This window comes from Thermobia domestica, chromosome 8, assembly GCF_964235325.1.
Source record: "Thermobia domestica chromosome 8, izTheDome1.hap1.1, whole genome shotgun sequence".
NCBI classification, from domain to species: domain Eukaryota; kingdom Metazoa; phylum Arthropoda; class Insecta; order Zygentoma; family Lepismatidae; genus Thermobia; species Thermobia domestica.
In genome coordinates, this window is record NC_137461.1 from 204,288,693 (window position 1) to 204,360,781 (window position 72,089).

The 72,089-nt window shown below is 33.7% G+C and overlaps 1 protein-coding gene across 1 annotated transcript; it reads right to left on the reverse strand.

The window, feature by feature from the left end:
* Window positions 1-22,953: 22,953 nt before the first annotated feature.
* Window positions 22,954-52,100, reverse strand: LOC145691930 (protein takeout-like). Its single transcript, XM_081767236.1, has 6 exons — window positions 51,798-52,100; window positions 43,625-43,717; window positions 40,798-40,948; window positions 34,029-34,165; window positions 26,581-26,730; window positions 22,954-24,178 (listed from the first exon to the last, which is right to left on the reverse strand). The coding sequence occupies exons 1-6, from the start codon at window positions 51,877-51,879 to the stop codon at window positions 24,024-24,026; spliced, it is 768 nt and encodes a 255-aa protein (XP_081623362.1). The 5' UTR covers window positions 51,880-52,100; the 3' UTR covers window positions 22,954-24,023.
* Window positions 52,101-72,089: the final 19,989 nt, after the last annotated feature.

A 72,089-nucleotide genomic window follows, 5' to 3' on the forward strand; every position in this document is an offset into this window, starting at 1 on the left:
TATGTAAACTCTAAATTTAAATAACTATATTTCATCCAAGTTTGAAGCTAGACAAGGATACATCTCTGGTCCTACACTGCATATGAACTGAAAACCCTATTTGCACCAGCATAAATATGTCACGCCTTGCATATTCTCCCATCATTAACTTCGGATCATTACTATTTGAAGAAAGAAAAATCAGCACTGTACGGAGAAGTTGCGTATTCTCTACAACAAAGAAAACAAAATTAGTTGACTTGAGTTCCAAGTTACCGATAAACGAATTTGTAGGATATGTATTCCAATTTTGGTCAATTTGGTTGCACCTTTACGATCACACCACTGATCGAAATTCAGAAGTTTAATATTTTGGACTTGCCGACTCAGTTTCTGGTCATTCAGAGCCTTCATTGCCTACCTTTAGTGTTTTAGAACCACTTTCCTTTTTGTTTTGTGTCAGTGACTTATTAACATTCTAAATATTACATGTAGATATATGTGGAAAATGTTTAACTACCTATGCTCCATTAAGAGAGGAGATCTTGGCTGCTACGTTAAGGATAGATACGTTCGGACGAAGTATCCGTGACCGGTTACATGTAAATTGTTGTGTGCACTAATGTGTGGATGATATGTAATCCACCAAACATGAGTAGGCTGTGATTAGATCAGTATCTTGTTTGTTTTGGTCCTTCAGTAAATACTATAAATGTCTTGTGCAGTCATATACAGACAGAGCGGCATTCAATTCCTGAAGAACATACATGCAATGCCTACTGCCACAGCATGTACGTAGACTCTAGTAGAAATACTTGCAAGCTTCAGCCCGCATTGATTAATCAAGATTTGATATGCTATACAGCTTTGGAATTATGATCATTTGTATATAATATGACTGGTATGTACTATAAATTTCATTTCATCTGTTTTTGTTTTTCTTAGTTGCAGCTCCTTAGTTGCAACGAAAATTATACATATTTATATTTTGGGGGGAAAGGGGAAAAAGCAAAATAGCTTGAGATCAAGACTTTTAAAGATTTTAAACCATTTTCTTGGTAGATTGTGCTGAAAAGAATGTTTTCCTTAATATTTAAGATATAAATAAACCAGAACAGCAGTCTACTATCATGGCAAGTCACTAATAAAATGGGTAAAAATCTTTGAAAATCTGTATCTAAAAGTTGAGATGTTGGACATTTTCCCCTTTTACCAAACATGATGACACACACATAACGTTTTACAAATTGGATAAGTAATCAACCTATTTGACAATAAATGAAAGTTTAGCGTTGAGCTAAATTTCAGTCTACAGATGATTGTTCTCGTTATTTACTATTTATTTATTTATTTATTTATTTATTTATTTGTTTATTATTTATTTATTTATTATCTTTTTGATAATTTCACCATAGAGGAACCTTAACTTTTCTGTGATTTAACCAAACGAATATTGGGATCTAACTTTCTAAAAATGTTATTTGAAAGGTTTTCCTGAAAAAAATCTTATTCGTGCATGTTGTTAGTTGCAAAAGCTCCCATTGTAAAATGTCTTAAAAGCTCCCATTGTAAAATGTCTTAATTCTTGTCTGCATAAAGGTTTCTTAGTAAATATATGTTTATATAAATAACTACAAGAAAACAACATACCCTTTTTTAGAAGTGGACGTAGTCTGTGGCTAGCATCAATGATGCATTCATTGAAAAATGGGATATCTCTGAAGCACACTGGTATGTAATCAGCTGAAAGAGAGTTAAAATGAAATTAATTAGTAAACAAGTACTCTACAGTACAAACTGTAACAAATATACGTCATTCAATTTCTTTCCGAGAAATAAATTATTATATTTAACTTCTGTAAAGCGAGAGAAATTTTATAGGTACTCATCAGTACACCAGTGTATTGAGTAGTTGCTTGCACAAAAATACTCGTATGTGTTCAAATTTCAAAAATATCGGCACTCAAAGTTTACTGAAATTTACTTGTTATAGATAGTATCATTTTGTCTTAGAATCATCTTAAGCAAACTACTAGAAGTGCATTATTTTGTCTTTTAAATCAAAACTTAAATCAAAACTAGATTGCGATCTTACTTTTCCAAATTTAAAACCATGTAACCTTTAGAGTCATTCTCTCTCTACTGCAGAAAATATAATAATAATTTTCCAATGATTGAAATGAATTCGGAATAACAATCGGAATAACATTCTGAATTCGGAATTTTGAGATCTTTTCTATTCCGACTCGCAGGATGTGGCTATTGATTATTTCGTCTCGTTTTTGATTTCATTTTACGAGTATCATTTAACTCGAATTGGAAACATTACTACGATTGGAGTGTCGTGTGGGCAGGAGACGAATTACGAACGTAGTGTGTTCCGTGGATGTGTACTTGTCAGTTCAACGCTGCTGTGGTCCCATATTAAAGTGTGTGTGGCGAGTAGATATTGTTAAAGTGATTGTTGTATGTAATACCGCCCTAACGCAATGTTCAAGCGCGCAGAACAGCGTGTGTTTATGAAATTCCAAGTGGCACGAAGGTGAAATGCTAGAACGATTCATAGAGAATTAGTAGCGGCCTGTGGTGAAGCTGCTCTACCGTATCGGACAGTGGCGAGATGGGTTGCAGCATTTAAGGAGAGATGACAGTTAACAGACAAAATGCACGGTCTAGGGCATATGAGAACGGCTAGCAGGCACGTAGCCAAGGGGGGGTCCGGACCCCCCCTTTCGAGCCCAGAAATGAAAAAAATAAGGAAGGATGAAAAAATTAAATGAGTAAAAGAAGGATCGCGTAAAAAAAATTTAAAAAATCAGGAACCTTTTGGCTACTCTTTCTTATGAGGAGATTTGTATTACGTGAAATAGATGGTGGCGAGGTGAGCGAGATATCCTGGAAGAGTCAGGGAATTTGAAATTTCTAGAAAAGTTACAGAATTCTCAGAATTTTTAGAAGAGTTACGGAATTCAGAATTTCTGCTTCTAGTAAGGGGGATTTCAAGGGAGATTTCAAGCTTCCGAAAGTATAGTACCGTTGTGTAACAACGTGGACATTTTTGATCATAAATTTTCGTCATCGCATCCTTGCAGTATCAAACATGTTATTTCAGAAACGAATTTTCTACTGCTCTTTTAATGTGTCATTGAAACAGACAGTAATTGACGGAATAATAAAAACAAAAATTTATATGGAAAGAAAGTTCTGTTAACATTTGATTCAACAGAGAAAGGAACGCAGATATTGTAAAATATTTTACAAGACATTATTGAGTATGTACTTTTTACAATAGTTGATATGTACTTTTTATAATAGTTGGGGACATAATGAAAGGAAAATTGTTATATTTGAATGATGAGAGGAAGGATGTAAATATTGTAAAATCTTTTCAGCACGTTATTTTGTTGATTATTTTACTCGAGATTTTTCGTAGTTTGTTATTAAAATACTTACCAACATATCCTCATTTATTGTTCTCAGTAAAGTAGCTTAGATTGATCGAGCACCTTTGCATTCAGAAATTCATTCCACACCCCACCCCACCCCCACCCAGTTGCAAAATCCTGGCTGAACGAACGAATATATGTTCCAGTAAAATAGTTTAGAATGATCGAGCCCCTGTTGTGATGACCACAGTATTTCATGTCACGCCCCCCCCTTCACGAAATCCTGGCTACGTGCCTGGGCTACGGACGAAATTCATCTTGCAAGACTTCAGACACTGCTTGACGGTGATCGGCGCTGACTTGTAGTGAATTGGTGCAGGAGCTGAACATTTCTCCGGAATCAGTGTTCCGCACGCTAACACAAGATCTTGGCATGCGGAAAATTGCAGCCAAATGGGTAATCATGCTCTAAGCGAGGTTCAAAAGTGGCATAGGTGGGAATGTGAGAGCCTACACTTTCAACGTTACAATGAGGAAGGTGATGACTTCTTGCACCGCATTATCGCAAGTGACGAAACGTGAGGAAGATCCTACGAGCGTCAGTCGAGTGAATGGCGCCATCGAGAATTTTCACGATCGAAAACGCTTAGGCAAGAGCCAGCGAACGTGAAGGTGATGATGATAATGTCATATGACCACGAAGGGATTATCCTGTCACATCAAGTTCCACCGGGTGTTACCGTCAATACTGCATACTATGCTTCATACCTCAGTTACCATTTGCGACCAGCATTGCGGCACAAACGTCCACATCTCCAGGAGTCTGGACCAATTCTCCTACACGACAATGCCAGATGCCATACAGCTAATCCAGTACAGAATCTGTTACGACGATGGGGTTGGGAGGTACTGAAGCACCCGCCATAATGAAAGAACCTCTCAATGGCAAACGCTTCAGAGACATTCCCAGCATTGTTCGTGCCTTAGAGCGCACTGTCAATACTTTCTCACAAAGTGGGTTTTTGACAGGTATTCAACGGTTACCAGAAATCTGGCGAAGGGTTCAACAGGCTGGCGGGGACTATATCAAAGGACTGTAAACTTCTTGAGGTGAGTGATTCACTACATTCCATTTAACAACTATGTTGCCACTTCGAGTTAAATGACCCTCATATTTTCCATTATATTGTAATAAACAGAATATTCTTAACGCACATTTCCCATCCAATGTTGTTCTGTTAAAAGTACCCTGCAAAATCATTATCAAATTATATTCTTACAAGAAGACAGTTATAGATATGCGACAATCATTTTGGACATGAGTGTACATTGCATAATTTTATTAATTGTATTTGTAGTGGGCTAGTAAGCAAATCTTATATGTTCTGACATGCATTTCGAAGAAGCGAAGTCCTTTCGAAAATCCAAGGGTGAACAATTACCTTCTTTTGGCCTTATTGCGGGCGCTTATGATTGAATACATTAAAAAAAAAAAAAAAAAAAAAAACAAGTAACAATGTTACGTGTGCACCACGTGAAGAAGTTTGGTTTATATGTGGTCATATTTACTCAATTAATATTGAAACCGAAAATAGTAGTATATTTTTCATCACTTCTACTTATAATAGTGGAATTAAACTGAAGATGGAAAGAGGTTTAATCACTGCAAGAAACCGTTTCTCGCTATCTATTATCGTTTTTTCCTCCATAGTGATCACGTTAAAACCAGAAATAGTTTATTTCTACCACTTTTATTTCGAAAGTTACCTCCATCAACAAACTCGATCCCTATCCTTTGTCCCCCTACACCCTGGTTAAACACATAGGGATCCATCCTGTAGTTATTGAGACACGTTAAATATATAAAGGAGTTTCGGTAAACCAAACTTCTTTCTTCTTTCTCTATGACGAACAATATTTGAAACCTTAAATTGTAGATGTTTGCCATTACGATCAGACAAGAAGGTTTAGACAATACATTTATATCAAGAGCCGTTTCTTTCTATTTACTACCATTTTTACTTTATGGCGATTAACATTAAAATTGAAATTTGCCATTGATTTCAACCACTTCCGGTTTCAGTACAGTACTAATGTTCGAGTTGAATGTATTTTAGGGACAGTGCTCCGATAGTCCAATGCGAAAATTGAGTAGGACGCCGTCTGGGACCCTGCGGGGAACTTGGAAGAAATATTTTCACTTTAAATCATTGTACTTTTGAAAATGGTGAAACACATGTTTTTCTGTTTTGACATCTGTCTCACCATTTCACCTTTCTGGGGGTAGCCATAGACATTACAATGACGTTTTTGCTGACATTTTGACCGGCCACCATTTTGCACATTGTACTTTTAGAAAGTCGAGACTTGTTTCGTCTTCTTTCCTTTCAAAACAAATTTCCAACGGTATCTACTTGACCCCTTTACCGTTTGAAATTTTTGAATTGGACCCTGCCTGGGATCCTGCGGGTGGCCCTGGGATAACAATTTTTGCTTTGATACGTTGTATTTTAACATGATGAAACTTATGTTTTCTTGTTTTGGCATCTGTCCCACTGTTTGCGATTTCTAGGGGTGGCACTGGACTTTCTGAACACCCTGTATATTCATATAATTCGCATTGTATATGCATTCGGAAAAATTTTATTACAGTTTTTTAATCGGCGTTCTTAGTGCTTTCGATATATAATCTCCCTCTATTCCCTCGTAAGTGCAATTATAACAGAAAAAAACACAAAACATACATTAATTCTGATTAAAAAATAGGATAATAAAAATAGTGAATTGTTTCCTCAGTATTATTATTATCCTATTTTTCACCAGAAGTATTGCATATTTTGTACTTTTTCTGTTAAACATTAGTCTAGTTATAATTGCGCTTAGACCAGCTATCATTGTTTCAAATTCAATAACCTTCTAAGAGAGGGCATAACCCTCTGATGGTTGGGAGTTGAAATCTCTTCCCTAAAAGTTTATATTCTAAAAATGATGAATAAAGATATAGACTATTATATATCTTTAATCCCTTACCTTAAAAAAGTGTAATTGCAAGGTAGACGTCTTTTCAAGATAGTATGTACGGTATACGTATAAGTTTGTTATTCACCGTTCGCAGAGAAAACCAAATGTTCAAACCAATGATCCACAAGTGACCAACATGAACAAATGACTTTAAAGATTCTGTAGACAATGTTCAGAGTAAGTTATCAAGTACAAAAGCTACAACAAATTACATTGCACAAGCGACTGATCTTGAACACGAAAGATTGGAAACTGAAGTCCATAGTTATACATACTCCTCAGAATACTCAATATGCAACACTTAAGTTCAGAATGAAATAATAAATGTGTTGACAGAAAAGGTATTGGACAAAATAAGAACAGAATATAATGAAAGTGAATCACAGTTTCGTTGTTTGAAAGCATATTAAACACCAGACCCCTTTGGGTGAAAAATTTGTCAGTAGTTGTGAGATTTGTGGAAAGAGAGGTGCGTTAACATTTATTGGATCTATTTCAATTATCGGACTTATATCTCAAGATATATTAGAAAAAGTCTTTGAAGCTCTTTTCAAAGCAGGGTTTCGAAAAGTAGAAATAATTTGTTAGTGTTATGACGTTGGTAGTGTGATAGTAGGATGCAAGGGAGGTGTTCAAAAAGTATTAAAAGAAGAATTTCAAAAACTAATCTCATGTCATTCCGATAATCATCAACTTCATATTGTAATAATTCATACTTGTTCATCAATTCCTAATGTGATTAGCCAAGTTGCTATACAGGTTTTTCAGAAAATATCGAGTGTTACAGATGTACAAAGGCCAAATGTTTCCGTGGTCAGTGGATAAAAATTGAACTGGACACTTGGAAATAGTAAATACTATTCAAGAGAATTTTGTTGATATAATATCTGTTCTGGAGTTCTTTTTTCTTAAGGAAATTAGGCCATGTAGATATTGAACTAATCTATTGCATTTGTAGGACTTTAAAGAAAGTATTGCATATTGGAAATCGTTTAATTATCGCTCTAATGTTACAAATACTATTAACAATGCATTACAAAACATAGAAATTCACTTCGAAAAAGCAGATCAAGTTGTGAAGTCTTGTCTGTCAGTTTTGGAAGAGAAAAGCCATTCTGGATTTGACAACATGGTTACTACAGCCAAGGATTAATTACATAAGATTTGCATTAAAGTATCAGGTCCTGAGTTTCTTCGTTGAAGCAAATTTCGAAGATTCTATCATCTTTGATATATCTTTTTGTTAAAGAATTTCTAAATATGACTCCAGATGAAGCAATTCCTAAAGCAAACTTTTAATGAGGCATTCAACCACACAATTTTAGAAACTAAAGATAGTTTGCAGGGAATAGTGAATAGTATTGGAAATCCTCGATTTTTTGTTGCCACGAAACATTTTTGAAGAGTTCCGAAAGTATTGTGACTATTAAATCTCTTAGGCTTACGTATTAGAAGTTGCAGTAAATATTTTATCCAAATATAAGATCGACAGTATTATTTTTAAAGACCTTAGATGTGTTGTATTTATATAAAAGTGTTTTCCCAATGTGTATAATTTATATGCAGGAGCTGTAACAATTGGTGCTCGAACATGTAAGAACACATTGTGTTGCCTTAAAAGGGTTCTTACACCACAAAGATAATCAATGTTTCACAATAGAAAATCCAGTCTTGTTCTTTTGGCATTCCAAAAATAATGCTCGAGCACTTTATATGTGGATTTCTTTGTCGACAAATTTCGAAGATGTTCTCAACGATTACAACTGTAGGTGGTTTGTGGAAGTAAAATAAAACTTTACGAACTTTTTAAATGTTTTTTAAACAAGTACAGATACATCTATCAATGAGCATGGCTTTTATTGCTTTTTGTGCTACAGAGGCTCAAAAGATGCTTGTTTTTTATTATTATTTTTGATAGTAACTTGTTAGATAAATATGCGTGTTTTCAATTGTTTAATTTGAAATAAAATAGCCTAATCCCACTTTCTTAGGTATTGACAACACAAAAAATATAAGTTCTCAACTCTATGAAGCATGTATTTTATTCTGAAATGTTTAATGGGCATGGCTTCATACATTCTTGAAGTGTGTGATTAGTAAGACAGTTTTCACATTGTGTTCAACCGAGAATTTTGTTTTTTCAGGTATTCAAATAATACAGAGTTAAACGGAACAGTAATGCAAACTAAAAATAGTATTTCTTGATTTTCTTCTCTCTCCTTTATCTCTCTCTCTCTCTCTCTCTCTCTCTATCTATCTATCTATCTATCTATCTATCTATCTATCTATCTATCTATATATATATATATATATATATATATATATATATATATATATATATATATATATATATATATATATATATATATATATGTATGTGTGTGTGTGTGTGTGTGTGTGTATGTGTGTGTGTGTAACAAATACATCGATGTTTTTTAAAGCTGTATTGCATCGTAGTTTGATAGTTTGGTATCACAGAATTGTAGCAATAGAAACGAAAAGTTGCATCGCAACATGCGATACATCTATGATTATATACTAACGAAGTGAGGTAGTTTTACGACAAAGACAGTATACAATAGCCTTTCCTACATGAAAAAAAGAGTTATTTTTTGATATCACTTATACTTGTGTTAATTCTCTCCTCGAAAACGCAGCATTTTCCTTTAAGTTCCTCTTTGGTTCTCATTAACACATATACCAATGAATTATGGATTAAATATTATATAACTTGAAACTGGCTGTGCAATGTGTAGAATAGACGACAAAGAAACAATGTACACTTCGCCAATTCATAACATAAGGAGTTATAAAGCGCCTCAACGGTCTTTCGACATGCAAGACTTCAGCTGACTTTTTGGAAAAATAGATAAAGAACGAATACAGTTAAGTTTAGCAGTATTCTTTTAGTCCTCTGTTGTTTAAAGCTTTGGAAAGTAATTCGTAAATGACACATTTCTACCTAATTATTTCATGGTGTTGAACTAGAAGTGTTCTTTTGCTACTTCGTCTTGTTTGTCATTGAAATGGCTAAGAAAAATAGGATTCAGTTTACAACTTAAAAAAAATAAAAATAAAAATAAAAATAAAAATAAAAATGAACTTGATCCAAGTAGCATTTGGCTACAATATGAATTAGGAAATTAAAACTGGTGCGAATGAATTTACTGTGTCTTTGCCGTAAAAATGAAGGCTCACTTCGTGGGTTACTTGTAATACCCACTCTCCACTTCTTGACGGTATTACGGATGTAAGAAAAAAGAAAAGAAACTCCACATGAGCACATTCTAAATCAGCTACCATCTTAAACAATCCGTAGAATGACAATATTTACGTTTCTTTAGATACAAAAATTGCTGACATAAACAGTAGACTACACAGATAATAATTCCCTTCTCCTCCGAAAATGAGACACAATAATTGTAAAATGCAATGCGCAATTAAATTGGATTCGCAAATTGCTAAGCAACAAACAAAATAAAAGAAATGCTGTGGTTCTATGTTCACATTAAAATCCAGATTCATACCAAAGCTAAAGCTAATAGTGACAAGGATTTTCAATCCAATCAAACAATATCGCAGAAATATACTATATCATTTCTATCTAATCCAGAAACAAACCAATGTACCTAATTCGAGAGAACCTCGAGGTGAGAAGTTTAGTACCCAAAAAGATTGAGTTTCCCTCATCCTAAAATCTTGTCAAACTAATAGATTGTGTTATAACTACTTTATCTTACTATTAAACTCTCTTGCTATTACTTTTAGCATACGCGCATTCGCCATGAGACACCCTGGATCCAGTTGTGCACCAAGAATTTTTTGTTGCGAGGGGTTCAAACTTTGAGAAGGTGTCTAATACTACAAGAGACCATATCCATGTAGTATTGAATCTATGTTAACCTGCACCCGAAAAGATAAGTAATTGTTAAACACTGGCACCTACATCCTCGAAACAAAACAACAAACGAAAAAGGAGATAAAACGTTTCGTTTTTTATAAGAAAAAAGACTGCAGATGGTCTAAGATCGAATATTTATTCTACATCAGTAATTTCTTTGTTAAACAAGTGGTTTTATTAAGAAAGTTTACAGATGTATGTCGAATTACGAAATTTTGGGGAGAGTCCAGACCCGGTGGACTCCCCACTTGAATACAATTCTGCCTGGTTCAATTCCCGATGGGACCCCATGTATTTCAAATTCCACGTTAATCCGTAGGTCCACATCTCACGTATCCTCGGCGCTGAAGAATGACCGTAGACTCCAAAGCATACAGAATATTTACCAGAAGTTTAGTATATTCTACGCTACTGTGTTTAGTTTCCTAAGAGAACATAAAAGATAAGTTTGAAACCTTGAAACCTCAAGTAGGAATTGAAAACGAAAAATTTTAAAAATCACTTTCTGCAGTGTATAAGACTGCACTAGGGAATATTCTAAGGAATAGGAACAGGCTTTACTATTCTAAGGAATAGACGTAACTAGAAGGGGACCATCTCCTCTCTCCCGTAGAATACCGTTGGGCCACATTCTTAAACTGTGGACATTGAAAGGTTATTTCAATTCTAAGAAGTAAGGGTCCATGCCTTCTCCCTAACAAAATATCCTAGTTATGTTTGTTCGTCGAAATGTTTTAGGACTAACATATTTCTAGATTTTAAAAAATTGGGATATTGTATGAAAATACTTCTCGCTAAAATATCAGAGTTAATTAATCGTAGCTCTATCAACATTCACTGAAAGTAAATGATGGAAAGTAAATAGAAAGTTTAGTAGATAAAAAATTCCTACCAGTTGAGTATGAGTGACTAATAAAAGAAAGATTTTTAAACATATACCACCAATAATATTTTTTGAAGGAAAACATTTGTACTCTAGAACAATTCCAACGGGACTAAATGTAAATCTGGAACTGTGGCAGCTAAACTGGGAATCAGGCCCGTATCCACGGGGTCTAGGGGGCCGGTCCTCCCTAAATTTTTGCTGCTCCCTAACATTTTCACGGTAGGCTTGTAAAATAATATGGTTGGATCGGGCCCCCCTACATTTTTGGGCTGGCTACCGGCCTGCCGGGAATATTGGTGAGTTTAATTATTTGGAATAGCTTACAACATTACTGCCTTAATTTAGATTGTAAAACTTTCCTTTCTTTAGAACTCAGTGTTGCTGTAAGAAGTAATTGTAATATAATTAGTATATTTATAAAATACTTACGTAAAGTCTTAGTGTGAACACCACTTCCTATAAAGAATTCTCCAAGTATTACTAGTATTATGGTACAAGAAAACCTTCCAGTAAATTCCATAGTTTGTCTCTTCTTCCGGACTGTGGACGTTAGATGAAGAATATTAAATGAGAACTTGAGACAATATTAATCGATACCTTATACCAGAAATATTTTATCAAATAAAACAAACAACAGCTACGATTGACCTCAAGAATGCCTATATAACACACGTATCTTTCAATCGTAAGATAAAAAATTAATTCAGTCAATAACATCATATTGTCACGTATCACTGGAATATGTTTACAAATCGTAGGCTTGAAAAATGAGGAAGTTTATTAACTAATGCTCTTTTTTCCAAAGGTAAAATAGATTGCGGAATTGGACGACACACGTCAATTCTACTACACATATACCTAGTGTAATTCCTTCTTTTGATAATAAATAATAAATTCTAAAAAAGAAATATTTACCTCTATACGACTATTTACTTACAGTTAGTTCTGTAGAGGGGCTATTGCATTAAATAGTTTGATCAATAGTATATATATATATATATATATATATATATATATATATATATATATATATATATATATATATATATATATATATATATATATATATATGCAGTAGGATTAATACTGTGTTGTTACAGTGTATCCAACATTTATTCAATCCTTTTGTTAACTTTCTGTAATTTTACATGCGGTGTTTCATTACTTTTTATTGTGAGCACACATAATTCCACAATTAATGCACTACCGTGTATATTTCTATGTGCACCCAAGGTTTGGGGTCAAATTTTACGATTTTTGATATGAAGATGTTCTTTTTCCTGTTGGCTCCACAGACTAATGATACTCTCAGTGGGATAAATTCGAAAGTGTCTCTCGGTAGTTCTACTATCATGCTATTTATTATTTAATAACTTTTTGTTTAAAATTCTCTATATACGAAAACCGTCTTACATTTTGGTAATTTTCCAAACAACTTTTGTAATGCTACCTACATAAATTGTTGGTTCCGGCATAATGTGCATGAAGAGAAATTAATGTGTGTCCTCCTGCCCCCTCCTCCCCCGCCTCCAACATTCAGAAGAAATAACAAAATCACGTGAATTTGTCTGAGAACAAAAGAATTTTTCTGCTTTTCATTAAAAAAAAAAAAAAAATAGACAACTTAATGTCAGGGACTAGAACGACGGGACTTACTTGCTGTTCACGCAACGTTATTTTATAGAACACTACCTATATAATAATTACAGTAATCCCACTCGGTTAGTAGTACATTATTATTTCTTTATACGTAACTGACTTGTTTTCCTTGCAATCACAAGATCAACAAATCCGATTGTCATATTGAGAGATATTAGAGGTATAAAGATATTGTTATTGACATCAGGAAAGGCAATTTGAAACATAATTATACAATATGAGATTTTAAACTGACACAATCATAGTCATACGTCTTGCAGATAAAATCAGAAAAATAAACACACTGCTGAACAAGACTGCACTTATTTAATATAAAAACACATTTACACGTGGCGTTTCGATCTTCTAGCCAAGATCCTCATCAGACGTACACTGAGTGATACAAAAAAACTACTCAAGTGTATATCTACTTGAATAGGTTTTTTTTTTTTTTTTGTATCACTCAGTGTACGTCTGATGAGGATCTTGGCTAGAAGATCGAAACGTCACGTGTAAATGTGTTTTTATATTAAATAAGTGCAGTCTTGTTCAGCAGTGTGTTTATTTTTTGAGATTTTAAAACATGGGTCCTTAGAGGACCAAACATTTAGAGCGAATGAAAATTCTTTAGAAAAAAAAGCAGAAATCTAATTTCATACTCAAGTTTCAAATACTATCTCCAGACTAAGTACCGTACTAGTAGTTAGTTTGGGATCTGAGGTCTAGGCTACAATGATTAAGAGAATTCACTCCCGTAACCAGGTCACTTAAGACAAGAGAGGGGATATTTCGTGAGATAGCTTGAGTTCGTCTACATTTTTAACTGTTTGTTTTTTAAACATATGTTTATTTAGACGAACAACTAAAATTTTAAGTGGGGGTGAAGGTGACAGTACACTAAAAGCTCGGTTAATCCGTACGCACGGTACTCCAAACGCCACGCTATTCCGAACGGCCTTCAGTCATCGTCTGTACATATGTATCTACTGTATTTTTAGATCAAGAAACAGGTCAAGAAACGATTAAAGACTTTTTCAAATGACTTTTGTTTACATAAAGTTACTGTACGGTACTATTTAAAGAACAGTAACATACAAAGTTTCATTTTGTAGTAGGTCTTTATTGTATAATTTTTCAATTTATTGTACTACGTAATACCGTCACTAAATTTATGTACATATTTTAACCCCTTTCTGCATGATTTTTTTCTTTTAGCGAAAAAAATAATCAGTATTGGAAATCCTCATATGGGACCTTGAAAAATGAATTAAAACTTGAATTTTAGATTTTTCACTTAATTCCGACGAGAAATAAGTAAGTGCCATATATGACACACTTACAACTCACAAAAAACATGCCAGATGACACCAAAAATCTCTTATTCATACACGCCAATATTTCACACAGCAGACAAAACAGTCATTTGATGCCTTTGATAAATCACAAGAAAGCTAAAGTGAAAAAAGGGTATGTGCCATATATAGCATACCACTAAAAGGTGACCCGAATATAGCAAATTTTTTTCTGCCTGATGCCCTTAAAAATAATAAACATTTGTTAATTTGTTTATTTGCCAGGACGTCAAAGTGAGCAATTTTTTACATCATCTACATACAGTACAAACGAAATTTCAAGTTTTATCAAATTCTAGTAACCATCTCTCTCCCGGAAAATTAGCAATAGGTTTGTATCCTGTGCATGAAAAGGTGCTAATCAACTCTGCCTTCACTTTTTTACATTTCTCAGAACATTCCGAAAGGAAAACATACTAACATTTCTATGTTTATTTATTTATTCCTGAACAATACTACTCAGTGGAACACTTTTCATTGTTGATATATTCTCCATTCTGAAAGAACCACATCATAGGGTTAGACCAGCGTTTCCCAATCGGTGTGCCGCGAATGGGCAGCTGGTGTGCCGCGAGGAAATGAAAACAAAATTATTAATTATATAGGAACCTAATTGCAAGACAGGAAATATGTGTATTTAAATTTCACATTACTATGAACCTCTACAATGAAAAAATACTGTAATTGTAATATATTATTGTACACACATTACTACTATATAGATTGTATTTCGAAAACAGAATTTGATTAATATTTAAAATTGTGACGTATATTAACCATGTTAATAAATTATAATTTTCACACTGTGTTACTTATCAGTTCATTTTTAATGTTAAAAAAAGTATTAATTATCATTGTTATGACCATTATTGTTTCTTTATTGTTACAGATTATTTCGTAACTTCAAATTTTAAAATCTCATTCTATCCTTTCGACAAAGCAAACACTCATACAAATTACCGCAATTCTGTTTTAAAAGTACAAGAGATTTGTTTTTCGTTCGTAATTTAGTGGTCTTCCTTGTGAAAGGTTGGATACATTCTTCGAAAAAGAAAGTGTAATTTTTAAAAGACTGAGTTCTATATTTCATTGGAATTGTTTTCTATTTTTTAATTTGAATGAAAAGTAAGTATAATGATTTACGATGGAGGAAAACCAGTGATCGAGCTTTATTCTTTGTGAGAAGGAGGTCAGTAATCAAAGAAAACAAATACGACGGTATTTTCTATTTACAAATAATAATAATAATAATAATAATAATAATAATAATAATAATAATAATAATAATAATAATAATAATAATAATAATAATAATACCTATGAGTGTGCCGCGAGAATTCAAGTTAGACCCGTAGTGTGCCGCAAGTTGAAAAAGATTGGGAAACGCTGGGTTAGACGATGAACAGGGCTGTAACTTATGAGGGACAAGGGACAACCACCTTCCCACTTAACCTTCCAGTCGTTCGACGAGGGGGGCACTTAAGGAGGATCACCACCCGGAAGTCATTACATATTTTAGCTCATTCCCTTAATTACTGCGCAATGAAACGTTTCATATTATAAGTATTGTATTATAAGATATGTTTCACCTACAACACAAGACACTGATTCATTTGGTTGTGTCTTCTGATATCGAAAAAGATAACAAATAAAAGAAAATATTTGATTCGTTTCACAATGAACACACAAGATGGCGCTTGCTATTAGATCTTACTAGAAGTGCTCACTTTTATGAAATGTTTATTTGTATGTGTAAAGTATTTTAAAGTAATGATCTTATTACGAAATAGATATATTGTTTGACCGTTTTTTGTGTTATGTTTCACATTCTATTTAAATATAGGCTATATATAAGATTCTGTTTAAATTCTATCCATTTAAATTTTCTATCTATCTATTTAAGATTCTATTTCACATTCTATTTAAATATATATATTTATATAAATATATATAAATAATATATATAGGTAATTTCTATTTCATAAGGAAATAGATTTTGAGAAGAAACTTGCGCAGAACGCCATAATGCGTTGTTGCCAAATTTGAACGTTTACTGTGGTAGTTAAAATTATTAAATTCCTGGATTCCATAGTTGCAGTTTGCGAAGCGGAACTAAGCTGTGAATTGCGGTAAGGGTCGAAAACTAATTTCTCCAGTAAGTATCCAAGCAGAATTCCATCATTACTTCCTTTATTATCTAGCATCAATAACACTCGACACTACCTGGCAACGCAACACTATTTGAGCAGCGTTTAGCAAAGTACCGAGAACACCTAGTGATCCACCTTAAAGATAATTTTTTCTTATTCCATGTGATACGATATAAACATGAATATATAAGTGAAGCATGTGATAGGTTCACTATATCCCAAAAGCAACAAATAATAATAATAATAATAATAATAATAATAATAATAATAATAATAATAATAATAATAATAATAATAATAATAATAATAATAATAATAATAATAATAATAATGATAGTAATAATAATAATAATAATAATAATAATAATAATAATAATAATAATAATAATAATAATAATAATCTCTAAAATGAAACATAAATATGACCTGGGTCCATTTCTTGAGTCTTTATGTTGTATCAAATGTCCCCTCAATTTAACTTGTGACGCATGGTTTCGGTCCACTACACCATTTCCAATAGCACTGTTAAAATGCTGCTATCCTTACATCATCTGAACAAAATGTATTTCCCTCCCTAAGATGAAACTAGACATTGCTCCAGTGAAACGACAACTGGGACTCCTAGAACCAATAATACTATTTTTAAAGTTTTAAATTAGGGAGATCCAAACTTCATATTTTAATAGAGAGCTAAACCTCATATTTTTTTCAGGAAACCCAAATATTTATGCTCACCTCTCCAGAAAAAGTTCCAAGTACGGCGCTAATAATGGAGTGAACTTAAAAGAAAACATCTAAAACAAGTAGCGGTGTCACGTTTATGAAGGATATGAATACCACATATGAAGGAATTGAATTATATTGTGTGACTTTTTCTGCATTCATATTGAAACTGGTAGTGGTAATATACTTACTATATTACACCAGATTTTAGTAGAAATATCAGAGTGGAGATGGAATATATTCTTGAGACGTTTAATTTATTGCAGAAATGTTCTTACAACCTATTACTCTCTTTTACTCTATAGTGATCAACGTTAAAACGTGGGTTGATTTCTATCACTTACAGTTTAAATATTATCTTCATCAACCAATTGAATTCCTAACTTTTAACTGTTTAAATCTTGAACAAAATTGATGAAGATCCATCAAAGTAGTTCTTGAGCAGTTCACCAGCTACCACTTATAAGAATTCAAAAAATATAACAGTTGATTTCGGATTTCGCGTTTCCTGGTTCGCTCTGGATTGGAACCCCTGAAGGCAATTATGGCGGTTTTATATGTTATACTATACAGCGTTTCTTAAAGAATAGATTGTAAATGACGTAAACTATATAGGAGTAGACTTGCAACGAAGCGTACATTCACCTTTAAAATTATCTGTATATATATATATAGCGGCGATCCTTAAGATTAGGTCAACATTGTGATTACTATTATTCGGGATTCTAACACCAACTTCCATCTGATTCAGTTCGGCATACATTTGGCTCGAACTCAAAATATTCTTTATAGGTGGAATCCATATATACACAACCACTTGTCGACTCTATATTCATATCAGCCATCTCATACATATCAGACAATATACAAATTTACAGTACACTACTTCAAGCCTCAACTAACAAAACAAAATACAGTTTCGACCTCATCACAAATAGATCATATTATATGCATTTTATTAACTTAATTGCAATTTGTTTAATTTACAGACGAACGCATGCATATATAAGTACGTATTACATGATCACTTAGCACATCGTAGGGTGAGATGAAGTAGTTGAGGTGACCCGAAACTTATTTATTCAGACATAGCTTCCATCTTATTCATATCACAAGAAATACACAGGACACTGATCAATAATAATCATTAACAGGAATATACAAACTTTCTCAAGATTTATCAATCAGTGAACTACACAAATTTAACGTTTTTCACTATGTTCAGTTCGTCGTTATATAATTAGATCTTTTTTTTTCTTATCTTACAATTTTCAATCAACAACAGTATATATATTCTTTTCTTCTCTTCTAATATGTTGGATTATAAACCTAACATCATAAATATATTTACAACAGTCGAAAACGGACATAATTATATTGTAGAATATTACAATAATCAGATTTATATAGATATTCATAATTTTAAGGAAATAGATTAAATAATAAGTCTAATTTTAAATGTTAAAATAAACGAAATCTCTTCTAGAATGATATAGATTTATGGCCTTTCTGAACATAAAACATCTTTGGAAATAAACAATAATTCTCCAAGTTAAATTTTTCTTCTTATGTAAATAACTATTACGGGAGATGAAATGACACTATTTAGTGAAGCGCTAAAATGTCTGTAACGGAGCGAGGCCAAAATTTGGTCCGTTACACACTGTTGTCATTCATTCCCAAGCATCGGAACCTAGTAATGCAAAAAGTTATCCTTCTCTTGGAAAATTACAGAATTAAATAAGACGACCAAATCTATCGAGTTCCGTAATTAGCAAATGAGACAAATTTGAAGATACGATTCTTTATACTCTGAGCTCCCCAGGTGTATTAAAGAAATATGGGGAGCTCAGAGTACAAGGGGAAAAATCGTTGAGTTGAATTGAGTTGAATTTCAGTTTAGCGTCCCTTTCAGCAGCGAGGCTATGTGCGACGTGGACCTACTGATTAACGTGGAATCCGAACCACATGAGCTCCCGCCGGGAATCGAACCCGGGTCTCCCGCTCCAAGGGCGCGTACGCTAACCGCTTAGCCACGGAGGAGCTCAAGGGAAAAGATCGTTTTACGAGAGTTGTGAGAGAAAGATTCATAAGGTGTGTATTGCAGGCTTAAGTACTAGAAATAGTTAACACTACCTTTTTTATTATTTACTAGCGGCGTTCACCCCGCTTCGCTGCGGTCACCCCGGAACGCAATAAACGTTGTTACTTAGATAATTTTTACTTTTTCGCTTTCAAGTGATATGATAAAAACCATAGAAGATTGCATTAAATGTTAACATTATATCGCCTGTCATTTATGTTAACCCGCCCCGCTTCGCTGCGGTCACCCCGGAACGCAATAAACTTTGTTACTTAGATAATTTTTACTTTTTCGCTTTCAAGTGATTGCAGTAAATGTTAACATTATAGCGCCTGTCATTTATGTTAACCCGCCGAGTGACACGGTCATGCGGGTTGCATATAAATACGTTTATTTTTACCTATGATGATCTAACAAAGGATTTGTACGTTATGGACACTTGAATGGTCAATTATCTCAAGACACTGGTAATTAAAAATTAAAGTGATATGATAAAAACCATCTAGGGTCCAAATCCTAATAACCCCCCAAAAATAAAAGAAATTGGTTCAGCCGTATTAGCGTGATGAGGGAACAAAGGATTTGTACGTTCTCTTTTATATATATAGATTGAAATAGCATTGAAAAAAGTTTTAGATAAAGATTTTAAAAACGAAATATGTGCAAATGGCTTGATTTTCTTGTAGACTGAACGTCCCCATGTGGTCTTTTCATAGTAACACTGGTATTTCCATCCCAGATCATAATATGGCAGGATTTATTTGTATTCTCTCATAGCAATAGAATTATTTTATGTCCAAAAAGAAGCATTGTAACACCAGGAGTTACGATGCACCACGAATTGATTCATTATCCGTCTTCATAATCTATATAGGGTTTAATGGATGTTGAAAATGTTATGACTACGGAGATAGTCATAATAAAAGCCATCATCGTCATACGTATTCTGTTATCACTGGCAGTTCACTTCCCACAAGAAGCTTCTATATACTATAATTATAGGCGCAACTATAGGGAAGCCAGGCCCTCTAGAACACTGTTTCACTCGTTGAAAAGTTCTTTCAACTCTCAGAAGTAATGGCCATGGCTTTCCTAGCAAATTGTTCTACTTCCGCCAATAACTATGATCTTCAACGAATGTTTCCTTCTTGATCTAGTAATTGTTTTTTTTAAAAAAAACACAAATATATCAATTGTAGCTTTTCTCCTTCTTCCCTCTCTTTTCCTATCCACGTTATATTTTGTCTCTCAAGATACAGTTCCTTTACAGTCAATATTTCAATCTATTTCTTTCCCTCTAACTGTTTCTTCTTAATACATCATTTTTTCCCCTACTAGGCTTTTTGCTGGCAGCTCCTCATCATTTTCTGGCCTAGTTAAATTCAAATTATTATTCTTCATACTACTATTTCAAAAACCACTATTTCTTTTTACCTCATTTTAAGTAGAAATAATGATTCTGCCTCAGAGAGTACAATACATTACCCGAAGCGTTTTATATGACTTTTTTTTTTCTATAACACTTTGTTGAAAGACCCATGAAATACACTTTTCTTCTTCAAGTTTGTTTCTCCATTTCTATTCTTAATGTTATTTCAGTTTCACATGTTTTGTCTTTGTTACCTTAAGTACTAATAACATTACTTAGGTATTGAAAACAAATTACAACTGGGTTCGGTTCTTGGTGAGAACCATGTGACTCAGATTGTAGTGTCATGTCTCACGTGACATCAATGTTTGAAATAAACGTCAAACTAAATCAAACCCAAATCAGAAATGTTCTGATTTCCAATTCTACTTCTATATTTAAAATAGACAATTTGTTCCAATCACCGTCGTTTTTTAAAAAATGCATCCCGTTTGTTTCGCAGCTTTTCCTGAAGTTATGTAACATCTTCAGCTTCCAGATCAAAAGGCATAGGCCTACTATCTGGAAGCAGGGCACATCTAATCATTTTACTCAATACCATAATCCCTAAAGAGATTCTCCTTCATTCTCTTTTGGAGATAGTTGCAAAAATAGTAAGATCATACCTGTCCAATTCCCAATCACTCGTACAGTACAATTGCAATTAGAAATTTGTTGTTTGCGGGTGTGGAAATGAAATACACAGCTCTCAAAAGAAACTTTGTACTTATTACAAATTTAAATTAAATTTTAAAAGATTATTTTTCAAAGCTAATCTTTATTCTTAAAATAAAATATTAACTATAAATACATTGATTCAGTTCTACAAACAAATATACAGAAATGTAAAAACATACATGTAGCATATTTTTACAAAACTTATCCTAATATATAAGTTTCTTTATAGGTGTAAGCTTTGTTCAAAATACAAGCATTATACACGACACGCATATACCTTAATTCATAAATAACTTAATATAGTACAAACCTTTATCATAATAATTAAAATTATAATTTATTAACATAAGATAGTAACATAATTTTAAGGAACAATATTTGAATTTAAGTTACTAATATAATAAGTCTGGTTGTGTATTTATTTTTATTTTTTTTACATAAAATCATTCTTATAAAGTTTTTGAACATAGAGTTTTCCAATCTAGAAGAAAGTAAGAAAACAATGTCTTCTTTGCTGAAACCGTTAATTAAATATATTAAATAATCATTCAATGATCTTCAATGATTTTTGTACCTTTATGGATCAGAATGTAGGAAAACTTTATAGAATAGGATACTTGAGAAATCTTATAACTAACAGATAATTGACATGAGATTTTATCATCTAAGTCGCTAAAATAATCCAGTTCATTGCTAGTTGTCTTCCTACCACATCGTACCACTTTGAAAAATTTTTAAATGTATAATTTTATTTTTATCAGCACTTCAATCTGTATTTCAATGCTTGATAAGTTATTAGTAAATCTTTGCAAAATTTCATTTACTCTATTACATTTATATTTTGTTTCTTTATTCTTAATTAACCATTACTTACACAAACTGATTCCAAACACAATAGTGTCAATTCTATATCGTATTCAAATAAATAACTACAGGCACTATGGATCTATCACCATATATTTTTTAAAGTTATCCTGAAACTAGCAACACTATTGACCATCATATTGATTTTCTTCTGTGTAAAGTCAGAGTTACCACCGTTGCAATAATACGAATTTTTAATATTTACATCCACAACCGCCGCAGCGGAAGGCGGTTACCACCCGAATGTTCGCATGGTATTCAGTTCTTGGAAATACATGTCAAAGCACATTAAGTTGCTCTTACATACATTTATATAATAAGTACTATAATATTATAGATTATTTACTGTAGCTAAGAAGAGTATTTACTGAAATAATAGTTGTTTTATATGTTATGAGTTATGTGTATGCGTGCATCAAAGTGTGTGTGAATTCAAAATAGTCTTTTCCCTCGTCTTAGAATCGGCCTTTTCCCCTCGTTGCATAAAGTTCTGCGGACGCCCCTCTTTCCATATCAATCATATGGAGAGACTCCGAACATTCCTAACTTTGCGGTATGCTTATGAAGAAAGATAAGAATTTTAAAGAATTTCAATATTACTCCTTATACCTTTCACACTGTTATGATTCTTCAACTACTTAAACTTTTAGGGATTCTTATCATGTGTAAAGATGATTCTTAAATAACAGATTATACCTGGGTTCGATACCAATATGTTATGTATTGTTGAGTCTGATAAGGACATTATTATTAACATGTAATTTAGTATTGTAATAATATTTAAAAAATAATTCAACATTATATATATATATATATATATATATATATATATATATATATATATATGTGTGTGTGTGTGTGTGTGTGTATGTATGTATGTGTGTGTGTGTGTGTGTGTGTGTGTGTGTGTGTGTGTGTGTGTGTGTGTATGTGGTTGTGTGAAGAAACTATTACCATTTCCCATTTCAATACTTACTGTTGAGATACTTGCTTACTTAAACTTTGTAATGCATTATAGTTAAATGTTATCATTTATATATGGTATTTAAGTACAATTAATCAGTCATGTACAGTAAAACCTATCTAAATTGACAATTTGGCGAAAAATAACGAACTTATGAATAACTCACTAGTTTGATATTTTCATAACTTCACGTATAGTACAGATGCCATCCTAACAGATTTTACAGCGCTTTAATCAGTCTTTGTGATTCTTACTTTTGTATTTTGTTTATTACAATTCTAATATTTACAATGAATTTTGACTAGAAATATAAAGAACATGGCACAATAATTATCTCTTATATCATTACTAGAATTAAATCTGTACGTTATATAAGATACGAATTTTTGATTACTACAAAGTTACACATTTAACACAAGCAAATCACTATTGCACCCTTTTGGAAATACAATAATATTATCAATATTTTTATCTACATTGATGACACTTGTCTGCCTCTTTAATGTTGAGAATTCAAAATATACTATGACAACCAAAACTTCGTATATTTTTTAAAAAATATTATTCAAACAAAACTCGTAAAAACAGTAATCTTTCTTTCAAAGAAGTTTCGTAGTTTTGAATATTTCTCAATAAAATATATCTGTGCCACAATTGACTTGTTTAATAATGAGTAACTTCCTTTAAATAATGACTATTTTAAATAATAGAACTCTCAGAATTTTAAGACTACATTTTTAACTATATTACTGCCGTCAACCATTGCATTTTAGCAATAAATATGCAGATTACAATGGTAAATTCAAGTTAATTTATGTGACAATTATAGTGGTGTGACAATTATGCTTAATTTGTTAAAAAGTTCATTTCTAATACTCATTTATCTCTTTGAAAGAATATTAAATTTAGCTTGGCCTTACACGAATAATTTTTACACTTTCAATTTCATTTTTCACTTTCCTTTACTACAGTTTTCCATTTTCATATTCATCACAAGTCTGGGAACAATATATCATACGGCGTACTCTTGCAAACTCTGTTAGCAATAGTCATAACTATTTGAGGTACCATTTCTTCCAAGGCAGGAGTCAATTCGTCAATGATATCCCGTGCGTTCTCTTGAAGCATGTTATGCATAGTTTTGCCTGAAATATCAGAAAAACGTGCTTTATTGACTAAAAGATGTGAACGAAACACAAGTGCATTGAAAATAAAGAATATATCGACAAGAAAGAAAATGTATGAATTCTACTACTGCCATGAGCATAAAATATATTTTAATTAAATGATCCATTGTAGACAACAAAAAAAAAATGTGTTGTACATAATGCGGATTTTTACAGTGCCATTCAGCTATTCAAAGTACAAACATCTTGATACGACTTAAATGTAGGATAATATGGAAGTAAGTACAAACATAAAGGATTTTAATAACAAATGATGTCTTGATCTTGTCCCATAATTTATATTGTATTATTATTATTATTAGACTTTCAAAATGTGCTATGTATAAGAACAAGATATCTTATAGTACGACTATGTCCATCTGTCCGTCTATCCATCGACTGATCCAGACCAAAAGCGGTAATAAAGAGAAACGGATTTTTTAAATATGCATTCAGTTTTCCAGAAATATGTTTCGTTTCCTTCTTTAATACTCTACTGAAACCAGAATTGGTGGAAAACGACGATTTCCGGCCAGTTTCAACTGACTAAAACAGAAGAAAAACTGTAACAGATATGGAGAAGTGATTTTTAGCTTTGGGTGTAAGGGAACGGAAGCTTACAGTTTCACTCTAAAGTATGTGTGTATGTGGTAATCCAGAAATGATAGAAATTAACTATCAGTTACACTTTTAATATTTATTCTCATAGTGTGAAAACGGTAATAGGAGACGACAAACGAGCACGGTATACACAGTTATGTTCATGCGAAGGGTGCTATTCAGGAAATGATGTTTGCGAAAGAATTTGATTAGTTAATTCATGGAATGCAAGTGCTGTGACTGATATTTTGCTTTATATAACAGTATAAACTTAGTATTTAGGATAAACTTAAAGAAGTCACAACCTATTTGTCCAAAAATATTAGTTTGTGAATATTTAATTAGCTACAATTTCTACTTTGGTGTCTGCGTAAAGTAAAAATATATAGCTCCTAGGTATGAGTTGAAGGATTTCTTGCTAAATCGTTTAGCTTACAAGCTTACTCGTATGGATGATGATTTTGTAGACAATGACTGCTAATTGGAATACATAATAATTAAGTAACATGAAATAAATAAAAATGAATATAATTAGCATTGTTCACGTTGCTTATTTTTTTTCAAATTTATTATATTTTCAATCATGTTTATTTCATCGTTATGATATAATTTCTTTTTAGTTGAGAAAAATGTAGTCGCTGAAATATTAAATAATTAGAATATAACTAAGTAATGACATAATTAGTTTACAAATACAAATAATTTTAAGAATAGTTTTATTGAGTATGAAAGAAAAGTTGCATTCAGTGTATAAGAAATTCTTACGTGAATAATAGAATGTGGGTAATTACTTAATAAATATACAATGTAGAACTTCCCGTTAAGTTCATGTTTTAGTTGTAAATATGACTAACGGCTGCTCAAGGGCATTTGTCTGTTATGAATGCTTGCTTTTACGATTGTTTGGTGCTTTCACTGGGCTTCACTATCTCAAACACACACTAACATACTATTCAATACCAAACATGGTCATATACCTGTGGGCTTTATTTCCATTCTGACAGCCATGTTGGTCACCATATTTAATCATATATGGCAAACTTGGCCTTTTAAATTTCTACAGTTTACAGCTCCAACTTGTATGAAAATAAATTGTTATACAAGCAAGATAAGATAAGAAGTAATTTTATTCAAAAATAATATTTTCCCTCGAGATGGTCGTTTTGATGACGTCATTACCGACGAAAAAGTGCCTTAAAACTTGGAATCCAGGGCATTTTAAACTTAGGAGTGGATTTTTTCTTTTCTTTCCAACTCTACTATATATAAATTCTTGATTTCTCAAGATTTTTTAACTTTGGCTCAAAAGATTAAAATATTAAGTTACATAATATTAAGCTTAGACAAAGATATATTTCATTTGGCTTATTTAGATTTAGTGTGGCAAGGTTAGGTTAGGTCACATTGGATTCGGTTAAGTTAGGATTTGTTAGCAAATATTTGTGGGTCACATGATAATGGGTCAAAAATGTTGGTACATCATCAATTAATATGATACTAATGATATTGTAGAACAAATTTTTAATTTTTTAATTTACTTTAAATTTATAGTTCTTAGTCAACCGTTTATACATTAGTCCAGGTTTTATGCGGACTACTTTTCAGGAGCAAAATAGAAAGAAAAAATTAATTTTGCTACAATTTCCATCTTGATTTGCGAAAACGATTTCTTTAAAACGTTTTTGTTTGGATCGACTTCAACAATATGGAGATAGTCATGTGTGCAAAATAAAAGACTCAGTTTAAGATGATACATCTTGAAATCTTGAAATAATACTTACTGAGAGTTTCGTCTCCTCCAAAAAGATTTTCAAAATGTACTTTAGCATCACCCACTTTCAGTTTCATGGTTACTTCTCTCATTTCAAAATACGTATCATTGTTGCGCTTCACCAAATCTGCTTTCATCACGAGGTCACTCAAAGTATCAGCTGTAACAATAATAATACATTATAGGCCTAGGAAGTAGCACATGAAAATAAATAATATAATATGCTTTACTTATCTCGTCTTATTGAACTTCACTTACTTTGATTTAACAGCTTAATGTCTATGACAACAATGCTGCTCATACTAAAGTTAACACAATACTTTCACACCTAATGTATACAAGTGTGATGACATATGAAGGCTGATGTTTTATTAGAACAATATAACAAGTATTATGGATAAATATTTTCAAGTGCACAATAATTGTAATTGAACTCACATTATGTAATATTAATTAATATTTTATAGATTTCAGTTAAATTTAAATTCAATTTGACGATTTCGTGTATATTAATGCTGTTAAAATTATTCGAATATCCGTATGTTTGTACGAGGTGTGATAAGAATTTATGGTGAATGCAGTTGCACAGCGCGACCTATCAACGTTTTAGCTATTTCAATAGTAAGCCCAGTAAGCCCTCGAATTTTTCTTACTTTCAGTACTACAACGACTCTTCATGGTCTTGTAGTTAATTTAACCTTCTGAAACTCGAGTTGTGATACCCTCAGATAGTAACTAACACATATTGACAGCTAATAAGTCCGAGAAAATAAAAAAAATGAAATTTTAATCTCGTTATTGAGTTTTTGCCTCACTGTGGAGCGCTGTAATATTCCTATGTATATCTGTCACGACCTATTCACGATTTACTTAATTTAAATCAAGTTACTAAATGTTACTTTAACATTTTCATGTTAAAGACCCCAAATTACAATAAAGTTAAACATTCCTTTCCTCTTAAGACTAGTATTTGGCTTTTGCACAGTTTCACAAGCACAATATATCCTTGATAGCTAAATTGAGCCCGGCAAAACGACATCAAAATAGTGTCAAACTCAGAGTATAGATACCAGTACTGTTAAAATTTGAATAATTCATTTGAATATTTCATTTTTTTCGAACACGCATTATCCGCATAATTATTCGCGGATATTTCAGTTGAATTTCAGTTGAATTTAAATCCAATTTGATGATTTCGTGTATATTAATGCTGTTAAAATTATCCGAATATCCAAATGTTTGTACGAGACGTGATAAAAATTTATGGTGAATGCAGTTGCACAGCGCGACCTATCGACGTTTTAGCCATTTCAATAGTAAGCTCAGCAGCCTGGATCTTTGGGACAGTCAGTGTCCCGTTTGAAGGAATTGTGACATGTGAGTTGAATTCGAGTGAGGACATGTAAGAGTGTTTGTCGTGCGCCAACATTAAATTTTGTTTTAAGCTGCAAAAAAGTGCCGAAGAAGCTCATGAAAATTTTAAAATCATTATACCCTTCGACGTCAAAAACAGATAAAAACTTGCAAAAAGTGGCACAAATGATCTTTCAAAAAGGCGAGTGATTTGAGAGTTGTCAAAATACTAAACATCTTGTAAGGGTCCGTACAAAACATTTTAACCGCCACTTCGTAAAAGTGAAGAGTGAGTGCGAAATTCGTCCCCCACACCTTGTTTTTTATGGCGTACATTCAGGATATAGCAGCATGCGACTGCTAGTTCTTCCTAAAAATCAAAACTGTGCTGAAATGAAGGCATTTTGACACATTTTTGGACATTGAGAGGATGATAATGGCGCAGTTGAAGACCTTGAAGGAAGAAATCTTCCAGAAGTGCTTCCAATTGTAGAATCAACGTTCTAATAAGTATACCTCAAGCCAAGGGGAATATTTTGAAGTAGATGAATTTATATTTGATGTAAGCTTATTACTTTCTTCTTAATAAAATGATTCACCGACCTTATCTTTTGGTCACACCTTGTGTTCAGTGTTCAAGCAATTATTCGAATAATCATTTGTTTTTCAAATAATAGTTCAAATAATTATTCGGATAATGTGTGTTCGAGAAAAGCCATGAATAATGAATTATTCAAATTTTAACAGTACTGGTATCTATACTCTGAGTTTAACACTATTTTGATGTAGTTTTGCCGGGCTCAATTTAGCTATCAAGGATATCTTGTGCTTGTGAAACTGTGCAGCAACCAAGTACTAGTATTAAGAAGAAAGAAGTGTTTAACTTTATTGTAATTTGGGGGTCTTAAACATGAAAATGTTAAAATAACATTTAGTAACTTGATTTAAATTAAGTAAATCGTGAATAGGCCGTGACAGATATACATAGGAATATTACAGCACTCCACAGTGGGGCAAACACTCAATAAAGAGTTTAAAATTTCATTTTTATACTTTCTCCGACTTACGTGTTAATTACTACCTAAGGGTATCACAACTCGAGTTTCAGAAGGTTAATTAATTGCAAGACCGTGAGGAGTCGTTGCAGTACTAAAAGTAAGAAAAATTCTAAAATATTTATAAATTTTCATGTAAGAAATGTAAATTACTATTATTTTCTTGAATTGATTATGATTTGAAAGGTTTTGGTCTGCCCAATGTATAATATTAGAAGTGAGAAGTATATAATTAGAAATTTTAAAAGAAAATCAGAACTGAAAAATTGCCGAGTTTATGAGTTAGAGAATTTTTATTCATTATATTTTTCAAATTTGTTTTTGCTTCTTTGTGTCTCGTTTATTTCAAAGTTAAATATCACCTTGAGGTATGCATAAAGAGCCTCTGCTGTGATTAGGTGCACAAACTCGCACACTGTGGACAAAGAGCCAGAAATATCCTGCAAAAACGAGTTGGTCCGTTCGCGTTCTCACTATTGAAATAAATGAGTGGAATTTGGGTTTCATTCCTAGGAATAATTCTTCCTGAAGATGCGAATCAGTGAAGACGCTACAGGGTATAAAACGGAACGAGCAATTCCCAGTGGCATTGTCAGCCCCTTCTCTCTGACTGCCCCACCAGATATGTTGTATTGTAGTATAAGTTAAGTAATATAGAACTATTATTTTCGATATAAAAGAAATAGCTGCCCCTCAAAATAAATGTATATTTCCCTCCATTTGCTTCCTAAGAAATTAAAGCTATATTATCACTGATACGGATACTAATGTATCAGTGGAAGGTGGGGATGATGAAGCCCAAGATCTGGTAAATGATGTCAAATAGTGAGTGGAGCTGCGCTTGATTCCAAGGAGATTGATCAATACTAAGTATTTTAGTAGATATTGTTAGGAGTGGTAATGGGTTTCGCCTAAGAGAGCTATGGAAGAACAATAGCCTGATAATATGTAAGTTATAGTCTGTGGTTTTCTGCGAGCTATTCAGATAAAGTTTTATATGTATTGTTATGGCTATTTATATTATATATTCACTTATATATGGATGTTTATATTTTTTACATGACAATAGTCGTGTTGGATTGTGAGTACAACATGACAACAATACGACAAAGAAAAACTGTGTAGATTAAGGAATGACATTTATAAGTTATTATTTAATAAAGAGTGATTCAAACAACATGTCTACCTTAATTCCTGGAGTGGATTTTATGTAAGGCTATCTATATATTAGCTAAGTAAAAATAAGAGGTTAAATGATCATGAAGCAATGCCATAATGTATAATGTTTTAAAAAGCATTTAATACTACAGATAGGCCTATATTCATTTTTTGTTAATAATTCTGATATCATCGTCTCGTTTCAGAATACTTTTAAAAAATCAAATTTATCATCAAGAAGCAGGTACATTACCTCATTATCAACACAAAAATGTGATTTAGTCAGGGACGATCGGAGCCATCGCCCTCCCCTCAGAAGAGGAAACTTTCTTATTTTATACAGGTCTATAAATAAAACTCATCTCAGAGTTTGGAGCTCTCAAAAGTAGCTCTAAGTAGCAGTATTACAACCCACCTTCTCCCAGAAGTCCGTCCTGGATCCGCCCCTGGATTTAGTTGTTGTAAATACATTGATTAAACACCTGTGAGGAGGTGTTTATGATTTTTTAAAAATAGTGTAAAAAATTTTCTTCTTTACATAATTATATCAATTATGATTTACTTTGTCACATATTTTTCCGGAAGACCCGTTTTGCTAGGCAGGCAACATTTAAGTTGGATACGTTACAACAACATCGAAAATGTTAATTCTGAAATAATTATTTCGTACACTGTTGTTTGATTTTTTTCTATATTTTAATATGATCAAATTGACTTGGCCTTCTAAACTATTGGCCCTCTTGACGAGGCAAGCAAATGCCAATTTTTTAAAAGTTTTCAACTCAATTTTTCCAAAAGTTATTTAGATTTGACCATTGTTTTGCGGTTTCTCCTAGTATGTGCCAGAAGACACAAAATTGGATATAACATTTGATTGAAAATGAGTAGTTGATGATTTCAGGTTTAGGGTCTTACGGTAGTTAATCTGTCTGTGTATAAAAACACCTTGCGCTGTTACATACACTGTGAGCTCCCTTATGGCTATATGATTAGCATACGCGCTTCTGATGTGGGGGGAATCTGGTTTGATTGGTACTAGGAAATTTTGTGATTTTGACATCACATTAAGCTGTAGATCTACGTCTCATATAGCTCTGTATTGAAAAAGCATCGTTTAACTTTAAATAAAAACACTATGAATATTGCTTGTCTAAAGCAAATTAGAAATGGTAATACTTAAACATCATACCTAGGTATATTCTATCTCTCCTTGTTTATGAAACAAATTTCATCGTTCAAGCATACTTCTCAAAATAGAAATCTATTTATAAAAAAAGGCTATATAAGGCACTAAGAGACGAGCTCAGCTTAGAAAACACTATATATGTAGCTAGTTCGGATATCCTCAATATGCATGATACCTTCATATGTTCAATATGCACCGACCCCGAAAACTAGGATTCGATACTAATATCGATCATTGTCGATCATTTATAAGTAACTTACCCCCTCCCTCCCCTAAGTTGTACTGTCGAAGTGAAAAGATGAAAATCATCGCAGGCTCAAGCCTGATCCATGTTGAAAATTTGATCAAGATCGGCCGTGTGGTCCTGGAATTATTAAATTACAAACGTAGTCACTTTCATTTTTATTTATTTTTATATATGTATCTCCCCCTCCCCCTAAGTTGCACCGTCAAAGTGAAATGATAAAAAACATTCCAGGCCCGAATCTCAGCTATATTGAAAATTTGATCGAGATCGGTCGGGTGGTTCAATATAAATATGGTTCTCCGATTGCTTCTCGAAGTCCCCTCTCCTGAGACTTCTTGTTATTGCAATGACTACTATTGTCCTTCTGGGCATCATGAATAGGTGACACCATGAAAACAAGTTAAATTGCTATATCTTTTGACTTCAACACAGATAAAATTTTAATAATTATTACAATGATAGTATTAATAATCAGTTCAGTCGTCATTTCAGAAACCACATTCAAGGGCCCAGCTATCTGGAAAATATTGTGTATTGTTCCATTCGAGCTGTTTTTATATTTAATTGAATCATTGAGTTCGAAAACCGGTCATCTCCATCAAAGCTAATTTGAGAGGAGTGACAAACAAAACTAAATTAGTGAATATACATCGGACATATAGGGCTGTTTTCATTTTCGGACCGTAGAACTGACATTTTTGTATTTTTCAAAAATGAAAATATCCCTATATGTCAAATACATATTGATTAATTTAGCTTTGTTTGCCACTCCTCTCAAATTAGCTTCGATGAAGATAACCGGTTTCCGAACTCAACGATTCAATTGATTTTTACTTTTTGAACATAACCTGCATTTTATCAATGAAGATTAGATACTACAAGTTTGCTACTAATTTGAAATATTATAATATACAAACCTCACATACAAAAACCGAATATCAGGGTAATCTAAGTAGTTAGTAATAAGCAATATGAGCTTTAAACAACGGGGCGGGGTCCCTTCGTGCAGAGACCCCGTGTGTTGTACCGTATGCATTGCCGATGGTTACGCCTTTGCAAAACTGCCTTTATCAATGCATCAATTCCTTGTCTGTTCACTATGTGTTCGTATGATTTACTGGGACATCACAGAACACCATGTTAGAAATGACGCAGGGTTATTTGAAATAAAAGCAAGATTTCAGATATTCCAGAAAAAGAAAAAGAAAGAAAGAAGGAAAGAAAAAAGAAATCACAGTGTCGATAACTTGTGTTGTGAAAATATCCATGAGAGGTATCCAGGCGCGCACCCAGAAACTTTTATTGGGAGGGTCCAATACTGTAAGAGACTAAGTCTATGTACTATCGAACCAGTTTTATATCCTTCATCCGAAAAGACGATGTGTAATTGATGAGCACTGCCACCTGCATTCTCAGAAAAAAATTCTAGAACTAAGTTGTTCTTATAAGAAAGAGTATAGATGAAGTGTAAGATCACGCTACATTGATCAATTCTCTGCTCAACAAATATAGTATTATTAAGAAAGTCTACAAACATATTTCGAGTTATGAAGTCCTTTTTGGAGGGTCCGGACCCAGTGGATACTCAAGTGGGTGTACCCCTGGAGCCATCTACATTTTCCATTCAGGCCTGTTACCAGCAGTGTTCGTAGTTTCAGGGAAATTTCCCTAATCTAGGGAATTTTCGTAGCTAAATTTAGCAAAAAGGGAAAAGGGGAAATTTTCGATAAGATGCGAAAAAACCAGGGAAATTCTCGTACTGATAGATTGACCAATATAAATACTTAAATTTTTCTTTGATCTTCAGAAATAAAGCAAATCAATAGCAATAGTTTGTGTATTTTTCGTGTATGTCTGTGTTCAAAGTATCATAATTTACGCCAATTATGCAAATTATTGCTGGCTGGGTGTATTTCTGTTATTACTTTTTTGTTAAAAATTATGAAGGAAAAAATAATACAAGCAAAAAGCAAATGAATAAAACAAATATAGATAATGAATAAAACAAATATGGTTGGAACTTCCTTTAATATAGATAAATTAATCTTACCATATATCTTCTATCATAGGAATTTTACTCTCAACAAACTGGAGAAAATTTGATAAGAAAAGGGAAAATTTTGTGTCAGTCGAGGGAAATTTTATTAAGGAGACCTACGAACAGTGGTTTTCAGCAGTGTTAATCGTGATGGGACAAACAGGCCGTCCTCGTTGTTTTCTCCAAATCAAATTCAGGTTCTAACTGAAGAAAATCAGAGACATTTAGACTCCAAAGTTTTAAAGATAAATACATTGTAGTAACTGGTACGATATACCTAGATTGAATTATTTCAGAATAAAACAATCAAAGAGTACTTACTCTAAGGCAATATTCGTAATGAGTGACTGACTATGACCTTCTTTTTTCAAATATGTTATTTGTTTCTATTTAAGAATGGAAAATATAAAAAGCAACTTACTGAATGTGGCAGTGAAGTTTCCATTCCCAGTGATGGGCAGCAGAAGCACTCGGCCTTTTATATCGTAGGAAGCGTGCATGTCCATTCGAGGCAGGAATACTTTGCTTGTTATTACTTGTTTACTGATTATGTCAGCACTGAAATAAAATTGTTATTATTATTATTAAGCATTTTAAAAATATTTTATTAATGTGAGTAACTTTGGTGTGTATAAAATTCGAAACCGACCAGAGCATGATATATGGAACCTAGTATTATTTCTGAAGGAAGCCTGATCATCCGAAATACTTTAATCGTTACTCAGGTGAATTTAACATTTCTATTTTGTTAGTCGTAAACTAAAATATAAAGTCAAACTACAGTAAAACCCTAACACCTTGGCCTTTACCTCTTCATGTTGCACAACCCAAATTTTAAGATTAGAACATGTGTTACGTGTACTAAATGGGTCACCTCTCCATATGGGTCTCCACTTCTGTAAATTGATTCTTCACCATTTGGACTGTGACATATAATATTAATTTATACTTAATAGTTTCACTAACTGAATCGATACACCAAAGGTTGGAGTTAGGGGAGATGAGAAATAAAAATAAGTGAGAGAAGCAATTTTCTTAACTTTCTTAACTATTTTCTTCGCAGTCTTGGCGACAATTTTTACAAGTAAAATTTGAAATAGTGTAGCCTTTTTATATGAAGCCCTTAAGAACCAGATCAATTTTAAACAAAATACAAAATAATAATAGTCGAAAATTAGCCTCAGAAAACAGAATACATACAAAAATAAATATATAAATAAGGCTTGTATATACATAACCTGTGTAGTAAAGTAATGATGTAGTTTTTACTTACAGTACTTTCACTACTTGACTTCGCAAAAAAAAAAAAAAAAAAAAAAAAAGTTTAATATTTCATAATTACATCCTTTAAGTTAAAGGCGACGGATAATTGTGTAGTTATTGAAAATGAATGATTGTGTAATTAATTTTTATGCTTCTCCACCAGGAATGGAAGGCGTATTAGCCACTAACTTTTTTTTTTTTTTAAAACGATACTTCATTGACAAAACTTTACATGTTTGCAATAATATGGTTTCAAAATATATATAGTATCTGTATTTGTAGCTGATTTGAAAACCTTTTTCGTTTGTTTGTTTCCTTCAATATTTAAAGTAATAAACTACTCTAGTAGCACAATTAAGTAATTTGCAAAATATTTTATTTTTAACTGCAATAATGATATGATTAACATGATATTTAATACATTGTTTGCATAATTGCAGATGACACGAATTATTATGTAAGAAGGATATTATTGTCTGATCAGTACTAAATAAGAGTTATTTTATTCATTAAGATTAAGTAACAAAGATGGAGAGATTTTCCTTCAGAAAGAATTATTAAATTATGAGACAAAACAAATTTACTGGTTTTCAACAACATTGTTTTCATTATATTATAAAGAAGATGTAATTATAGAAAATTCTATAATAAAATGTATACAGGGAAACAAAGAGCTCTGTATGACAATCTTGTTTGGAAAACTGGCTACCCAGCTTAATCGGAAAAGATGTGAAAGAAAATAATGTAATGGAATTACACTAAAATTTTCCCCAATGTTTAAATATTACAGTGTGACTAATATGATGGTATAATCTTCTCTTCAAGTGTGCACATATGTGAATACAATGTATATATACGAAAAAATGACCCGCTTCTCTTGAGTTTGAATGAGTGATTTCATAAAAGTAAATAAATACTATCCGATGGTACAGAAAAAATACACAAATATGTCATTAATGGAAAGATCTGTACTCATAAAAATTACGTAAAATTACAAAAGGTGCTGAAAATGTTCTCTTCATGCACATTTACACACGCCTCACTTGTTGTACACTCTATGCAACTGTGCTGGGTCAATTTTTCGAATTTCACTATGGACATTGTCCTTCAAGTTTTCTAATGTTCTAGGTCTATTTGACTAAATTTTATGCTTCAAAGTATCCTAAAAATAAAAATCATAAGTAATCTGGTGATCGCAGAGGCCAGAATACTTTACTGATTGTCCTTTCCTCTATGAATTTTTCGTGAATTAGTATAAATGATGCACGAAAAGTATAACAGATTGCCCCATTCTGTTGAAATTAGGTATAAAAGCGTTCCAAAGGTATCAGGTGTTCATAAATTTCTTTAAAACGCTCCAATATACAACTTTGTGCACAAATATACAGCTTTATGTTGACTCAAAAATATGGGACCCACAATCCTATTGGTAGACACAGCAAACCAGACTTCGATCTTTTCGTCATGGAGAGACTGTTGATGAATTATGTGAAGCTCCACGAACCAATATCAGTCACGAAAAACAGTATAAGATTCATCAAACCACTCTCAATTGTCTGAAGAAGCCAAGTACAGTAATCAAGACATTTCGCCTTGCCTCTCTCTTTGAGTTCTTGCACACATGTTATTTTGCACGGCTTCATTTGTAGACTGTGTAAAACACGTTGACATGTATGGCGCGGAATACCCACTTCTTGTGATAACTTACTTTTTGACTTGAGAGGGCTTCTCGACACCCGTACTTCGATATCATTTAGCAAAGCAAGTGTACGAACGGATGGGATTTTTTTTTTTTTAACGTTTGCAGCTGATCGTGTTGTACGCCACTTTTTCACCATCTTTGAACACTGCTCTTCTCAGGAACATCTACACCAGGAAACTTGTCTGCAAAAATTTCCTGCGTCTGCAAAAAAGGAGCCGGCGAACACAAATGTCTCAATTATTGCCATTCTCTGCTGAAGGGAATATGTCTTGCAAACCACCGTCACACATTCGCCTGCATATAATCTTCACGGCTATATACTGTCGTGGGTATGCAACAACAATTAGGCCGCTTCCTATCTAACTCCCGCAACACACAATCAATAGCAACAATTAGTAGTGCTGACTGTGCCGACAACAATAAAAAGTTTCATTGCAATTATGAAAGTGGGCCAATTTTTAGTGAGACACCCGTCATATATATATATGGGGTATGAATCATGCTTTTATTCATTATTGCTAGTTTTCCTAGTTTTGCGTCTTTTTACAACACAGAGGCTATATGAAACGTGGATATATACGAGGTAGGTATAAGGTGTAGTCCGAACTACAATAATGGATTCAATTTCAATGGTCTCTCACCGCGAATTGACACCAAAGACGCACAAGCTAGCTATTAGACCGATAGAAAGGGCTATAGCTGGTTTGCGTAACTACTGTAGATTTCTTTTCACACATCTGTGAACTAGTAATATTGGAAATGAAATTACTAATATATTCTGCTATTGGATAAGTTGTTTCTCTTTCACTGAAATACATCTTCTAATGCTTCCAGTGAAATGAAATCTTTCAGTTCAACGTTTCACGATTATGCTATTTAGGCTAAGGAAGACTGATAATTAAGATAAGTGAATAATGATGGAAGAATGGTGGAATGAAAAAAGTGGGTGGAAATTTGAATACCCTGAGAAAAGCCACGGACACGATCTAATCTAAAACAAGCTTACTTGGCCAAGGATCAGACCTGGAAAGTGCTGTACCACTGAGCCACCATGCCCCCTCTAAGCTTTTAGTGACACATGAAAGAGATAAAGATAAAAGAAAGGAACAAAAGAATGATAAGCTTAAGGAGCCTGAACGTTTAGTGCTGCAGAAATAAATGCATGCCAATGTATGTTATCTTACATTAAGGGGACAGACTACTAAATATTTTTGAAAAACTAGTAATTTTTCTTTTGCCCGTTTTTCGTAACTGGAAAGACGTAATAAAATGTAACTTACCGCAATAATAGATAATGTTATTCTACACCCGAAAATACGAAGCGGAAAAATTTTCAGTGTTGCAATCCATAGAAATTACAATGTGACCAGAATTTGAATTACTCATAAATCTACGTAAAGGCAGCGACTAGAAAAATGAACTCAACGGTAATTGATGACTTATCATGCTGTATATGTTCCTTGTTTACTACTTTTGAAATAATGTTTCTATTTATTTTGTAATGACTTATTTATTTTGTAATAATTTATGTAAGGTTCATAAAATAAATAGAAATATTATTTAAAAAGTAGTAAAAAAGGAACATAGACAGCATGATAAGTCATCAATTACCGTTGAGTTAATTTTTCTAGTCGCTGCCTTAACCTAGATTTTTGAGTAATTCAAATTCTGGTCACACTGTAATTTATATGGATGGAAACACTGAAAATCTTTCCGATTCGTATTTTCGGGTGTAGAATAACATTATCTATTACTGTGGCAAGTTACATTTTATTACCACTTTCCACTTACGAAAAACGGGCAAAAGAAAAAATATTACTTTTTCAAAAATATTTAGTAGTCTGCAGCCTTAAGCCAATTGGTGACAATTGTTCTTTAGCTTCTAGATGAACATTGTCTCTCACATTCATGATCTACCCAATAATCTCTTTTTTAAGACATTATAATTAGACCTGTTTATGTCCAACGTGTACTATTCTTGCGAATACACCTTTCGTAAATTGAAAGGACTTTGGTAACAAACTTTAGCAAATGAGGAAAAGCGAATTTCCAGGGTAAAATATGCTGAAATCTTGGGAAATAGTCGATTTTAGTTACAGACCGAACTTTAGGGAACTTTTTACCTTTTACCTCCCAATTAAGAGAAAAATCGGTAAACTTATCATTAGTTTCTTTCGAAGTCCTTCTTTTTTGAGGTTCTGCCGAATAATCAAGTTCCGTTCCACTAGAGTTTTCTACGAGACGAGAAGTACCTTTCTAAATTCGATGTGAGACGAGAAACATGATAATTTTCGTTTAGTTTCGAGACGAGAAGAGAATCTCGTGGGCAACACTAGTTCACTAAATAAGTCTCATATTTCAATTTCTGTTTTATTGTTACATGATTCATATATGAAAACTCTAAATTGATAAAGTAATTATGTGATAATAATGAAGAGCATTTATCACCATTTAAACATATGCAAGTTGTTAGGTAATATACTGAAAAAAATAAATGTGGTTTAAATGTTGTTATATCACATCTTTCGTAGACCTCTCGTGACGTGGAAGGATCCAGAAATTTCTAGATGAAATTAAGAAAAAAAATAGAGCATAAATTTGATACACAAATTTACTAAACGAGACGAGAAAATCTTTTTTTAAGAATCGAGACAACATGAGTAATAATTCTTCGAGTGAACATGGAGTGAATTGGAGCTTAGCATTTCTTTCATCAGCAAGGCTACATGAGACGTGGACCTACCGAGAATGGAACTCGGATCTCTCGCGTTAAAGATTAGTACGCTAACCATATAGCTACCAGGAAATTCATAATTCTTCTAGAATCAAGACGGAACAAGAAAACCTTATGCCTCATCTCGTGAGCAACACTAACTCCTACTACTACGAAAAGAGATGGGAGTTTTAAGGTAGGGGACAAACATATAGACCTAGGCTACTATTTAAGGGCATTAAGCCACTTTCCAGATCAAACTCAGTGTTCTCTTCAAACCAAGAAACATTCGAAGATAAGTGATTTGACAGGCGCAGTTAGATCACCATTTACAAAGTAGGGAAAATGTAAAGAAAAACAAACTTTTTTTTTAATGTCCGTGAGTAATTTGTTTCAGAAAACCTATGAACACTATGGGAACATTTACTCGTGCATCTTAGATGTCTCTTTTTCATTATCCATTATGATATTTGTTGAGTTATTTAGCTACACTGCAAAATATAAATGAAGGTTGGAATATTATTTACCCATTGTTTAACATATCCGAAAATACCTATCAGTGAGTAAAAAGGTTTAGAATGCATCCTAACAGTGGCTAAGGGTTGCCCAAGGAGTATTCAAGATGTACCAGAATTTCTCCAATTTTTGTACGGGCAGAAACGACTTCTATACATTGGTCTAGTTTACAATTCTCACAGTAATAATCTCCACTCTCAGAAGATATCAGAATGCCCAAACAAACGGAGAAAATGTGCGAATGGTCATATTTCTCACACCTATGACTCCTACACTTAAGGAATGCCCGAATACACACAGAATTGGTCATAAACCCCACACAAGTGGACAAATTCCCCAACTATGACATTTATTAAATGTTGAAGCTAACTATAGGGGATATACAGGTAATTCTACGTTTGAAGGATTTATCCATTTGACATTTTCTGTACCCGCGTGTGTGGATGTTTTGACATTTTCTGAGTGTGAGGATTTCGGTTGTGAGGGTTACGACCTGATCCCGTATATGAGTAAATGGAAATATCTAGAGTGTTCCAACACTGCTAAAAGTCGCTAGTGTCCGAAGATGTTTTATACATTTTTCTTTATTTATAGAACATTTCAGGGCTTTTTCCTACTGTGTGTGTTAAGCAATCACAAAAGATGTTCAAAATGTTCTAAATATGTTCAAATCATATGTAAAACCTTTATTCGTCCATTTCTTTCACTTTTCTTTATTCATCAGATATTTCCCTCATTACTTTGTTCTCGAAAATCTTAGTTATCATTCTTCCCTGAGTGTCACCGAACGATTCCACATCAGTACAATGCAAGGATGGAATTAAGCTTCTACATATCGATTTCTTTGGTACAAGTCACGATAAAATGTTTTGTACACACCTATATAAATACAGTTTCCTATCAGCATTCTACTTTTTACTTCCTTGTTCAAAAATTAAATAAATAAGTAAATAAAACAATGACCAATAGAGGAAGAAACAGAAAGAATTTACTTACTGTAAATGTGAGAATTGGTAATCGCTCATGCCAGATAGTGTAGAGTTGTAGAAGGTAGCAACAAAATTCAGAGGTCCTCCATTGCCCTGATTTAGAACCATTTCTGAGATATGTAAAGGTTCCAGTGGCGGAAGTTGGATTTCGGGAATTCCTGTTCAGTAAATAAATGTTGTAGTATGATACATTTTGCTTCTCTTAACTTACATAACACACATAACTAGAGATGCAGAAAAGCCGAATTTTTTGGAACGGAGATTTTTTTCACCAATTTTTGAGAAAAAATTCAAAATTTTCCACTTTTTTCACTTTTTACGACTTTATTGTTCAAGTATCATTTTCTCCACCTATATTGAATTCTATAATTAAGAAACTGCAATTACAACACCCAGTACTTGTGACTTCTAAATTCAGTCCGGGCCTAGCTGTCTTTATTAGTTTTTAAACTGGCATTGCAATTGTTTCCAGCAAACTTACGTTATGCAACCACCACATCCCAAATGTCGTTTTGGTTGCCTAACCTTCTAATCAAGTTCCTGGGAAGTTATACATTTTGGTGTGTGTTTTACTGGTTGCCTAAATGTAATCTGGTAGCTAAAATAAAAGTACCATAAACTAAGTAACAGAAACAAAACTTTCTTTTCTTTAAAAAAAGAAAAAAAGTATTGTCTTGCTTACATCTGTTTTCTGTTCGGGAAACACTTTATTCTGAGCTTCAGAGAATTTAGTTTACAAAATTTGAGCTGTAAACGGCTTTTCTGAGTATGATATTACTTTATCATCTTAAATATCAAATATAGTTATAATGAAATTTTAGTTTATTCAGAAATTGTAAATGATAATTTTGTTCCACAAAATCTACTACATTTTCAGAATATTTATCACAAACATTATTAAACTTCTTAGTAAATCATTTTTGCCTTTAAACGTTAATTTAATAGCTCTGTAAATAATTCGTTGGAACTAGAGTACGTTCACCGATTTGCACTTTTACTGTCCTATCGAATGACTGATTTTCTTTGATTCTAGAATTTTTTCAGTTTTTTCTTGAGAATGCAGTAAGGCCTGACATATACTATAGGATAGATCCTAGGAAATCTCTTACGATTTTTCCTAGAGTCAAAATCTCAACGTATAAGGCAACAGATCGCATGTCATTTGTTATGTTCTGAACGATCCTATGATATTTCTCTTGTTTAGAACACACTCGATTTGTAAGCTTCGATTTAAGTGATATCAGGTGAGAGAAAGTAAAACAAAAAGGCAAAAGTACTCGACAATGTGAAAAGTAGTGCAGGGACTGATGAACTATGTTTTGCTAATTTATCTTCTCATTTTTATGCATTTTTAGAGGTGCGCAGTTTAACAATATAGCGCCTGGTATCAATGTCAATTGGATTTGCAGCAAAGTCAGCAAAGGAATTAATCAATTTCGTACTTTGTATTATATAACACTATTCCTATGGAAAAATCTTCACGTGTATGGCACAAAAGGGTATCATTTCCTACGAGATATGAAGTAACTTTTTTCTTAAGATAAATCCGAAGATATTTCCTAGGATTTATATCATAGTGTATACGAGACGTAAATGTTTTCCCGTGTTATAAAGAGAAAATCAAGGTCAAATGCTCTGTTATCTTTCTACTGAACTTTAAATAACTTCCCAGCCAAAACTGCTGCAAAAGAAACTTCGTTGCTTTTTCAAAAATGTCGCTTTTTTCGAACCCTTGCATCTTTACAGATTCAACACTTCTATATATTAATCAAGAAAGCAATAAGACGAGAACAAAATTGATCTCTAGAAATGAAAAAAGCTTCTTAACAAAGAACCTCCTTTCCTTTAAACCATTTCGGGTTATAAAGCATTTTCAGTTTGGAGATGGTTGTTCTTACAAAAGTTTAATTTGATACGGTTTTATTAAACAGACTCTCTATTCTAAATTTGAAGAAAATAGAACAATTACGCTGGATCTTAAGACATTTTGTCAAACTACCTTACTATTTTATAGTTATATGTGAGTAAACATTTCAGTACTGTCTAATATAGTAGGAGTCACACTCTTAATCTATAGCCAGAACAGTAAGATAGGGGCCCAATTTTTCTACGGGGTGAAATATTTTAGAAGGGAGGGCTAATTTTAGTTTACTTCACATTCTTAAAAAAGGCTAAAAGTGTTCACCAAGAGTGAGGGCAAAGCCGGTAGCCAGCCCAAAAATTTAGGGGGAGCCCGGCTGAAGTTAGGGGGGCCCGATCCAACAATATTATAGTTCATCACCATATTATATTTAATTTGCAAGCCTACCGTGAAAATTATACTGGGAGCCAACAAAAATTTAGGGGGGCCCGCTCCCCCTAGACCCCCTTGATACGGGCCTGGTGAGGGGTAAAGCTCCAGGCCACCACGTAGCTACGAGGCTGAGTTCTCAATAGAGTTTGGTATTATCTCGCAGAAAACTGAGATTCAGTTCTACTATTTTGTTACCTGTATCAATCCTAACATCAATTCAACGTTATGTTACGAACTAGACCCCATAGGCTCCATCTCACAACAAAACCCACGAGAGTAATTGAGGATATAATAGATCTTCATCTCACTAGCTTGTCTATCTAACAGGTTTCAACCTGCGAGATCTTGGGCCATACTTGCTGTATAATATCCCTCGTCCTGTCAATTATAACAAACAAAAAACGATTTGTTACCGTAAAATTTGCATTACCCCCTGCTGGCTGGCTGTGGATTAGCCTATCTATGTTATTCGTCGTCGAGTAAACAAGATACAATTTTATCAAAATTTCTTTATAGTTATATGAGATTTAAATTTGCGTACCTTTTGCTAAATATGGTCGTAGCACCTCGCTGGATCTAATAATACAACCAGTTAGATCTGGATCGTTTCTACTGCAAAGTGGAACATAATCAGCTGAAAATCAAATAAAACGAAATGTATTTTAACACTTGGTAAAACCATTTAAGCACATTCATGATAAAAAAAGAAAAAAGAAAATGGCCATCAATCTTTGTTTGGAAAGCACTGCACTCCTATAAACAAGCAAGGTCACACAACAAGGAGGGCAAAGTGAGGCGCTCGCCCCCCTAGAGGAAATTGTACTTCAGAATATCGAAAATCCAATAGAATTTTTACATTAGTTACAGCAAAATTTGGAACTATTTTTGAAACGTCGCCCCCCCCCCTTGGAAACCACAACATGGGCGCCCTTGTAAACAAGTAAAATTAAATCAAACGGAAGCGAATCTTCTTTGCGAATTTTAGACATTTAATTTCAAACAAAGTATTAATATATCCTGGGCAGTGCCGGATTTACGTAAACAAGCTAAACAAGCTATAGCTTAGGGCTCCACTCGCTTGGGGGCCCAAAAAAGTTAAAGACAAACTGATTGTAATGTAATGTAAAAGGCAAATAAGATAAAGCGCACATTCAACAATGGTGTTTTGTATTGTTTTGTACTAGGTTCTATTTCTCAGCCCCACCTGTAATGAGGCCCGTGTTATCCAGCCCCGCTTATAATGGAGCATCCGTTTTCCAGCCCTGCTCGTAATGGGTCCTCGTTTCCATTTAGATACTCATCAGGTCCATAAATTAGAATATAGCAAATATTCAAACCTAAAAAACGGCGACATTTTGTCGCTGAAAAAGAAAGCTTGACGTACAAAGCGCCCCTTTCAATAGCTTAGAGCCCCATCAAACCTAAATCCGGCACTGATCCTGGGCACCGATTATGTGAGTTTAACGACCACAACGACGCAGCGACGAGTTTGTTTAGTTGCGGCACTGCCTTTTTTTTTTAAGCCTATTGGTTTATAAGTAAAGTTATTTTCTCTTTCCATCTATTCTCACTTTTTTTTGAACTTATTACTGTATATATGATTAAAGTATTATCTGTTTTTGTTGAAGTGATTTGCAATTTGGCATAACTTCCGTTAACCTCCGCTAGCTTAACAACAACAATAATGACTTATGAATAGATTGGGTCATGTTATTTTAATTTAGATTAAATTAGATTAGGTTAGTTTGTCCAAACTTGAACGACCAACTGAAAAAAAAAAAAACATGCAAAACGAAGATAAATAAGAAGAAACTCAAAGTGATAAAGTGCACAAGAGCAGGACAGGAAGGGGCAAACGTACATGGCTAGATGGGGAGAAAATCGAAAACATTAAGACGTTCCCCTATTAGGAAGTCTAATATCCTCGGACGGAAGAAGTGGAAAAGACGTAAGTTCCAGAATAGCGCAGGCTAAACAGGCATTCAATAGAAAAAGAAGACGTCTCAAGAAATGTGTCGTTTGAAGCTCGTAAATGATTTATTAAGACCTTGGTATGGAGGGTGGCGCTTTACGGACCAGAGACGTGGACATTTAGAAAACGCTGAAGTATCCCAGCTGGAAGTATTTGAAATGTGATGCTGGCGCAGAATGCTGCGCATACCATGGACGAAAGGAAAAGAAATGAAAACGTACTAAAGGAAGCTAGTAAGAACGACAGATCATGAAGATAATGGGAAAAAAGAAGAAACAGCATGCTTGGCCATCTTATTCGGCACTCCGATTGGATCACCGTGTTGATAGAGGGAAAGGCAGAAGGAAAACCAGGAAGAGAAAGACCAAGGGTAGAATATCTTGATGCAGTTATGAAGAAGAGACCTTATCAAAGTATAAAACAGCTCTCTCAAACGAGAGGAAATTTTCAAAATTTGCATGTTGCCCACAAACCTATGATTGAGGTGAACAAGAGGAAGAAGGTTAGTTTAGTTTAGATCAGGTTTGCTTTCGTTCACTAACTTGATACATAGGTTTGGCGCAGCAAAGCTTATCAGAAGTTAACGCTGTAATTTTCAACTAATTTCTTCCTCCAATCTGTTTGAATTAGGGATGGCCACATTTTTTCGGAAAACACTTTTTCGAAAAATGGCTTTTTCGAAAACGAAAAACGAAAAATTTTTCGAAAAACGAAAAACGAAATTTTTTTCGGAAAACGAAAAACGAAATTTTTTTGGATAAATGGAAAAACGAAAAATTATTCGAAAAACGAAAAACGAAATTTTTTTCGAAAAAACGAAAAACGAAAATTTTTTCGAAAAAGCGAAAAACGAAAAAACGAAAAATGAAATTTAAGAAAATCGAAAAACAGATTTTTCGAAAAAGGCCATCCCTAGTTTAAATGACCCTTACTTTGCGAAAATTAAGTTATGGTACTGTACATATAACCTTAATATTCATAAATCCCAAAATCAAAGTTAGGAATCAAGTTCAATGATGTAAGTAATATTCCAACTGGAAGGAGTGGAAGTAAACGATTTCAGATTTTAATGTTCATCATTATAGAACAAGAAAGATAATAGATAGCGGGAAGCGATTTTCTGCAATCGATTATGCCTTCCAAGAATACATTTTTAAGCGATTTCCTGCAATCGATTATGCGTCCCAAGAATACATTTTTAAGCGATTTCCTGCAATCGATTATGCGTCCCAAGAATACATTTTTAAGCGATTTCCTGCAATCGATTATGCGTCCCAAGAATACATTTTGAAGCGATTTCCTGCAATAGATTGTGCGTCCCAAGAATACATTTTTAAGCAATTTCCTGCAATCGATTATGCGTCCCAAGAATACATTTTTAAGCGATTTCCTGCAACCGATTATGCGTCCCAAGAATACATTTTGAAGCGATTTCCTGCAATCGATTATGCGTCCCAAGAATACATTTTTAAGCAATTTCCTGCAATCGATTATGCGTCCCAAGAATACATTTTTAAGCGATTTCCTGCAATCGATTATGCGTCCCAAGAATACATTTTTAAGAGATTTCCTGCAATCGATTATGCGTCCCAAGAATAAATACATTTTTAAGCGATTTCCTGCAATCGATTATGCGTCCCAAAAATACATTTTTAAGCGATTTCCTGCAATCGATTATGCGTCCCAAGAATACATTTTTCTATTCTTAACTCTACTAAAACCGGAAGTAATTGAAATCTATTGGAAGTTACGGTTTCAATATTGATCTACATAGAGCAGAAACGATAAGACGCAGTAAGAAATGGCTTTTTGGCATCGATTTAGCGTTCTAAGGATACGTACTATCATCTCTTAACTCTCTATCCAAATCGGAATTGACAAAAGTAAAGCACTTGTGGTTTTAACATTGATCGTTATGAAGTAAAAACGGTAATAAATAGCGAGAAGCAGTTTTCTGCAATTAATTAAGCGTCCAGAAAATATATTCCGTCTCCAATGTAATCTCTTTAGTAAAACCGAAAGTAGCAGAAATCTAGTACTAGTTATGGATTCAATATTGAGAAAATATCACGTTATACAAACCGAACTTCTTTACGTGGTGTACTTGTGACACTGCTACTTCTTTCACTTAACGTATTTAAAACTTTTCTTTTTTAAAATCTCATGTATAACATTTAATTAATAGACTCTTAAAATCCTTGGCAATAATCATTCATTTTACACACATTATTTATCCCCATTATCGGGGATTTGGTTAATTGGTATTTTCCGTGGCAACAAAAACCGTTATAATCAAGGTATTCCTGTACTATGGTTATAATTGAGCATTACATCCAAGGAAACGGCCAATAGATGACAGTGTAATGAGTCATAAAATTTATGCTATATCAATTTAGTGCTTAACTCCTTATTTAGCTCAATACCTAAGCAACCTTTAGTGTGATATTTTAAATACAAGCGCATGGATGTATTTGTAATCTCTTCACCTAAAAATTACAGCTAATATTTATTTTTATATTAAGTCGCACAATATAAGAAGAACAACTAAAGTGTACTATATTGAATGTTATCTAATTCTTTGAAAACGTTGCCTTTACAGCATAGTTATATTCGTTATTAACACACATAAAGAAAGGAAAGAGTTGCATCTGTGCCTGAATTATTTAATGAATAACCAGATTGACAAGTATCAAATACCGACGGAAGGAAAACCATTTGAAAACATGATTGCTAATTGAAGGACAGTTCGATCTCAAACTTGGTGTAAAGGTAAAAACGGAAATTAGCAATCAAAGCTCAATATTACAGAGAAATTCCGAATGCGAAAACACACTTGGATTGCAACATAGTTCATACCGAAAATGTGGGTTCACTTTAAGTTATATTCACTATTTCAAAGGTAGTATAAGATGAATGCCACACAATCATTTAAAAAAAATATATTAGGTAAATAGTCTACTAATATCTACTAGGATCATTCCGGATCCTAATCTAGAATAATTCGAAGAAATCACAAGCATGTTACCATTCACCATTTCAGGACACACTATACAGTTATATACTGCTAACAATCCATTGAACAATTTGTTGTAGTAAAACAGGTCCATTTTTTTCGTAAGAAAATATCAACAACGTAAGAGAAATGTATTTAGACGTAAAGTCACTAACGAATACTTTTAATTGGTAATTGTATCAGAAATGAGCTATACTAACAAAAAATTTCAACAAAACCTTCATCCTGTCCAGCAAAGCGAAGCAACTAGGCTAGTTCTCCGAGGCAAGAACTCGTCTTAGCGCCCCCTTCCCCTGACCAACCTAAAACACTCCCCAACTACACCTGGTATTAGCATCACATAGTAATTCCCTTATTCCATTTTTTCTTCAAGTGGTAAAGCTTGATTTCAAAATTGCAGTACATAATTTAATTTTTAATACAAGATAAAACACCAAACTATGCCAAATAATCTAAGAGTAGCATACTTCACATACAGTATTCTTATAGTCTTATCATAGTAACTGCAAACCGCAATGTTCCTGAAATTATATCGGGATGTGCATATGTGTAGAATGAATCAACAGTCTATTGCTTTAGAATAGAATATTTAATTATGACAAACTGTCAAACTGTTGTCTCGAGTATTATACTCGGACATTTTGTAAATCTCTTAAATAGATTTAAGTTAAAGGAAAACAAGAGAAGCTGAAACTAAAATTTAACTTTGCGGGCTCTTTTGGCTGCAAATGTCCTATATATAAAAGCTTTGAAGCTATCTTATGCTGTCTGGATATGATCCTAAGGTTGGTGAGTCGCTGTTGTCCTGTTAAATGTCTGAGGAGTTTTTAAAATCTTTAGTTTGCCAAAACTCCTTTTCTTGCCTCATAATGAAAATAAATATTTGTCCAGTTTTTCTCCCCCCCCAATCCGCTGCCTGTGGAACAAATCCTGTTTGCCCCCCCTTGTTACGTCACTGTTCAGCAAATTTACTCCACAAGAAATGAGGAAAATATAAATTGATATAACATTCTTTGACTATGGATGAACTGGAGAAAAATAAATTCACATCTGGAAATGAAACTGTGTTTTAAAATTTTTGGTTGCAGTACTTGGAGGGCATAAACCCAGCGTAAAGTTTCCATAAGACATTGAAGAAGTTCTGTTGCGCAGGACGAGTGGAAGTGACTCGACTCCTGGTATTTTATTGACTATCTTTTAATATGTTCTTTCAAAATTGATCCTATATAAAATACTGTATTTAGCTACTTTCTAATGTTCAAAATAGTTAAAAAGATTTATTGGAAAATCTGTTTCCTGAGAGCTCCCTCATGGCTACATGGCAAGCATGAACTCCAGAAGTGCAGTGCCTTAGATCCAGATTGTAATTTCTGTGGCAGTTCATGTTGTTCAGATTCAAGGGCGCCTATCAGGGGGGGGGGCAAGGTGGGGCGGTCGCTCCCGCTAAGAGGAAATTGTATTTGGGAATATTGAAAACCCAATAGAATTTCTACATTAGTTACAGCAAAATTTGAAACTACATTTGAAACGTAGCTTATACTTGCCCCAGCTTGGAAACCACAACATGGGCGCCCTTGTTCAGATTCACGTTAAATTTAGATCCCACTTACAGTTAGCTTCAGTGCTGAAAGGGACTTCAAACTCCCAACTAATCGCCAGAATATAATTTTCTTTACAATTTTAAAATTATAAATAAAATAGTCTGAAATATTATAAATTGTTAAGAACTTAATTGAGTATGAATTTATCTTTCTGTCAATTGGGAAAAAATATTTTGAATTAAGTAATTTAGTGCATGTAATATTGTTAACCTAAGCCTTATTCCGGTCGAACTAACCCCATTTTATTATTATTATCACTTGCAGATGTGGCACTTGGCGAGTTTTTCTTAAGAAGTGAAATAATAAAACATTGGCTCCCCTGTACGTTTTAAATAATGAAAAATTTAAGATCGAAATTCTGTCACTATTTCTATACAAATCATTTATAATTTAAGAAATGCCATAATCCTGGTTTCTTTGACAAACCATACTGTTCGACAGTAAGTCTTAAGACTTTTAATACTCGAGTTTATACGTGTTTCAAAAATGTAATTTTAGCAGTACATTCTATAGTGAAGGATAACAAAAGGTGATATGTACATTTATACAGGCAAGCAAAGTACAATTTTATGAAGTAAATTTAAAGTACTTTCAGTTGACTGGTGAAAACTAAATGCATACTGCTAAATAGGGAATTTTTGGAAAGTTTATTTCCTTTCCTTTATACATTTACCCTGTCCATTCATCTAACCTGAGAGACAAAAAATCTCAACAACTACTTAACTAATTGTCACGAAATTCGGTGCAAATGTAGAGGGTTAAGCGTTAGGGAAGGAGTTCTTCCTTATTTTTTTCTTTTGGAGATCATTGGAACGGAAAGTGGTATAAATTAACCATTTCCGGTTTTGATATTGATCGCCATAGAGTGAAAACGATAACATCGAGATATGTATGGTTTTCTCCGATTGGTTAGGCGTCCCAAGAATACATTACATCTCCATCCTTAACTCTCTATTTTAAAACAGAAGTGGTAAAAATCTATTACAACTTCCGGTTTTAATATTGACTTACATAGAGCAAAAACGATAACAGATATAATTGTTTTCAAAATCTTTCGTATAGTATAGAGTATAAATTTAGCAATTATAACGTCATAAACTGCGCACGCAATTTCTGGTCTATAAGGAAAGATCTGGAAAATTATTAGTTTGTTTAATAGGATTTTGTAGATATTACCTCGTTCACTTTCTACATTTTTGACATTCTTCATTATCTTTAAATTATTTTCTAAGACTCAAAATAAGTAGGGGTAACAGTGACGTAACTAGGGAGCTAACGGGACTTGTGCCCCGGGCGCCGGATTGGGGGGCGCAAAACTGGACAAATATTTATTTTTACCATATAAGAAAGGAAACGAGTTTTAGAAACTAAAGATCATTAAAAAAATACCTCAGAAACTTAACAGGACAGCAAAGACAGCATATACCTCAGGATCATATCCAGAGAGCATAAGTTAACTTCAAAGCTCTTTTGAGGACATTGTAAAAACCTTTGCAGCCAAAAGGGCCCGCAAAGTTAAATTTTAGTTTCAGCTTTTGCGTTTTTATTTAACTTAGCTATCGATTTAATAGATCTGTAAAATGTTCTAGTATAATATTCGGGACAACATCTTGACGTTTGTCATAATTAACTATTCTATTCTAAAGCAACAGACTGTTGATCAATTGTATACATATGCAAATCCCGACATAATTTCAAAGACATTATGACTTGCAATTATTATGGTAAGACTATAAGAATATGTCAAGCATGCTACTCTCAGATTATTTGGCAATCAAATACCAATTAGTTTGGTGTTTTATCTTATACTCAAATTAAATTCTGTTCCGCAATTTTGAAATCATGCTTTGACAACTAGCTCAGCTGTGTTGCTGAGGGGTAAGGTTTGTGAAGAACTATGATCTAATCCTTTCTGTGTCAACAGTTCACTCAGAATTATAATTAGTAACCTTTCTAAATCGCTTCAGTTACTTACATTTGGACAGTTACATTTAAAGTTCACTTAATAAAGATTTATAACTTTAAACACACTTATTTGTTGTAAGAAAATAATAAAAAATATTATACGTATTTATTCTGTTCTATTAATCGTGTCACTTGTTTGCTCACAAACAAAAATTATACTTACGTATCCGTTTTCTGTGAGATTTGCCATCAATTGCGCACACAAATATTAATAAAATGAAAACGAGGCACACAACTTTCACCATCTTCAAACACGTTTTAATAAGCAGTGATAATTTTATGAAGTTTTTTTTGTAATAATATAACACTTTGTGAATTAGGATGTAGGAGTCTTATAAACACTAGATGACTGATAAACGCACAATGATAGCAGATTTCAGGATGCAAATGGATTTATAAGCCCAATTTGAAATCCAAAGACCTTGATGGTCAATGGAGTACTTATGAGTCAAATACCAAGGTCAGGAAATTGGTTCCAATGACCTCTGTTGGGTCCAGTTTTCCTTTCGATGCCTTGCAGCTATGAGGAAATGGATGTGCATTACTCCCTTTTTGCATAATAGGAAGCATCATAACGCTGTTCTACCTTGTACTTTTCATTTCATTACCGTGTCAATGACATTTTTTTTGTAGTTTACTGCGTGATGTTTTAGCAGACTTTTTATTCCAATGATAGCAATTTTTGTGGCTTTGTTTTCTAACCAGTGTCTGTCCTTTAAAAAAAATTATATTTTATATCAATAAATATCAGACAAAAGGATGGCCGTGAAGGCTATTTCAATTTTGGGATTTCTGAATTAATACGACTACCTTGGTTAGGTTATGGTAATCGTTTCTTTTTCGTTATATAATGTTTAAAGGTTTCAGTGTTTAGAGTCAAGTTGAGAAAGTCATTTTTCTCATCAATGCTTTTAGCCTGAATAGCCTTCCTATTTTATAAGTGTGTTTTCAAGTTTTCTTATGGACATACCAGCAGGGTTCACCCACGCGGGGTTCCACTGGGTCCAGACACCCCCTCAAACTTCGTAACTCGACACAGATTTATTACCGTAATAAAACTAGACTTTTTTTTAGCAGAGTATGATTGACGTAGCATAAATATTTGAAAAAAATGAAATTTTTGAGTTTTACGTCCCACGGTTATGCCGGTTAGGCTAAAGGAGACGATGATGATGAGTAATGAATGAAATGGTGGAATGAAGAAAGTGGGAGGAAACGGGAGAACTCCGAGAAAACCCACGCACACGGTGTTTGTCCACCACAAGGTTCACTTGGCGGGGGCTGGGATCGAACCCGGGACCCCAAGCACCAGAGGTGAACGCTCTACCACTGACCCACCGCGGCCCCCATAAATATTTGATCTTACACTTCATCTTTACTATTTATTTACTTGGGGCCGCGGTGGCTCAGTGTATGGGGTCCAGGGTTCAAACCCTGCTCCCGCCAAGTGAACTTTGTGGTGGACAAACACCGTGTGCGTGGGTTTCCTCGGGGTTCTCCCGTTTCCTCCCACTTTCTTCATTCCACCATTTCATTAATTTCTCATTATCACCGTCTCCTTTAGCCTGACCGGCATAACAGTGGGACGTAAAACTCAAAAATTTCATTTCATTTCATTTATTTACTTATAAACACAGTGTAGTTCTATCCTTTTTTTCTTTTTGAGAATATAGGTGGCAATACTTAACAATTTCTTATCGTTTTTTCGGGTGTAGAACAACACCATTTCAATACTACATAGACGTAGTGTCACATAGTATTGGACACACCCCAAAATTTGGAGATCTCTCAACAAAAATTTTTGGGTGTGGACCTGCTGTTGTGTTCGTTACATTGTTGTACGGCACGTCCAGTTTGCCCTCTGTATGATCTGCCGCATTCACATGGTATACTATATACTCCAGGAGCACTCAGGTGAAGGTTGTCTTTCACTAATTTGAGGAATGATGTGATGTTGGCTGTTTGTGAATAACTCTTATATCGTGTCTGGCAAGTATTGGCCGATGAAAGGCAATACGATAGTAGAGAGATAATCCTCACCATTGACATTTTTTTATCACTTTGTGTTGGGAAGTAATGACCCTCTTTGTGATCATGTTGATATCTGTAAGACTAGCCATTTTCTTCTTTTAGCTTTGAAAGAGTATGGTTGAACTATTTTGTAAACTTCCCTGGTCACTTGTTGCTCTGTGGACCAGAATGTTTAACATTGTAAGAGATTCTGACTTGTGATGAAAGCTGCTTGCATTGAGATAAGGATCCATATGTGTCGGCTATAGCTTGCTATATATACAGGTCAGTTAGTACCGGGCTGAAGTGATTTTGTACCAGCTGCATCGTATCCTTGACAGGGACTCCTGTAAATAGAAAAACTACGACGGACCTGACCAGGAGGTTGCTTGGATTCGCTTTCAGCTTCTTCAGGATCTTGAAAAATCAGAGGATGTTAACAAAACCAAAAGCCCGGAGATAACTGATTTGTTTCATGTTAAACCTGTATTATCTGTCAGTCAACATGGATTTCTGAAGGGCAGATCTACTTTATCAAATCTAGCACTAATAGCAGACTACATTTCGAGGGAACTTGACAAGCAAGGACAAGTAGATGTCATATATACTGATTTTTCTAAAGCATTTGACGTCATTGACCATAACATTCTCTTTTACACAAACTGGCATCCTTTAACTTCTCGAATTCAACTCTGCAATACTTTGCTTCCTACCTTCAAAATCGTAAACAAACTGTACTGTATCGAAATCATAAATCTCAAATCTTTCATGCAACATCTGGAGTCCCTCAAGGCTCGAATCTGGGACCTCTATTTTTCATTTTGGCGGTAAATGATCTTCCTGAGTGCCTTCAATTTTCTAGAAATCTACTCTCTGCTGATGACCTTAAAATATTCAACAGAATTAAATCAATTCAGGACTGTTTAGAACTTCAGAGTGTCTTACAAAATCTTGAAATTTGGTGTAAAAATAATAAATTTAAGTTAAATGTTCGTAAATGCAGTTATTTAACATTCACTAGAAAAGAAAAATATATTCAATATAATTATTCAATATTAGGGGGGAAACTGAAAAAGCTTGATTTTATAAAGGATTTGGGAGTTATTTTTGATTCAAAATTATCCTTTATTCAACATATTGAAACTATTTGCAAAGAAGCCTACAAAAATCTTGGATATACAGTATATATCGAATCAGTAAAGATTTCCAAACTCAACAAACTTTGATTGTGCTGTATTATGCATACGTCAGGTCGAAATTAGAATATTGTAGTAATATATGGAACCCTAATATACATAAATACTCATTCTTGATTGAGCGTACTCAAAATAAGTTTTTAAGGCTTCTTACACTTAAGAAAACAAAATTCTACCCGAAATTTGAAAGCTGCATTAACCTTGTTGAAAACTTTAAATTTGAAACATTAGAACTTAGGAGAAGAAATATAGACTTATTATTTTTGCACAAACTCTTTCATGGCAAAATAGATTGTCCTGATCTTAACGAACAAATATGTATCCAAGTACAATCTACTAAATTGCGCATTGCTTCGAAAATTACTTTTTTTTTTGTATGACAGCAAAAACAAACGTCTTAAGCAGATCTCTTGACTTACTGGCAATGGACGTAAGTAGTTTTAATAAGTCTATTAATTCTGTAAGCCGAATGTAATTATTACCAATACGTCTATTAATCTATATAATCTGTATAACGTATACACTATGTAACACTGTAATTAGGCCTGTGCCTGTTGTGTTATATGTCAACAAATTAAATTAAATTAAATTAAAATTCAAAAGACACTGACTTCCGTGTACTTTTTATATGATGGCTGTTACTATGAACAAACGGATGGAGTACCCATGGAGTCTCCTCTCTCTCGCGCTCTAGCCATTGCCAACTTGTACATGGAGTGTTTTGAACATTAAGCTCTTGATGCGGCGGTTCTTAAGTTCTCCTGTTTCTTTAGATATGTTGATATACTTTTGCTATCTGGCCAATGGGCCTGAAACATCACAGGATTTTCTGGAATTTCTCAACAGTCGTCATCCTCAAATCAAATTCACCATGGAATTGGAGTGGATTGGATGCCTCCCTTTTCTTGATATTCTTGTTCGCCGTAAACGTGATGGAACATTAAGACACAGTGTATATAGGAAGCCGATACATACGGATCTTTATCTGAATGCAAGCAGCTGTCATCACAAGTCACAGCGTCTTACAATGCTAAACATCTTGTTAATCAACACGTTACGTTTGCACACGAATTAAATACAAATTTTAGGCGTAAATCATCTAGATATAACTCAAAATATAGGCATTTGCACGTGTTACAATTTCATTTGAATTTCTGCTTTTGTATTTTTTCCATGCGGGTAGAGTGTTCTTAGGTTTTGAAATACCTCTAAATATTTAAGACAAATCTTTCATTTTATGGATTTCATGTATACATAGATATAAACTTATAATTACGTATAAGTGTAATTGTTGTTAGGTTGAAGCAGATTCTCGTATATTTATTATATTTTTGGGTTGAGTGTAAAATCAACATACTCGAAAAATGGTCGCCTCAGAGTGCATCTAGTACACTGACCGTTGGCAAATAAGAATAACTTCAGTTGTTATATATTGTCATATATATTCGAAGCTAAAACTTGAATTTTAAATCTTGCTATTAGTTTCCTAAAGGGAACGTGTGTAAAGGAATTAAATTTACTATAATATTTTTTTTTTTTACCGACAATTTTCATGTCCTTTCGGTAGTGAATTTCTAAGGCTTTTAAAATAGCTTCTAATAACCATTGAATGAACGAGTGAAGGCCGACCTTCGAAGTGGTCATTAGCGATTTGTAGTAGTCTTTCTTTATCCTACAGTTTTCACACAAGTGTTTCACTCTCTTTTTATTATATATATTAGATATTTCCCTATATTTTACATTGCATATGAGACGTTTTAAAGTAACTTTGGTGGAAAATGGGATTATGTTCCCCCCCCCCCAAAAAGTGCGGGCTGTTCCACAAGGTTACGTTTTGTCTTCATCCAGCGTTGTTTAGCCAATAGGAGTTTTTTGAGGATTTGTAATATATTTTGTTAAACTTACATAGACTTTTTTTTTATAGGAACCATTCATTTCTTTCCGCAGATGGTTACTTTCTCGTAAGTAATTCTTTGCGTTGTTACGTACTTAACTATATTTTGTATGTTCTTTCGGAATTTTATTTTAACTCTGCTGAAAAAAAAAAAAAAAAAAACTCAGGAACAGCTAAAATAAGATTCCTTCCTTTGGGGATCCGATGGTACAATTTGTACCATACGGGTGTTTCATGGTACATTGCGTTATAACTCTCCTATTTGAGCTTTTTTTGCAAGTCCAGATGCATTGTAGAAGACCTTACATATGGTTTCACACCTTCCTGCGTCGAGACATAGGAGGTGATGACGTCATAATTCTAAAATATAAATTTTCTTTTATTAAGCCTATGTTCATTATTTTTTGGCGGGCTTATTTTTGCACGTAGAAGATTGAAATTTTGCACAAACATTCAGCCCACCGAGTAGTATTTACCAGATTTTTTCCTCAGATTTCTGCGTTAAAACAGGGGGGATCCAGAGGGGCAAAAATTTGAAAAAGGGATATTTTTACCAAAAAATCCCTTTCTTCGGAATTTTCCCGCCTTAGATACATGATGGAGATATGTGAATGTTACCGCCTGAAAGGCAGTTCTATTCTGAAGAGAATGATTGGCGGATTATAGTTCTAGGGTAATTAGGGATGTCTCAGGAAATTTTCACAAAATATCATTCTGTATACGGGGAATATGGGACATTGTCGGTATATATTTTTTTTTGGCAGGTTTACTTTTGCACCTAGAAGATTGAAATTATGCATAAACATTCAGCCCACCGAGTAGTATTTACCAGATTTTTTCTCAGATTTCTGCGTTAAAACAGGGGCGTCCAGAGGGGCTAAAAGTTGAAAAAAGGGATATTTAGACCAAAAATCCCTTTTTTCGGGATTTTCCTGCCTTAGATACATGATGGAGACATGTGAATGGTACCGTCTGAAAGGCAGTTCTATTCTGAAGAAAATAATTGGCGGATTATAGTCCTAGGGTAAATAGAGATGTCTCAGGAAATTTTTACCTGAGATCATGGTGTTTTGCGGTAATTTGGGGCATTGTGGGGATTTTTGATAAAATTTCTCTCGCCCTTAGTATTTAAGATATAAACTTGAAATTTGGCACACACATTCAGTATACCAAGTACTATTTATCAGATTTTTTTGAGATCTCTACGTTCACACAGGGAAGTTCCAGAGGAGCCCAAAGTGTGAAAAGAAAATCCCCCCCGCGAAATTTTCTTTTTGACATCACTTTTCCCTCTCCTGGTATATGGTATGAGCACGCAAGTGGTACGATTTGAAAGCCAGCTCCATTCTGAAGAGAATGAGGTATGAACCATGATCCTAGGATAAATAGTGACGATGCAGTAGCTGCTTGACTGAAAGTCTAAAAAATACCCTCAAAAACCCGGATCTCTTAAGGGTTAATACTGGTTAAAAATGAAAAAATTCTAAATGTGGTAGGCTTTTCATATTTAATTTAATTCGATCAAAGTAATGTTCATTCTGTGAGTTAAGCATTTTAGGAACTGGAAATTCTCTAAAAAGCAGAAATGCAGGGAATATAATTCGAATTGCAAATTTTGACAAAGCTTTGAGAATATAATCTCAATTATATATATATATATATATAAAAAAACATAAATTTTTCTTTAACTCTAGAATACGTCTTTATGTACTCGGCGCCAAGAGCTATCTATTAGCAAAGCAGATAAACTTAAGTAAAATGCAAAATGTCTTTGGTTTCGGTTCAGATGAAGTAGTACTACCACTGAACGCACTCCAATAACTTAAATTAATGTAATGATTAACAATTATTAGAATCTATTAGATTTAATGTTGTAGTTATGATATGTATTGTAGCTCTTAATTTAAAATATTCCATATAAATTAATCTTTTACTTTTGTGTTGGTACTAAAATCTGTACAATTGGATAAAATCCATAACTCTACGGGACAAGGCTAACGAAAATTATCGTCTCACCTTGGAGATGAGAATTGAGACGAAAAGTATCGTAAAAAGTTATCTTCTTATCTCAATTCTCAAAATAGTGGATGTCCATTCTTTAATCAACAATTGTTCCTGTAGACTGAATCTTATATGCTATTTTGTTACTTTGTATTTCTGAGCTAATCGAATTATGCAGGTATTTTTGCAGTAAAGCTTTTATAATTCTTTCTGCATACCCTAAAAAAAATATTTCATTATATGGCTTACTTTTCAGAGATATTCAGTTATTTTTATTAGTTACTTTTCCTTAAAACGTACAGTAGAAACCTTTCTACATTGAAACTTTAGTGGAACGCTTTCGTTTAATAATTGGGTAGTTGCAGGGACGTACGCAGAGGTGGATCCTGGAGGTCCGAACCCCCTCTCCGAAATCCCAACTTTTCTGTAAGTTTTGCCTAATTTTAGAGCAACTTTAAATATTTTAATATCATTATTATTATAGTTATATTATTATTATTATTATTATTATTATTATTATTATTATTATTATTATTATTATTATTATTATTATTATTATTATTATTAATAATATTACTGAAATTTTGGTTCACCCTGTTCCAAAGATGTTAAGCGCTTTCTTTATGATTGTTTCAATGGTAGAGCACTCTGAAATAATCCCAGCTCCCTTAAAATGGGTTTTGTGGAGGACAAATACGATGTGCGAGGGTTTTTCTGGTTCTCCTGTTTCCTTCCACCTTCATCCCACCAATTCATTCATTCTCATTCATCCTTTAGCCTACCCGGGATAACCGTTGGAGGTAAAACTTAAAAATTTCATTTCATTTTTCTTTATGGTTGTTTTTCGAGAAGAATACTTCGAGAACAACAAAATAAATAAATGAACTCTGGTAAAGACAGCAAAGAGTGCCACACAATATTTTCTCAATTAATATGGAAACCGGAAATAGTATATTTTCACCACCACTTCCCGTTTTAGTAGAGAGATAAGAATCGAGATGGAGTCTATTCTTAGGACTCTTAACTGATTACAGACAACCGCATCTCGTTATCTATTACCGTTTTTACGGTATAGCAATCACCATTAAGCCCGGAAGTAGTTGACTTCTAACACTTTTGGTAGTTGGTGAGTACTTCAGATTATATGCCCGTAGCCAAACTCCATTTATAAAAATTTTGTGTGAAACTTATATTTTTGGATAGCACACACATTAGTTCCTAAGTGAAGTACCGTAGTAGTCCGACTACAGTAGAACCCATAGTTTTGTAGCTATGTATCTTTAAAGGTATTTTTTTCGGCAGCCTATAACTCCGAAAGGAAGCATTTGTGCACCCAGGTTGGTCTATACATTTTGTCTTATCTTTGTGTGAGGAATCACCTCCCAAACGTTGCGGGTGTTGTTTTGAAACACCCTGTATATATAGTTATTCAGACAGACCAAATGAGCTCAGACCCCGTACCAATTTTATAGGGGAGCTGCGACCTTCCACTGGTGACATTTTGAATTTGATTTTATTAATAATTAATAACCCGCCAATTCTGGAAACAGCACCATAATATTTCAATCTTTAGAAGTGTGAGGTGAGTTTGAAAGGTTGGAAAGTGCATTGATATTTATCTGTGAATAGTGAAGACTACTAGAAATGAATTAATTATGCGTCCCACAGGTTGGCCTGCTTCTTTTTCAGAATGCCGTTATTATTTCTGCTTTTTTTTCTTTGGTAATCCTGCACGTCAGCAGAAACCGGAACTGGTTGATAAAGCACAGAGCATCTTGGTGTCATGGTTTTAATGAGGTGCCATCAAAGCGATAAGCTGTTCTGAGGAAGTGGACAAAACCACAGTGAAATTCTCTACTACTTTAACTATTCTTGAAGATATACGCATGGAATATCAAATGTATCAATAATGGGTGATGAAGTCGCTCAGACTCGCGTAAACCATCGCTACTCGTCCTAGCTCTCAGCAACACCTGCTCAATTACAATCACTCCAAATTCTGCAACAAATACTCTTCTGCAACAAAATCTGAAATGTACAGTTGTATCTTTCGGTCATGTAGATTGAGGCTTTAGCATTGTAAATTTGGAATAGGTAAATGTGTAAATGAATAGGTAAATAGGTAAATGTAAAGTTACAGTAATTATGGTAAATAATGGTATGAAAATGTTTTAAAGCATCAGCTTCATACAGTATAAATACAAGTATCAATTTTTGCTTGTCTCCACTATTACAAACATGGGCATATTATTAATAATATCGAGAAACTTAATCTACAATCTCAATAGCCTTGAGGAAACACAACCACCAAACAACCACATATTTCACTACTTAAACTCAGTGATATTGAAATGATTTTTATATCGTTTTAAACCTCTTGAAACGATGTATAATCCAATGTTAAAACGTGTAACAGTAGTTTATAATTACTGAGATATTTATACTTAAGGATTAAAACGTATAATAAAAAGGTATTTTGTATATTTTCTGTTAAAAATTTGATATCCCAAATCTAGTGAACTGTGTACAAAATTACATTTTTCTACATTATGTAATGAGCTTACTTTATTTTGGTATAAAAGTGATGTTTCCACCACTATTGTCTGATGATCTGTACTTGTTTAAAGATTACCCTACAATTTCTGACAGCGGCAGGCGTACACACAGTAATTTTTGTTGGGAGGAGTAAAAGCTTTGGGGACGGGACCCAATACCACAATCCTATGTAGTATTGAATGGGTATAATTTTGCACCCGAAAATACGTTAAGTAATTCCCAAATACTTCCACCTATATTTCCAGAATAAAATCGTAGAACTAGCTTGCTTTTATAAGAGAAAGAGTACAGATGAAGTATAAGATCAAATTTTCATGCTACATCAATTGTTTCCTTGTTAAACAAGTATAGTTTTATTGAGAAAGCATACAAGTGTATGCTGATTTAGGTAGTTTTGAAGGGAGTCCGGACCTGTTTAACTCCCCCATATGTGCGCCCTTGAACAGCGGCCATATTGATAACGTCATATCTCCAAACCCTGTAATTGAATTGTTTGGGACTTTATGTGAGAAATATCTCATAAGTACTAAATGTACCGTAGAAATATGTAGTACTACATATTCCAGCGAGTTTCGTTTTTCCCCGTTTTTTTATGTCTAGGTTAAGTCCCAAATACGCCTAATTTATCTGTACTATATTCTGCAGTTAAAAAAGAAGAATTTAATATGAAACAAAGCTATAACTAATGGTAATCTTGGGGTAATAACTAATGATATCATTAAGTATACTGTGCTCTCCGGAATGTCGTAACGAAATCCTTGATAAGGGTATCATTTTAATTGATAGGGCTTATCTTACTACATCTACTTTTAGGTTTACACAAATATTCGTTATCCTCGATTACCTTTAAAATTACATATGATTATTTACACTTGCGCATAGGATTTTCTTCACTACAATGAGATCTATTAACTACTATATTTTAATCTTTGAACATTTTTTCCGTCAAAATTCTACGGTAGAATTAAAACGTATTAGAAGTATGAACCATAATCATCATCATAGGCATCCTACCATTATTGGCAGTTAAAATGCACAAAATATCGGTAACAGCACTGACATAACAATGCTGCCTTAGGGGATGGAGAATCGATCTTCAAAGGTCTCATTATGCCTTTACTAGTTATCCACCATGACCCGTAAGCAGAACAGTAGCAAGCTGAAATATTAATGTGGTGTTGGAGGCTATGCAGATCTAATCGAACAGGCTATAATAATACATTGATACTCATATATCAATACGTATATAGAGGTATATCCTCGAAGAATCTATCGTTTAAACCTTAATTACAAGGTAAGCCAGAGTCTAGATTTTTATTAAACAGCAATTTCCTTTTGTAGTGTATGTCATACATAGCATTTACGATTGACGGAGAATATTGAATTACATCGTTTAGAACACAAGATAGGATATTGTCCTTTCTGTCGTTAAGGAACCTATAGAAAAGTAGGAAAACCAATTAAATCTACTCTTAATTAATTAGTATTCTTGCCTTATTATTAACTGCTGATAATAATTAATAATTTTGCGTTATAGATGAGATAGAGACATACCGTGTAATTTTATTTAGAAAGGGCTGAGAATAAGGCCTAAATAGATAAGACAATGTCTCAACTGTAAATTGTCTAATCGAATCTACAATAGGGTTAGGATTAGGAATTAGATTTCTGGGCTTTCGGCATCTATGGTCATGTTAGCCCGTCATGTATGAGGGATAACGTCCCTGGACGATCACACTATCCAAAGAAAGGGAAGGAAGGAAGTGATCTGGGACCTGTATGTTAGGTACCACCCCGCCATTTGCCTGGTCTGAATGAGCAAACCTTTACTCAGGTTGTCTAACCTAAAAAAGCTTTTACACTTTCTCGACCGAGTGTTCCCACTGGGGACCGAACCAGGGACAAACTCTACAATAATTTAATTTCTCAAACTGGAATATAATTCTGCATGTTATGATTAATCTTGTCCCCTCCATTGAATATTTTAAAGAAATATTTGGCTTTCACTAAAATATGTAGCTCAGGCTGTGTTTGTTTGGTTATTTGGGGATTCACGTTGCTTTTAAGCCCCAATGATAAATGTGACGGAGCCTACTGTTTAAAGTGGAATACAAAACACCACTGGGTTTTTTGTCAAAGGCATATACATCGAAGCCGAGACCATCAGCGTTAACCACTTGGCCAGGAAGGAACATAACCTTTATTTGTTGTATAGACACTGGTTATACCTAATTTGCATTGGACATGAGGAAGGTTTCAAACATAATCGGAGGTTGCTTTCACATACCTTCCGGTACTAAGTGCTGGACAGAAATAATAAAGAGAAACTCTATAAAAATTTCTCCAAAAATTTCCATTACTTTCCACCTTAACGACAGTTACATATCACCCTTGTTAATTAAGGATGCAATGGAAAATTACAGGTGTTCACTGTTATATAATCACCATATTATTGATTAGTTTAATATAGGCTATAGCCCATATATATATATATATATATATATATATATATATATATATATATATATATATATATATATAGCGAGAGAGAGAGAGAGAGAGAAAGAGAAGTGTCCATTCTTCATCATTCTTCACATTCTTCAGCCTGAAAGAGATAAATATAATGAGTAAACTTGAAACACATTAAATATGCGGCTTTCGTTTTAGAGAATTCGTGCTTATGAATTTGATATTGGTTTGAATTGACTTAAATTGCAGAGCTCTAACCCCCACTAAAATGTAAAAAGAAATCTTAATAACAATTCAAACTTAGGCTATCCTATACTGGTTTCAACTGAAAACAGTTTTTAAAAAGGCATTACAATGCGGGTACTGCCGGAGCTCGTGTACTCAGGAGCGGGGTATTCCCAGACACCCTTCCCCGGTGTCCCTAAATCGAAATCCTGGCTGCGTCCCTGTCAACTATTAAAATGTCAACAACACAAATCGTTGTGTCCAACAAACATCTATTTTTAAATCATTTTCTATTTTTTTATATTTATTTAAGAATGCCTGTCCCATTGGCATTTTAGTAAGTTAAAGCTGATGAAGACGTATTTACGCTCCATAATGGCCCAGGAAAGACTTAATTCGTTGGCCATAGTTGCTACTGAAAATGATAAAGCAAGAAAGATTTCAAAAAGATATTGTCAATATTTGCTCACAGAAAAGTCAGGAGAATGCCATTTAGGGTTTGAATAAAGTATGTATATGTCATTATGCAGTTAATTTTGCTAACTTCTATTTTAATTTATTACCATTTTTACCTTATCATTATATAATTTTTACACCATATGTTTTTGAACAACGAATCGTTAACATCGTCTTGCAGAATACACATTAACAAACCATACACTTTAATTTAGAACATAAATTATAATTGTAGGATTGAATTGAAGCAAATACAAATAATTACAAACGTCATCTGAGAAAGTGACTTTAGTATTCTAACGCTATGATAAATTTACTGAAAATTTATGATAATCGCAAGGAAAGAAAAGCTTATTTTTTAATTTTAATTTTAATTATTATTATTATTATTATTATTATTATTATTATTATTATTATTATTATTATTATTATTATTATTATTATTATTATTATTATTATTTAGCAAAACCTAGTACTAAGTTTGTGTTATCACTTACACATTGGGTTTTAATATTTGTATAGTTATTTGTATATCGTATGCTATTACTATGTTGATATGTATCAAGTTCAAAATAAACAACAATATCACTCGATTTCACTAATTCAAAACCAGTTTTTATTAACTTTTATGTTTTAACTACAAAAGCCATTCACTTTTAAAAAAATGACGTAATACCAACTTCTTTTATCTTACATTCCATATTCAAATCTAGGAGTACAGAATAAACTCTGGTTGTTTCTCATAGCAGACTGGGGGGAGGGGGCACCTGGGAATTATCGCCCCGGGTGCTTACAACCCACGCTACGGCCCTGTGCGGAAAACTATCCGACCAGTATCGCACGTTATGTTTGTTAGCCTCGCCAGACACGTAAAACTGCCTTATTACTAAACAATATGTCAGAGGCGAATATGGGGTTCAGTTGCAGCTGTTCTACGGCCAATTGAGTAAACTACAGATGACGATCTGGATCATCTGCTGTAAGGTGTTGGTGAAGTTGTCGCTTAGAAAGGTGGCACTTGTTCATTGATATAATGCGCATGATTGAAGTGCGATTAACACCGTTTTTCTAGGCTACATTACACGTACTTATCTTGGAACTTCTGAATGATTGCACACAGCCACAGTTGTTGCCTCGTCTGTTATCGTGAGTAGCCACCAGTTTTGGGTCGTTCAGTCACAGATCCGTTTTCTTGGAATTTCTTTAGCATTTTAAACACAGTACCATTGGAGTCTTTCCTGGATATCGGTGATTAACATAATCTGCAATCATCCTTGTGCTTCGTTCTCGAAAGGTCAGCGCAATCTCAATTCGCCCTGCATGCATCAAGGCCATCTTCTGCTAGAAGCCACTTGCAACGACATAAACAAGGAAACAGTTGTAACTTCGTAATGGTTAGTGCTAAAGAAAACATTTAGTGTCACTCAAATTCTACTAAAAATGCAAATAAACTGATACTCCATTTAAAACAACTGAATACAATTCAAGATGGCGGACATCATTGTGATGCATTCTCAAACGTTTCCTTCATTCCTATTTTAAACTATATTGTTACTTTGCTTATATTTTTATAGCGTTTACCATTTACTTTGGACCCCTTGTGCCAGGGGCGGATCCAGGACCGACTTCTGGGGGGGCGGTGGGTTGTCATACTGCTACTTTTAAGGGCTCCAAACTTTAGTATGGGTTTTATTTATATATATAAAATAAGAAAGTTTCTTCTTCTGGCGGGGGTTAAAAGAATTACCGCTCGCAACAAAGATATGACGGATTTGATGGACTTTTATATATAGGACATATTATTATTATTCAAGGGAAGATCGAATGAGCTCAGACCCCGCACCAACTTTATAGGGATAGCCGCGATCCTTCATTGGTGAAATTTGGATTCAATCCTATTAATAATAACTTTTGTCATAATCCTGTAAACAGCGCCTTACGATTTCAATCGCTACAAGTGTGAGGTGAGTTAGTGCATTGATATTTAGCTGTGATTAGTGACGCCTACTGGAAATGAACTAATTATGCGTTACACAGGTTGACCTGCTTCTATTTCAGAATGTCGTTATTTCTTTTTGCTTCTTTCTTGCTAATACTGCACATTAGAGTCTTGACTTAAAATCTAGTGATTTCAGGGCTACTACATTTTGAAGTAATAATGGAAGTCGCGGACCCAGGATAAGTTATCAACATCTTTTTACGTACAATAAGATGTTGCAAGTGCTGAAAACTAAATATTCAATATGCAGTCTTCGTGTTCGAATCTATGACCACACATTAGTGACGTTATCCACAACTTTTGCGAAGGGGTGTCCAAAGATACAGATCGCTAGGTATGTGAGATTGAAGAACAAGACATTATAATATACAATTTGAATAGAAGGAAATAAAACAAAGCAATATTCGGAAGTAATCAAATAAAACAAAAATATGTACAGTACAATAATGAAATATTATTTTATAATATGCTAACTTTAACTAAAGAAGTGTAATAAAAAATAGCCATTTTTGAACGAATTGTTTAAAAAATTTAATACGACAATATAAAAGACTGGTAATCGTACACTCTTCAGAAATTCAGAAACCTGTTTCCTATAATGTATTTCACTCATATAATAAAAATAATGCAATCACAAGTAATAGAGTGAGAGCGAGTGGCACCAATAACATTTTTACTTTCGAATGCAGCAATAACGGATCAAAATTGGTCATATGTATAAAATAGAATGAATGAAAACTATTTCGTGGCTGATACTTACGGACATCCTTACATCCTTCTAGATTCTAAAAAATAAGAATTCATAATTTATTTCACCTATCTACAGGATGTCCAATATACAATACAACCCGGAGTTTGGGATAGTAGAACCTATGAACCTGAAGTGATACACAAATAATGGTTATACCAAAATGAAGCCTTGTTCATGCATATATTTTTCAACTAGGAAGCAACGATTGAAGTACACTAGGAACCACACAGTGTTGCCAGATGTAACCGAAGGTGTAAATAATTACTTTTTTTTTTTTTTTGAAAAACATGTAAATTGACTCATAACTCATACGTATGGATGTTCTGTCATTAATTTTCAGTTTGTTTAGTTGGAGTAGCTTGGAAACTATGGAGCAGAAAAAATAATTTTTCATTTCCACCGATAACTAATCGAATGAGGCCTCTGTAAGGGGGAACTAGGGAAATTGTAGTTTTCATAAATTAACACTCTGAATTGGCAACTTTGCTGACGTTTCAGTGCATCAAAGGTGTGTTAAGGATCTCTCTACATTATACAATTCCTGAAAACAATGAAAAACAAATTTTGAAATTATTATGATAAAACGTTTACTTATATGCACCCGGCAACACTGCTACTATCAGAAATGAGTTACCAGCTCTACAGTGGATGCTGGGAGTGTTCCCTGTTTTGATTCAAACACTGGTTCGCACGTTTCACCAAGTTGGCAGCAACTTTACGAAAATTAGAAGTGTTAATGTTCTCATTGGCACTGCGAATGTTCGTTTCCAGGTCTTGAATAGTTCGAGAATTGTTCTTGTATACCTCTTGCTTTAAATAGCCCCATAGAAATGAATAACAGTGTTGCCGGATTCATGTAAGTAAAAATTTTGCTCATGATAATTTCAAAGTTTGTTTTTCATTGTTTTCAGGAATTGCATAATGTAGACAGATCCTTAACACGCCTTTTGATGCACTGAAACATCAGCAAAGTTGCCAATTCAGAGTGTTGATTTATGAAAACTACGATTTCTCTAGTTCCCCCTTACAGAGGCCTCATCCGATTAGTTATCGGTGGAAATGAAAAATTTTTTTTCTGCTCCATATTTTACAAGCTACTCCAGCTAAGCAAACTGAAAATTAATGACAGAACATCTATACGTATGAGTCAATTTACATGTTTTGCAAATAAATTGATTTACACTTTAGGTTACATCTGGCAACACTGTGTGGTTCCTAGTGTACTTCAATCGTTGCTTCCTAGTTTAAAAATATATGCATGAACAAGGCTTCATTTTGGTATAACCATTATTTGTGTACCACTTCAGGTTCAAAAATTCTACTATCCCAAACTCCGGGTTGCATTGTATATTGGACACTCTGTTGTAGGAACGACATGGTTTTATAATTGACACACTCCGCAGTGAAGCAAAATAGATGCCACTCACAGATCCAAATTCGAAACATGATTGAAATAGAACAAACTGAAACTTCTTGTGGATGACACATATGGACATTCTTACGTCCTTTCAGATTCTAGGAAAGTGTAACTCATAAATTTATTTCACTCATTTGATAGAAATATAACAATCTGAAACAACACCCTCCGGCGCTAGCCTAGAGGCTGGCGCCAAATTGGAAATTGGAAATTAAAACAAAACGTCATCATCATCATAGGTATTCTGCCATTATTGGCAGGTCACTTGCTGCAACTGAGAAGCTTCCATCCTCGTACGTTCTTCTCTTTTGGTATCGTCCATTAATTGTAGCCTCCTTCGCCTCCTCCCTCCCTTTCCTGCGACCACACCCTCCTCTAAAACGTCCCTCATGATACCGTTCCTCCTTATCCAATGTCCTAACCAGTTTCTCTCCCTCTTCTTAATAATATCTAACATTGTTCTTTTCTCCCCTACCATTTTTAACACCCTCTCATTCATTTGCCGCTCGACCCAGCAAATTTGTTCTATTCTTCTGCATACTCATCTTTCGAAAGCTTCCAGCCTTATTCAACATTTTTGTGTAATGTCCATGTTTCTGACTCATACAGTACAATACTTCATACGAAGCATTTTATGAGTCTTTTTCTCAACTCTTTATTCAAGGTTCCACAAAATAGTAGTCTCGTCCTCCTACAAGGCTTGTTTCGTCATTCCTATCCTTGCTTTTATTTTACGTTCAAATTGTATTATATCATTACTAATAATACTAGCCAGGTATCGAAAACTAGTCACCCGTTCTATTTTCTCAACTCCTACTTCTATATTTGACACCGACCATTCGTTCCGATCTCCGTGGCTGTTGTCTTTCTAACATTTATATTCATCCCATATTCTACACGTTTTCTATATCTTATTGATTTTCTCTTCAAATTCTGCAGTAAGCGCCATATCATCTGCAAAGCGTATACACCTACTCATTCTACCTTCTACTGAAATGCCGTCTTCATTTTGTAGGCTTTTTTTTCACTATCTCTTTGAGATAGATATTAAATAATGTAGGCGAGAGACAGCATCCTTGTTTTTTTTATGGCTGATCCTTAGGGACATTCTTCTTCAAAATTACGAGATGAGACGAGAATACATTATTTTTCAGCTCATCTCATTTGGTGTGTAACACTATTTGTAAGTGTAATTACTCATCGTAAATAAAATATCAAAGCATCATTCAATGCAAACCTTGGGCCACAATCCCTAGCGATTCACGTCAAGGAGCGGTAGTTGTAATCAATATATTATCTAATTAGTCGAGCCAAGGCTTTTCCTTAATTGGTTTAATAAGAAAAATAGCATTTATGTCAACAAAAGAGCATCAGTTGAGTGACACAACTAATTAAGTGACGCTGATTAAAATTTTCATTTACGGTAATTCTCGGAACTACCATCAATGGTTTCAATTTCTCGAACTTTTAAATAGGTTCCCTTTTCAAAATGGAATTACCTTTGGCGTGCAAGCAAGAGAATGCCTAAAAATGATTATTTGTACACATCACTGGAAACAGAACAATAAAGATTGAAATGTGGGTATAACAACATGATTTTTCATAATAGATGCAGTGAGATGCATAAATGTATTTAGTTTTTAAATTATTCTTCCTAATTTTAGATTAAAGGAAACAGAAGTCAATGAAAGTGAATGATGATGAAATGCATTTTTTTTGTGCTCTTCTACCGGGAATCCAATACGGGACTCCATAAATCAAAGGCCAACGAGCTGGCGACTAGGCCAGCAAGATGAACATATTGTTTATTAAGTTATAACAAATATTCGATACAGAAAATTAGTTTTCACCAGTTATTTATAGTAAGAAGAAATGTAACTGTCTTTTATGCGAACACGATGACCTCAGATTGAGCATTTAGTTTAATATATATATATATATATATATATATATATATATATATATATATATATATATATACAGGGCCGACCTACGGAGGGGGCAATTCGGGGCATTTGCTCCGGGGCGCAGCTGGTTGAGAGCATGTAGGGGGCGCCATCTCGAGGCAAGATTAACGCTGGCAACTTTGGAAGGCCGTATAGACGATGATGTGGTGGCTGGTGAAATGAAGAAAATGGGAGGAAATCTGAGCTGAAAAATGTTCTCGCAGCATTTGATGAAATTATAAGCACTTCCTCTAATTCAGAAGTCAAATCAGTTTCCAAAAACTTGATGAAATCAATCAAAGATCTTAAAATTGTAATTAATTTAGTATTTTGGGACTCAGTTTTGCATGAAATAAATGGCGTTAACAAAGAAATATAGAATAAGCAGTGTTTTTTTTTTTTTTTTTTTTTTTTTTTTTTTTTTAGAAAACATATTCCTTGGGGGCATACTTAGTATTCGGAGAGGAAAATATTATTTTCACACGGTACTATTCTATTTATTATTAAATTATATACGTATTATTTTAGTCTCCTCCGGGAGGCAGTGCCTCCTAGAAACATGTCTGGGAGAAACACTGAGAATAAGGATTTAACTTTGCAAAGGTCTCTTGATTTGTTATCTGATCTTTTGAACGCCATCTCCAAGTTCAGAATTACAGATTTGACAGATGGCTGTCGGAAGCGAAGGTTAATGTTAATTTAATAGATATGGAATATCAGTTCAGAGAAAACTGTATGTTGAAGAGGAAGGTAATGTCAGGAGAGGATGAAGCAAGACTTTTTACTGAAGAGGATCGCCTTAGACAATCTTTCTTCAGAATTCTTGAGTTCTTACGGGAAGAACTCTTTAGTAGAATGGACAGGCTCAAAGAAGTAAGCAAGGACTTAAGCTTCCTCAGAGGAAGCTCATTGTGTGAAATGTCTTCGGGTTCGGATGACCTGCAAAAATCGTGCGCGGATTTCGCTTTGAAATACCAAGACAATTTCAATGCTGTAGAATTATGTTAAAAATTGAGTCTTAATGACCAGGCTGTTGTATTCTTGCCGGCCCTCAAGAAGTCCATCCCAAGGAACATACTCGATATGATTACCGAAAATGCTTTCAAAGTGTCTGTCCAAACGTCTCAGTGGTTCTTAGATTTTTTCTTATCTTTCCATGCAATGTGACAACTTGTGAAAGAAGTTTCAGCAAATTAAAACTCATTAAAACATACTTACGTTCATCTATGGGACAGGAAAGGCTCTCAGATTTGGTAACATTAGTTATAGAAAACAAAGTTGCTTAATCAACATCTTATGAAAAACTTATGCATATTACTAGAAGAACCATTACACACAGGTGGAAGGCGCACTCATAGACTGAAGCCAATATACACATGCGAAGAAAAGATAATATAGACACGCGAAAAGCCATTATATACATGAGAAACGCCAATATCGCATGAGAAAAACCAATATCACTTGAGTGATGTTAGCTTATATAGTCATTTACATAGAGGTGGAAGGCAAATACAGTAAAGCCAAACATACAACTG

Bases quoted from the DNA above. Each gene is read 5' to 3' on its own strand.
- LOC145691930 (XM_081767236.1), bottom strand. From the start codon at position 51,879: ATGGTGAAAGTTGTGTGCCTCGTTTTCATTTTATTAATATTTGTGTGC. The intron at 40,949-43,624 runs GTACGCAAATTT...TTTACTGAACAG, and splicing joins ACGACCATATTTAGCAAAAG to GAATTCCCGAAATCCAACTT. The intron at 34,166-40,797 runs GTAAGTAAATTC...ATTTTATTTCAG, and splicing joins TACCAATTCTCACATTTACA to TGCTGACATAATCAGTAAAC.